This window comes from Elephantulus edwardii, unplaced genomic scaffold, assembly GCF_000299155.1.
Source record: "Elephantulus edwardii isolate Elephantulus edwardi_28Jun2011 unplaced genomic scaffold, EleEdw1.0 scaffold00077, whole genome shotgun sequence".
In the NCBI taxonomy this organism is placed as follows: domain Eukaryota; kingdom Metazoa; phylum Chordata; class Mammalia; order Macroscelidea; family Macroscelididae; genus Elephantulus; species Elephantulus edwardii.
The window spans coordinates 13,255,347-13,323,401 of record NW_006399827.1 but is presented as its reverse complement, the minus strand read 5'-3'; the positions used below and the strand labels follow the sequence as shown (position 1 = coordinate 13,323,401).

The 68,055-nt window shown below is 50.1% G+C and overlaps 6 protein-coding genes across 9 annotated transcripts in view; 2 read left to right on the top strand and 4 right to left on the bottom strand.

Moving 5' to 3' along the window:
* Positions 1-8,115: 8,115 nt before the first annotated feature.
* On the top strand, positions 8,116-9,264 carry MIEN1 (migration and invasion enhancer 1). Its single transcript, XM_006889393.1, has 4 exons — positions 8,116-8,264; positions 8,355-8,452; positions 9,020-9,096; positions 9,181-9,264. Exons 1-4 carry the CDS (start codon positions 8,176-8,178, stop codon positions 9,262-9,264), a joined length of 348 nt encoding a protein of 115 aa, XP_006889455.1. The 5' UTR covers positions 8,116-8,175.
* A 1,483-nt stretch (positions 9,265-10,747) lies between these two features.
* Positions 10,748-32,321, bottom strand: ERBB2 (v-erb-b2 avian erythroblastic leukemia viral oncogene homolog 2). The gene is made up of 27 exons (XM_006889392.1): positions 32,249-32,321; positions 26,089-26,240; positions 24,763-24,970; positions 23,869-24,003; positions 23,448-23,516; positions 23,190-23,305; positions 22,936-23,077; positions 22,454-22,573; positions 22,038-22,164; positions 20,483-20,556; positions 20,284-20,374; positions 19,916-20,115; positions 19,419-19,551; positions 19,249-19,339; positions 18,232-18,392; positions 16,346-16,393; positions 14,971-15,109; positions 14,768-14,890; positions 14,082-14,180; positions 13,705-13,890; positions 13,396-13,551; positions 13,227-13,302; positions 12,789-12,935; positions 12,155-12,252; positions 11,767-11,955; positions 11,258-11,510; positions 10,748-11,118 (listed from the first exon to the last, which is right to left on the bottom strand). Exons 1-27 carry the CDS (start codon positions 32,319-32,321, stop codon positions 10,748-10,750), a joined length of 3,777 nt encoding a protein of 1,258 aa, XP_006889454.1.
* Positions 32,322-44,342: 12,021 nt separating this feature from the next.
* Positions 44,343-55,326, top strand: PGAP3 (post-GPI attachment to proteins 3). 2 transcript variants are annotated; one of them, XM_006889390.1, is made up of 8 exons: positions 44,383-44,563; positions 45,799-45,896; positions 46,751-46,903; positions 53,259-53,321; positions 54,115-54,176; positions 54,549-54,685; positions 54,909-55,113; positions 55,259-55,322. In XM_006889390.1, the coding sequence occupies exons 1-8, from the start codon at positions 44,383-44,385 to the stop codon at positions 55,320-55,322; spliced, it is 963 nt and encodes a 320-aa protein (XP_006889452.1). The 2 variants fall into 2 exon arrangements, with proteins under 2 accessions (XP_006889453.1, XP_006889452.1); XM_006889391.1 differs by lacking the exon at positions 53,259-53,321 and having other exon boundaries at positions 44,343-44,563; positions 55,259-55,326.
* A 3,310-nt stretch (positions 55,327-58,636) lies between these two features.
* Positions 58,637-60,148, bottom strand: PNMT (phenylethanolamine N-methyltransferase). The gene is made up of 3 exons (XM_006889389.1): positions 59,944-60,148; positions 59,192-59,399; positions 58,637-59,078 (listed from the first exon to the last, which is right to left on the bottom strand). The coding sequence occupies exons 1-3, from the start codon at positions 60,146-60,148 to the stop codon at positions 58,637-58,639; spliced, it is 855 nt and encodes a 284-aa protein (XP_006889451.1).
* A 2,215-nt stretch (positions 60,149-62,363) lies between these two features.
* TCAP (titin-cap) lies at positions 62,364-63,106 on the bottom strand. Its single transcript, XM_006889388.1, has 2 exons — positions 62,997-63,106; positions 62,364-62,757 (listed from the first exon to the last, which is right to left on the bottom strand). The coding sequence occupies exons 1-2, from the start codon at positions 63,104-63,106 to the stop codon at positions 62,364-62,366; spliced, it is 504 nt and encodes a 167-aa protein (XP_006889450.1).
* A 2,149-nt stretch (positions 63,107-65,255) lies between these two features.
* STARD3 (StAR-related lipid transfer (START) domain containing 3) overlaps positions 65,256-68,055 on the bottom strand; it is a 7,408-nt gene continuing 4,608 nt past the window's right edge. For 2 of the 3 annotated variants that reach the window (XM_006889385.1, XM_006889387.1), the window contains 6 exons: positions 68,041-68,055; positions 67,794-67,889; positions 67,361-67,440; positions 67,153-67,257; positions 65,928-66,021; positions 65,256-65,473 (listed from right to left, as the gene is read on the bottom strand). The exon at positions 68,041-68,055 is cut by the window's right edge and continues 48 nt beyond it. In XM_006889385.1, the coding sequence (XP_006889447.1) occupies positions 65,369-65,473; positions 65,928-66,021; positions 67,153-67,257; positions 67,361-67,440; positions 67,794-67,889; positions 68,041-68,055 (495 nt within the window). In that variant the 3' untranslated portion in view covers positions 65,256-65,368. The remainder of the gene's footprint in view (positions 65,474-65,927; positions 66,022-67,152; positions 67,258-67,360; positions 67,441-67,793; positions 67,890-68,040) is intronic. The other variant, XM_006889386.1, reaches the window with a different exon arrangement.

The window sequence follows — 68,055 nt, the reverse complement described above, 5'->3', positions numbered from 1 at the left end:
ATCTTGGTCTTTCAATTAACATCATTGTTTTTCAGAACTTTGGAGAGGTCCCTGGTAGCAGTCTTTCCCAATGTAAGATGTCTCCTGACCTCCTGACTACTGGTACCAAAGGCATTGATTGTGAATGTGAGTTCAGATGGAATTGTTGACAACTTCAATCTTTTCTCCACCTGTCATAATGTTGCTTATCAGTCCAGAAGTGAAAATTTTTGTCATTTTTTAAAGATTATTCTTTTATTGATATTTTAACAAAAGCTTACAGATATCTTGGATTTCCATTCATGTTGCACATTTTCCTCTCTATATTTTTGTCTTCTTGATGTTGAGATGTGGTCCATATTGAAGGCTGTAGTCCTTGATCCTCCTTGTGCTTCAGATCCTCCTTGTTTTCACAAGCAGGGCTGTGTTATCTGCATAATGCAGGATGTTGATGAATCTTCTTCAAGTCCTGATCCCATATTTTTCTTCATAAAGCCCAGCTCCTTGAGTGATTTGCTCAGCACTCCTGCTTTAGGGTGGCTAGTTGTGGATTAGAGAGTAGAGTAAAACCCTAGAGAAGCCGGCTCCCAGGGGGTCTGATCTGGAGGATCCTGCTGCCCATGGGGCCTGCAGCCAGAAGGACCAGAGGAAGAACCAGCTGGGGCTTGGTGCCATGAGCCTGCCACCTGTTCTACTTCATGATATCTGTGTGTCTGACTGTTTTTATGGTTTATCGTTAGTGGTATACCACCTATCTGTCAGTTCCTTATACTGGGGGAGTGATTTGTTTACATACTTTTACAAAATTTGAATATATTCTTTTCCAGGCTAGATTTTTCCTATTTCCCTCAGCCGTCAAATTGTGCGACCCCATGATTACTAGTTTAATTACAAAATTAGTGCTTACATATTTTTATGCTTAAAATGCATAGATGTTATTATTGTTAGGTGCTTTAAGTTGACCACAATTAATAGCAACCCCATGAATAATGGATCTGAACTTTATCCTATACAGTGCCATTCTCATCATCTCTAACATACTTGAGCCCATTGTTAGTTACTGTGTCAATGTATCTCATTAAGAATCTTCCTCGCTTTTGTTGCTCCTCCAGCTTTTGAAGCATGATATCCTTTTCCAAGTAGCAGCCCCTCCTAACAACATGCTCAAAAGATGTAAGACAAAGTTTCACCATCCTTGCCTCCAAGGAGCACCATGACTGCACTTTCTCCAAGACATATTTGTTTCTTCTTTTTGCAGTTCATGGAATAGTCAGTACTCTTCTCCAACACAAAGGCATCATCAATTCTTCCAGGAATGGGATAGATATTCCCCCAAAGTTACAGAAACGGCTAGGAAATACTTGAAAAGGTGCTCAAGATAAAAAATCATTGTTGTTGCTGGTGACCCAATGAACAACAGATTGAAACTTTATTCCATCTCGCACCATTCTCACAATCTGTCATGCTCAAACTCAGTGTTTCTATCACTGTGTCAATCCACCTTGTTGAGGGTCATTCTCTCTTTTGATGACCCCCCCCCCACCTTTCTAAGCATGATGCCTTTTTCCAATGAGTAGGCCTTCCTAACAAACATGCCTAAAATATGGGAGACCACATTTCCCCATCCTTACCTCTAAGGAGCATCCTGGTTATACTTCCTCCAAGGTAGATTTTTTTTTGTTCATCTGACAGTCTACAGGATATCAAAACTCTTTGCTAACACCACAATTCAAAGACACAGATTCTTCCAAGGGTATCCTTAATCATTGCCCAACTTTCAGATGCACAGGGAGCAACTGAAAATATCACAATCTGGATCAGGCGCACCATAGTGTTTAAACTGATATCCTTGTTCCTTAGCACTTTGGAGAGGTCTTTGACAGCAAATTTTCCCAGTACAATGTCTTTTGATATCTTGGATGCCACTACCATGGGTGTTGGTTGTAGAGCCAAGTAAAATTAAATCACTGGCAAGTTCAATCTTTTCTCCTTCTCTCATGATGTTGCCTGTTAGTCCATTGGTGAGGATTTTTGTTTTCTTGATGAATTCAGAAGAGACTTCAGAATAAGGAATATCATTGCTGATATCAGATGGATCTTGTCTGAAAGCAGAGAATACTAGAAAGATATTTATTTGTATTTTATGGACTAGACAAAGGTATTTGAATGTGCAGATTGTAATTATAGATAACACCGAGAAAAATGGGAGTTCCCCAGACACTTAATAGTGCTGATGGAAAAACCTATACACAGACCAAAAAAGCAGTTGTCCAAACAGAACAAGGGAGTAGTCACTGGTTTAAAATCAGGAAAGGTATGCATCAGTGTTCTATCCTTTCTCCATATCTATTCCATCCATATATTAAGCAAATAGTCTGAGAAGCTGGACCATATGAAGAAGAAGGTGGCATCAGGGTTGGAGGAACACTCATCAGCAACGTTTGTTGCTAATGACACAGTCTTCCTTACAGAAAGGGAAGACTTGAAGCACTTACCGCAGAACATCAAAAACTATGCGGATTTGAAAGAAAAAAAAAAGCCAACACACATCTATGTGTATTTGTATAACTCCCACAGCACTGAGCTGAATTTACTTTTACAACAGAGGGGAATCTTTTTGATGATGATGATGATGTGTTTGTGTGCCGTCAGAGAGAAATCTTAGCTTAAAAAGTTAATGTGGTGGGGGGGAGGGCTGGGCGGGGAGAGAAGTGCAGCAATGAATGAATGGAAATCCCAAATCTCTGTAAATGTTCATTAAAATCATTTTTAAAAAGAAAAGTTAATGTAATTTGAATCCACCAGATTCTCCGCTGGAGAAGGAGGGACAATCTCCTCCTGTGCCAGTCAGCTCTGGCTCAACGGTACACAACAAGTTGTTGTTGTTGTTGTTGTTGTTGTTGTTGTTGTTATGTGCCATCGAGTCGCTTGCGACTCATAGTGACCCTATGTACAAGAGATCTAAACACCATTCTATCCTGTGCCAACCTAGCCATCCCAAATGCACTTATTCTCACCACTCTAGTCACAGAATCGATTCATCTCATCAAAGGTCTTCCTCTCCTGTGCCGTCCCTCCACTCTGCCAAACATGATGTCCCTCTCCGAGGACCAGTCCCTCCTTGCAACATGTCCAAAGTATGTCAGACAAAGCTTCAGAACCCTTGACTCCAAGGAACATTCCGGCTTCACCTTCTCCAGGACAAACCTGTTTGTTCTCCTAGCAGTCCATGGTGTATTCAACACTCTTCTCCAGCACCACAGCTCAAAGGCATCAATTCTCTTTCTATCATCCCTATTTACTGTCCAACTCTCTGATGCATAGCACATAATAGCTAAGACTATAGCCCAGATCAGGTGCACTTAGTTTCCAGCCTGATGTCGTTGCTCTTCAGTACTCTTGAGAGGTCTCTTACAGCTGACTTTCCCAGTGCAATTCGTCTCTTGGTTTCCTGGCTGCTGTTACCAAGAGTGTTGATTGTGGAGCCACGTAAACGAAACTGTTAACTATCTCAATCTCTTCACCATCCATACTGATGCTGCCAACAACAAGGGGGGTGAAAAAGAAAATCCAGTCAATATAACAACAAGGGGGGGTGCGAAAAGTTAATGTATATCATAGCCAAAGAGCAATAATTGCCATAGCTCTAATAATTATTATCTATGCAGCTATTACTTCAATATACATACACTGGAGAATAACAATTTCTCTAAGATATTTCTATATTCTGAAAGCTAAATATTAAACTATTTTTCCATTAAAATAAAAACAAAACAAACAAAAAAAGCCCCTCTCCCAGCCTGCAAAAACAAACAAAACCAAATTTCAGCCTTCAATACGGTTTACATCTCAACATCAAGAAAACAAAAATCTTCACCATTGGACCAGTAACAACAAAGGAAATGCAAATTAAGCCATAGCTGCTGGAATGGCTATAATAAAAAGACAAGCAATAACAAGAGTTGGTGAAGATGTGAAAAGCTAGAATCCTCCCACATTTGCTAGTGAAAACAACATGTTACAGTCATGTTGAAAAAATATGGTGGAGTCTTAAAAAGTTGAATACAAATTTGCCATGACTGTTGTTCAGTACCCTCAAGTCAGATGCAACTCAGTGTTCTGTGTACAGCAGGACAAAACCATGTGCCATTTAACAGGTGGTGGTTGTCAAGTGCTGTCAAATTGACTAAGACTCACAGTGACCCTACGAACAGCAGATCTAAACCATGTTCTCCCCTGTGCCATTCTCACAATTTCTGACATAGTAAAACCATTATACAGTCACTGTGTCACTCCATCACCTTGAGGATCTTTGTCTCTTTCACTGACCCTCTACCTTTGCCAGCATGATGTCTTTTCCAAGGACTGATCCCTTCTAGTAAACATGCCCAAAGCATGTGAGAGGACGTTTCACTATCCTTGCCTCCAAGGAGCACTCTGGTTACACTTCCTCCATGACATATCTATTTGTTCTTTGGTAGTCCATGGGCTCTTCAGTACTCTTTTCTAGCACCACAATTCAAAGTTATCTTGTCTTCTTCTGTTTCCTTATTCATTATCCAACTTTCAGAGGCACAGGAAGCAATTGAAAATACTATGGCTTAGATCAGGCACACCTTCGTCTTTAATTAGATATCCTTGCAATTTAGCACTTTGCAGAGGTAGGTCCTTACTGCAGTTTTTTGAATGTAACATTTCTTTTTCTTTCTTGACTGATAGAACCCAGCAATTTCATTCCTAGGAATCTCCCCAAGAGAAATGACAACATATGTCCATATTAAAATTGGCAGCACCATGATAGATGGAGAAGAGATTGTTAACAGCTTCAGCTTGCTTGGTTCCACAATTGACACTCTTGGCACCAGCAATTGGAAAAATCAAAAGATAAATTGCACTAGGAAAATCTGCTGTCAAGGACCTCTCCAGAGTACTGAGCTGTTACAATGTCACTCTAGATACTACGATGTGCCTGATCTAGGCCATGGTCTTCTCAATAACTTGCTATTTATCAGAGAGCTGAACAATGGCTAGGATGACAAAAGAATAGGAACAATGGCTAAGGATGACAAAAGAATAGATACCTTTGAGTTGTGGTGCTGAAGAAGAGTCTTGAACATACCATGGACCACCAAGAAAACAAATAGATCTGTTTTGGAGAGGGTAAAACCAAGTTTCTCCTTTGAGGCTGGATTTTGAAGCTCCGTCTCACATACTTTCAGTGCATGGCCAGGAGGGACCAGTTCTTGGAGAACGACATCATGCTTGGGAGAGTGGAGGGACAGCAGAGGAGAGGAAGACCCCAATGAAATGGACTGATACAGTAACTGGGGCAATGGGGGTACACATGTTGGAGTCAGTGATACTGGCTCAGGACAGGGAAGGCTTCAGAGCTGTTGTATATAGGGTTACTATGAATCCCAGGTGACTCAACAGCACATGACATAACAACAATGACAACATATTAATATTCATAGCAGTACTGCTCAAAATAGCCTCAAACTGAATACTCAATGTCCAACTGCTAATGGGTAAACAAGAGGTCATATATTCTTACAAGGAAATAGCACTATTTTGCAGTGAAAAGGAACAAACTCTTGATGCTAGTTGTTGTCAAGTTTAGCAGCAGGTCGACAAGTCTCCCTACCACAGAGCCACTGCATTTGTCCAAACTCCTGACCTTTCCATTGTGCCACTAGGGCACCTGCCTCGTATATGCTGTTATTGTTGTTCTTGTGTACCATGGAATGTAACCAACTCGTAGCTGACCCTTTAGTGGGTTTCCAGAAGCAGTAAATCGCAAAGGAGAAGATTTCCCATCTTTGTCTTACAGAGCAGCTGGTGGATTTGAACCACTAGCTTTTGGGTTGGCAGTGCAACTCCTTGACACTGAACCCTCTAAAACATCACGTTCAATGAAAGAAGTCAGAGCAAAAAATCCATAAACAGTGTATTCTTTCATGCATATGGAATGTCCAGAAAGTACAAATTTATACAGATAGATAACTAACCATGGTTGCCTGGAACTGATGTTGGGAATGTGGACTGAGTGGGGAAAATATTTTCAAACTGGATTGTAATTGCCCTGGCTACCACCTCTGAACACTCTAAGAAGGATCACAGTAGAAAATCCTGGATAGATTCAGAGGAAATATGTAACAAAACTAACTCCAAAACATAAAAAATGCCAGGCATTCTGATCTGATAAGAGATTGATGGAATCCTACAGACTGTGGTCCTTAGTCACCCTTCAAACAAACACCCTGGCCTTCAAACAAACCTAGCCCCGAGGCACAACCTGCAGCCTGTAAATGGACAAGCCTATCAGGTGACCAATCAGGGAAAAACTCAATCCTTATAATTGTTGTTGTTGTTGTTGTGTGCCTTAGTGGAAACCAACTGATAGCTGAGCCTCCAAGTGGGTTTTCAGAGGCTGTAAATCACTTGGGAACAGATTACCTATCTTTTTCCCACAAACCAGCTGGTGGATTCAAACTGTGTGCCTTTGGGATTGCAAAGCAGTTTCTTATCACTAGGCAGACAGAGCTCCCTAGTTGTTGTTATGTGCCTTGAGTCGCCTACAACTCATAGTGATCCTATGGACAATAGCTCTAAACCCTGCTATAATCTTGAGCCAATTTTGTTGTCTCTGACATGCCTACCTATCCCCATTCATTACCCCAGTAACTACGTCAATCCATCTCATGTTCTGTCCCTTCCAGTCTTGCAAATATGACATCCCTCTCTGAGGACTGGTCCCTCCTGGCAACGTGTCCAAAGTATGTCAGATGGAGCTTCAAAATCTTTGCTTCCAAGGACCAGCCTGGTTTCACCCTCTCCAGGATGGACCTGTTTGTTCTCTTAGCAGTCCATGGTATATTCAATACTCTTCTCCAGGACCACAACTCATAGGCATCAATTCTTCTTCTATCATCCTTAGTCATTGTCCAGCTCTCTGATGCATAATAGCAAGTAACTTTGAAGACCATGGCCTGGTGCATCTTAGTCTCTAGACGCATCATTGCTCTTCAGTTCTCTGGAAAGGTCCCTGCCAGAAGATTTCCCCCATGTAATTAGTGTTTTGATTTCCTGGCTGCTGGTACCAACAGTGTTGATTGTGGAGGAAAGCAAGCTGAAGCTCTTAACAATCTCAATCTCTTCTCCATCTATCATGTTGCTGCCAACTGGCCCAATGTTAAGAATCTTTGTATTCTTGACGTTGAGCTCTTTAGCCAATCATATAAAGTAAAAAAGAGTAGCATGTCCCTAAGGATAAAGCTCTGAAGATCGGAACGGTTAGGATAGAAGCATTAATGCAATGAGAATTATGGGTAGGAAATAAGAAAACTATCATTGCATTATGAATATTTTAATGAATGATATAAAACATTGTATATCAATGATTTCATGGGGGGGGGAACCAGTATATTTTGTGTACTTTCACTCAAATTGCAATTTTAAGGGGAGAAAAAGGGCTGGGAAACCCCAACCTGGAGAATAGTAGTGGTTTCTTGACTCCATGTATCATCAAATTGTTAAAAAATAATAAATAGTTTGAGGCATACTAGAGCAGAAAGAAGACTGTAGTACTGAAGTGGAACTCTGGGAAAGATAAGGCAGGATGGATTTAGGCAGCCTTCTTTTTCAGAAATGGGAATAATGATGCAAGCTCCAAAATAAGAGGTGGGGATGAGAGCGATGTGTTGGTGACTTGGATGCATGCGATAAAACGACAATAGGCTCCCCCAGGCCGAATGTGGGAAAAGGCAATCCAGGGTTGGAAAGACATAGTTTTAGTTTCCGTGGTAAGATGAATTGTACCTGGGTTGGTTTTAAAATGCCATCAAGTACGTAACTCAGAAATTACAACTAATATATACCAGTCTCCATCTCCAAACCCTGGGGCCACTTGTCCCACCACTTTCCCTTCTTTTTGTAAGCTAGAAAGCGCTTTGTGGTCTAAGATAGTTCATTACAATAAATGAGGCCGTGAGGACCAGGGGACACTAGGTGCGGAGGAAATACGATGCTTTAGATCCGGAACAGAAGAATCCGAACCGAAGCCGGATTCACTCTAAACCGAGGACGCAAGCCCACCAGGTGGGCTGCAGGGGGCGCGTAGGCGCAGGCGCAGCCCCGTCACGTGCTCCCGCCGTCGCGTCACACCCGGAAGCGGTGGCCCGAGAGGAGCGGGCCGCGATGAGTGGGGAACCCGGACCCATATCCTTAGCGCCCCCTCCCGGGGAGGTGGAACCGGGCAGTGGGGTCCGCATCGTGGTGGAGTACTGGTGAGCATTCCGGGTCTTGGAGGGGTGGACCCACGGGAGGCCCTTTCCCCTAAACCCCAGCCCAGCCGACTGCGGACTCCCTTTCCCCAGTGAACCCTGTGGCTTTGAGGCGACCTACCTGGAGCTGGCGAGTGCGGTGAAGGAGCAGTATCCTGGCATCGAGATCGAGTCGCGCCTGGGGGGTACAGGTGAGGCCTGCAGAACACCTGCTGAGTCAGTGTTGTGTTCCAAATCCCAGCTTTACCACTTTTAGCCCAGACTTTGGCTGTTTTATATTCACTGTCTAGCAGGACGTCTGGAACGTAGTGAAATGTCTAACCAACGTTGAGCACCTTTCCATAGGTAAAAAAAAGTGTTAAATTTGGACAGGAGGGAGCCCACAGGGTCTTGAAGGAGTCCGGTTAAGTCTCCCTAAACTACGCCCCTTTGGATTGGGGAATGACTTCATTTGCATATTCCCCTTCAGTCCAACTCAGAGCTGAACCTCCATTGGGTTTCCGAGGATAGAAACCTTGGAAGGGAAGAGACTGCCTTTCTCCTTTGAGTAGTGGAATCAGATCATCAGAGGTGCAGCTTTTGCATTAGCACAACTCTGCCAGCTAGGCCACCAGAGCTCCCCTAGGAAATAGCTTAAGGAGCAAAAATTAGTCTCTTTTGGGAGAACAAGGAGCAAGTGTGAAGTCTTAAGGATTGGAGGGCTTCCTCTGATTTCTGCCTCCTACATACCATTCACTCTTCCATTTCTTTAATACCAGGGGCCTTTGAGATAGAGATCAATGGACAGTTGGTGTTTTCCAAGCTAGAGAATGGGGGCTTTCCTTATGAAAAAGATGTGAGTATTTATAGTGTTGGGAGGTCTCTTGGGTCACCCTTCCCCTACAACTCTACGAGCCCTTTCTACTCTTCTGGTTTCTAGCTCATCGAGGCCATTCGCAGAGCCAGTAACGGAGAACCTCTGGAAAAGATCACCAACAGCCGCCCTCCCTGTGTCATCCTGTGACCACTTGTCATCCTGAGTTCTGGCTGTCGTGGGGTCCAAGTCTTGGTCTTCCCTTTGGTCCTGATCAGGGCTCCCTCCTGTCTCTTTTTCCTCACCAAGTTCCTGGTAGCTGAAAGACCCTGGCCTCCACTCCGCACCTTGGAGAAAACAGAAGCTGTGGGGGAGAGGGTGGAAGAGAAGCTTCTGTGGTCTTAGGGATGGAAGAGAAACCCTCCCATGGACATTTCCACAGACACCTTATGCCCCCTTCCCAGGATCAGTGCCGACACAAGCCCAGTCCCTGCCTTAGCTTGGCAGTTCTTCTCAGATGCCACTGTAGTTCTATATTATTCTCCTTTAGCCCAGGTAGTGCCTGCTATCGGCAATAAAGTGGTACTATTAGACTATTGGTATGTGTTTACATCAAGCCCAGGAGTGTGAAGGGCAAGGCAGCCTTTGTGCCACCTGACTTTTCTAGATGGAAAAGCTTTTTCTGGGTAGTTGCTTCTTGATTTAAGGAGCTCCTCTCTTATAGCCAAGGTAAGGGAAATGAGTCACCAGTAGCCCCTATCCCTTCTGTCCCCCTCTCACCCTTAGCTCTTCAACTCAGGGAGGAAGGACCCCATTCTGGTGAGAGACTTTAGGAATTAATTTGCTAAAGAATTACCTAGTGGTTAGAATGCTTTCAGAATCTCCCAACTCCCCAAGTCATCCACACTAATATTTAGGCTCCTCAATAATTGACAGTCCTCAAGATTGACAGTGTGTTGGCTCCTTCCCCAGGAAATGAGCTGCATGCAAGTTAGACTAGCAGTAAGAAATAACACACTCCCTGACACAGGCTGGGACTCGACTGTTTTCCAAAATGTATTTGCAAATGGAGTGGGCAGGCATGGAGGAAGGTGACATCCCTTTCTTCAACCCCATGACACCCTTCCACACAACACTCTCCCCTGGGTCATTATGTCATCTTCAAAAATAAAAAAACAAAAGTAAAAACAAAACAAGCACTCCATACAAGAAGTGGGTTCTGAGCACAGTTACTCCCCCTTCATCTAGGGAAGCAGAGATATCTCAGGGACACTTGTCTCTGAAAGAGTCACTCTTGTTCTTAGAAACTCGCTTTCCTCATCCACTTGGGACTGTTTCCCCTCACAGGCCTAGCTCCCAAAGATATCCTTGACCAGAAATCTGGAAGAGGATCAGTGTGGCCTGCTGCCTCTGATGAGGAGACTGGCTTTGTGATCTCTTGGCCCCTAAGGTCTATGGGGCAGGATTTTTAAAAAAAGAATAATTGAGACTCCTCAATGCTCCTCACTCTTCCAGCCAGGTTAGGCTCCTCTCAGCCGCCTGGGAATGTGGTAGGAAGTTTCCTTAGGACAGGTTCTCAGCATGACAGGCTCCTCTGGACATGGTGAGAGGGCCCTCTTCAGCCTCATCCTGGCACGGGCCTTCTCCACTCCCTGAGGGTACAGCAGAGCCTTAGCCACACATGGCCTTTGGCTCACACTGGCACATCCAGGCCCAGGTACTCGGGGTTCTCTGCCGTCGGGGTCCCTTCAAAGGTGCTAGGTGGAGAGCTCCGCTCAGATGGGTCCTGGTCCCAGTAATAGAGGTTGTCAAAGGCAGGGCTGAAGGTAGGGGGAGGATGGGATGGAGCAGCAGCCCCGCCTCGGGGTGCCAGGTACTCAGGGTTCTCCACAGCACCTCCAAAAGCAAAAATGTCTTTGACAACCCCATTCTTCCCAGGAGAGAGAGCCTTGGGGGAGAGAGTCTTGGGCCTTTCCAGAGTGGCACCAGCAGGCCGGGAAGGTGGCAGAGAGACCTCTAGAGGTGAAGGGGGCTGTGGTCGGACCTCCGGCTGGTTCACGTATTCTGTAAAGAAGGGGTGTCGTTAGGAAAAGGAACCCAGGTGTCCCTGCTGTTCCCACCACCTCCACTTAACATTTGGCTGAAGTGTGAAAGGACAAACCCCCTCTGCTTCCCAACTCTGAGCTGGGCTTGGGCTCCATACCAGGCTGGGGGCTGCAGGTCAGTGGGGGAACGTAGCCATCAGTCTCAGATGACAGCGTAACTGTGGGGTCCTCGCTGTACCGCTGTAGAGGGCTGGGGTCATGTAGGGGGAGGCTCTGCAGCCCCTTGGCCGTTCCCATTACCAGGTCGCCATCAAACACATCAGAACCAGCCCCTTCGGAGGGTGCCAGTGGTGACCTGGGGGGATTGTCCTCGGAGGGCTCCAGCCCTAGAGTCAGCTCGCCGCCGCCACTCTAAGGACAAGAGAGTAAAGATGGGGCTCATTCATGGATCCGGAGAGGGGGCACCATGGAGGGCGTCAAGTTCCCAGGAGCCTTTGTGGTCTAATAAGATCATGACAAAGAGAATCAAGAATGAGATCACTACAGAGTTACAGGTAGGAATGTAGTAGAAATCCTCAGAGGAAATGGGCTCTGTGAGAGATGATGGATGGGGTAACATTGGAGAAAGGGGGAGACCACACACCACTGTGTGGTCAGGACCACTGACCCGAGTGGATGAGCTGCGGTGCCTGCGGTGGGCTGTGCCCCCAGCACCTGGAGCAGGATCCAGGCAAAAGAAGCCCTGCTGGGGTACTAGGTATTCTTCAGCATCTACCAGGTCCCCCATGTCATCATCCTCCAGGAGTGAGCGGTAGAAGGTGCTGTCCAAGGGGCTGGCCGGGCCCAAGTCCTCATTCTGGAGTGAAAGGAGACAGAGGATGGTGGCTCTCTCCAGCCCTGGGGGTAGCCTCCCGAGGAGGGCTGGGGAGAGGTGACGGGTCTGGCGAGGACAGGGTTTGGCATCCTGGGACCCAGGAGTCACATCCCTTTCCCACTCTGTGAAGCGGGCATCCTCTTCATCATAGGCAAAGACAGGGTGGAAAGGCCCCCAGTACCTGGATAACCACAAAGCGCTGAGGGTCCCTGGCCATGCGGGAGAATTCAGCCACCAACTCGCGGAATCTCGGACGACACTCAGAGTCAATCATCCAACCTGGGGGAGGTGGCAGTGTAGCACCTTAGTTCCTGCTCCAGGCTGTGTGCTGAGCCCCTTCTGACTTCCCCTTAAGTCTGGACAGCTCAGCTACCAGGAAAGGCACCAGTGTCTGGGGTCCCAGGCCAGTGTCTTATTGTGCATTTAAGCTTCTCTCTAGCTGATACACTAGGACTCGTTGGGACTTTTCTTGTGAAAGGGAGACTAGAGCCTGTAAGAAGGGTGATTCCCACTGATGAAAACTCAAGTGTATCAGAGTAGAACTGTCCTCTATAAGATTTTAACGGTTGCTTTTTCAGATCACCAAGATTGTCTTCCAAGGTGCCTTGAGGTGGTTTCCGACCTCCAACCTTTTGGTTAGTAGTTTTAAGCACCTATTATCACCCACAGGCCCCAAGCTTTTTTGAAGTTCCTTTAAATACACTCTCACCTAGGTCCACACACATCCGGCCCGACCTCCTCCCACCACAGTCCTTGTGGCCCCTCCATCTGGGACCTCCTCCCACTCCATGCCGCTAGCCCTCCCAGACACACACATTTGACCATGATCATGTAGACATCAATGGTGCAGATGGGGGGCTGGGGAAGACGCTCCCCCTTCTCCAACAGGTCAGGGATTTCCCGCGCTGGGATCCCATCATAAGGTTTGGCCCCGAAAGTCATCAGTTCCCACACAGTGACACCTGGTGCAGAGACAGGAAGGAGGTGGGGGTGGACAGGGAGAGCATTAGTGGACTGAATCTGAGGCTCTAAACAGAAGCCTGGCCCCACAGAGAGGGAAGGCACAAGGCCAAGGGCCAGGATCTACTCAGGCTCCCCCCAGCTCCTGAGAACCGGGAGGGTAGGGCACAGGCAAAGAATCATATTTGGCCTCAAGCAGGGCAGTCCCTTTCTTCTAAGTCCAGCTCTCATCCTTCCACTAACATTTCCCCAGGGCCATGGCTCCTATCCATTCCTCCTCCCTCGCCACATACCATAGCTCCACACGTCACTCTGGTGGGTGAACCGTCTGCGCAGAATGGACTCTAAAGCCATCCACTTGATGGGCACCTAAAGGGAGAGAGGAGCGAAGTGTCCATTCTCAGGCTCCTTGCAGGGCCCAGACTCTGGTCCACCCTGCCTCTTTCCATTTCCACCTCTAACCTTGCCCCCATCTGCATGGTACTCAGTCTCATCGATGTCCAGCAGTCTTGCCAACCCAAAGTCTGTAATCTTGACATGGTTGGGGCTCTTAACCAGCACGTTCCGGGCAGCCAGGTCCCTGTGCACAAGCCGCACGTCCTCCAGGTAGCTCATGCCCTAGGATCACAGGCGTCACCTGCTGGTACCTCCCACTCCCATGCTGCCCCGCCATACTCTCCCCGCAGAAGTCCCAGGCCCGGCCCTCCCTGTGTGGAGACAGGGGCTTGCTTCCATGGGCACCTGCAGAGCCTAGGCTCCAAACATCCATACCTTGGCAATCTGCACACACCAGTTCAGCAGGTCCTGGGAGCCTAGGCGTCCACGATGTTCACGGACGTGGTCTAGAAGGCAGCCGTATGGCATAAGCTGTGTCACCAGCTGCACCGTGGATGTCAAGCAGATGCCCAGGAGGCGAGACACATATGGGGAGCCCACACCAGCCATCACGTATGCTTCCTGGAGATGGGGCGCATGCTGAGATGGTCTGGACGGTTACACAGCCCAACCACCACACCCCCCTCAGGGGCAACTGCAGTCATTACACACCCCAGCCGAGGCTCACTGGGTGAGGAGGTTCAGGTTCAAGGTTTAGGGTGATCACAGAGTGTCTCCCCATACTCCTGGTTGGAGAGGGTTGCAGGACTTACGTCCAAGATTTCTTTGTTGGCTTTAGGGGATGTGTTTTCCCTCAATACTTTGATGGCCACTGGGATTTTCACATTCTCTCCATCAGGTATCCAGATACCCTGGGAAGAAAAAAGAGGATGTGAGGGACAAGGCCCAGCCAAAATAGCAGTTCTGGAGATACTGCCCAACACCCCTCCCTCCTGCAGGGAACCTCAAATTTGCTTCTCTACAGGCAAAGGAACAACCAGGTACATCTTGGACAAAGTGCAGTCAGGGTGCTCCTTCAGGTGAAGCACCGTGAAGCTTCATCTCACATATGTTGGGCATATTGTTAGGAGGGGGCTGTGCCTTGGAAAGGGACATTGTGCTTGGAAAGGTGTAGAGGAAGCAAAAGAGAGGAAGACCCTCAATGAGATGGATTGACACAGTGACTAGAGCAGTGGACTTGAGTATGTCAGATTGTGAGCATGGCACAGGAGAGGACAGGGGTCAGATCAGTTGTTCATCGTCGTAATCAACTCAATAGCACCTAACAACAGCACTCCTTTTCCTCCTATTCCCGCTCTGTTTCTGCCCTCTGCCAAACAGTTCATCTCCCAAAATTGGACAGAAACTCCCTGTGCCCAGCTAATTACTATGGCCCCCTCCCTCCACTTGCCCCATGCCCTGGGGCACCCTCTACTGGGTCCTGGCCCCTGACCCTGACCTTGTAGACAGTGCCGAAGGCTCCAGATCCAAGCACTTTGACCTTCCTCAGCTCTGTCTCTTTCAGGATCCGCATCTGAGCCTGGTTGGGCACCGCTCCACTGGGTGTCAGCGGCTCCACCAGCTGGGGTGAGGGGGTGGTGGTCAGTGCCAAGCTGGGCTGCCATCCCAGAGGCCGGCTGGGAGGCCCACGGGTCAGCTCACCTCCGTTTCCTGCAGCAGCCTCCGCATCGTGTACTTCCGGATCTTCTGCCTGCGCCGCTTGACCATGATGACCATGAACAGCACCAGGACCGCAAGGAGCAGCAAGCCCACCACAGTGGTGATGATGGACGTCACATGGCTGGGGGTGGGAGGCAAAGCTGAGGATTGGGGGGCTAGCCTGGGGCAGGATCAGTAAAAGGACCCCTGGGAAGACTAAAAGGTCACTAGCATTCAAAAAGGGGAGTATGTAGGGTGACCTACAGCTCTGACCCTCTCTCCCTACTTTAAAGCCCATCTTGGCATCCTAGTGCTGCCAGACTAAAGTCTGAACTCCTGGTCTAGCAACCAGAGTGCTTTGCATTTACATCTCCTAAATCTCTATCTCCTTGGCCATGACTCTAGCCTAGGGTTCTCAAACTTCATTATGAAAATCACCAGGGATCTTATTAATTATTTGGAGCCCCACCCCCAGAGATTCTGATTGCGGTAATGGGTTGGGCCCAGGAATGTGCTGTGCACCCAGTGATTCTAACGTCCTAGCCAATTTTTTCAGCCTTAGGCCATGATTTCCCACATCGCCCAGCCTTTGCAGATGCTATTCCTTCTGCCTGGAATGTCATCGTTCAAGACTTCTGCTCATCCTAGGATATGTGAAGCTCCCAGCATCCTCCTCTTCCCTCTGCTTAGCACAGGGCCTGGCACACCTTTGATAAATGCTTGTTTCAGGAACAAACAATTCCCTAGGAAATACTCCAGTCGGCTTTTCTCTCCCCAAACCCTTCTCTAGGCTTCCCACTCATCAGTCAAATCCAGTTCTGTGGCCTGGCTGGCAGGGCCCATTCTTTCCAGCGCTGGCCCTAACCTGACTCAGCTGTCACTCCCTTCTCTATTATTATACATCAGACTAGTACACAAGCACACTACGTTTTCAGGATCCCTCCTTAACACCTCTCTACCTGGAATATCAATTAAACATTCTGCTCCTCTTTCAAGGCCTAGCTCAAATGGCACCTCCTCCCTGGAACTCATGCCATCCCATTCACAATCCACTATTCCCTGTTCAGTTCTCTCAATCCACCTTGACTTCTTAGGAGTTGGACTTTCCCTGTGCCCTTCAAGAGACACCACAGTTTACTGGATGGGAGGGAAATGTTGGGCATCTTAGTGTAGCCATCTCTTCCCGTTCCCAATTCCTCCGTCCCCTAAGCAGGTCTTTGGGCCACATGGTGAACAGATTCAAAGAGGAATCAACAGTGGAAGAGAGGGCTAGGGAGGATGGGTGTCAAAATCAGGAGACTCTCACCCCAACAGCAGGGTAGTGGGGGAGTGGAGTGAGGGGCAACACAGGATGTGTTCTGGGGAACGAGGAGCTCACCTGGCTCTCTGCTCGGCGGGGCAGCCCTTCTCATCCAGGTCTGAACAGCTGCAGGAGAGAATGAACTTTCTCAGTAACTCTGGGCCCACCCTCCTGGACTCATTCCAGGCTCACAACAACCTCAGAGGTAGGTGGGGCTGGGTTACAGCCATCTGACAAAGGCAGAAACTGGGCCCAGGTTTACCAGTGCTCATTCTACAATCCCACAGGGAATGCCTTCTCCTAGCTAGGAACTTACACCTCCTGTTCCCTGACACCACCACACCCCCCAAGGTGGGGAGAGAGAGAGAGGATTAGAAAGCTCAGTTATCCCCTCCTAAGAGTCCAGCATAAACGGACAGCTTCTCCAGGACAGTTTGGCAGTGTCCATCGAATTAAATAAGACCTATAACCCAGCAGTTCGATCTCTCAAGATATATCCTAAAAAACTTGCACACTAGGGGGCAGGTACAAAAATGCCCATTTGAACATGGAATGCTACTGCAGTAGACTATATGAAAACAAAGCAGGAGAGGAAGCGTGAATGAATGAAATCCAGTATGATGTGTAAACTTTCACTCAAAAAAATGTATAAAAAATAAAAGAAAAATAACAATAAAAAGGGAATAAGATCACTTAAACAGAAATACTGTTGCTATATGCCATTGGGATGTAATCGACTCTTAGCTGACCCTCAAAGGGGTTTTCAGGGTCTATGAATCACTTGAGAGATCGCCCGTCTTCTGCAGAGCACCTGGTAGATTGAAATTGCTTGCCTCTGCAGCTCCTTACCTATTAAGCACCAAAGCTCCTCAAATAGAAATGAGGACGAAGAAATTTTATTCCTGTGCTTGAGATTAAATAGTTAATAAAAAAATAAAACAAAAATAGATCTATGAGCTCACAAGAAAGGACCTCCAAGAATTATTAAGTGATTAAAAAGCAAAGTGGAGAAACACATGTAAATTGTGATCCCTGATCCCATTTATATTAATCCCTCGCTCTCTTTCTCCCTCTTTGTCTCTCTCTCTCTCTCTCTCAATACAAGTGATGATTTGATTACCTATTGGGGTGAAGTATAGGAAATTTCTGTTTTTCTGATAGTAATTTTATGTAACTCAACTTAATTATCTGTATAATAATATATAAGTGCACAGAAAAAGGTGAATCTGTTCCCTTAAGAGAGGAAGTTGGAGCAAAAGAGCAGAGTCCTTTTGTAACATCCCAATCTCTAGAGTCCTGGAAATGTTTATAACAAGGATGTAATTGGACATTTCATGTATAATTAAATATGAATGAGAAAGAAAAAGAAATATGAAAAAAACATTGCACTATTCTGTTAAGTGGAGGGAATTCCCGGAATTTGCAAATAATATATATGATCTGTGATCCCAGTTTTTTAAAAAAGTAATATTTATAACTATGTATTTAGTACGTACACAGATAAGAACAGAAAGAAAAAATTTTAGAATATTAATAGTGGAAATATAAATGCTTGCAACATTCATTTACATTTACTCTTTTTACTTGGTTTTGTAATAGGTCATTTAAGGGTTTTTTTAAATTTTTTGTGTGTTTTTTAAAAAATCATATTTATTGTGTTTTTAATAAAAGTTTACAGAAAACTTGGATTTCCATTCACTCATTGTTGCATATTTTCCTCCCTATGGACCCCCCCAGTTGGCTTTTCTCTTAAAAAAAAAAACCAAAATGAAACCCATTCATTGTTGCACAATCATTTAAGTTTTTTAACAGTATGTGTTACTTTTGCAAAAAAAAATTAAAACATGAAAAAGTAAAGAGTTACAGATAAGCAAAAGTTGAGCTGCTCCTCTTTCAGAATAAGAGCATTGGAGAGGTGCCTGCCACAAAAATCCCCCCTTCTGTATAAAAACCCGGAGACTCACGAGTGGGTGCAGTTGATGGGGCATGGCTGGCACGTGCCCTCCTCATCTGGGAACTTCCAGATGGGCATGAAGGAGAGGTCAGGTTTCACACCGCTGGGGCAACGAGCCACACAGAAGGGCCCGTCTTTGTAGTGGGCACAGGCCACACACTGGTCAGCCTCCTGGATGGGGAGGAAGGACATCAAGATCCTCTTGGTGCTTCTCATGGCCACTCAGCAGCATGGATCACCCTGTGCCTGGGACAGGCCCAGATCCAGTGTGTCCCTAGCACTCCTGTTAACCACCCAGTCTCCACAGCCCCTCCTCAGCTGCCCACCCGCAAAGCCCCTTGTGTCACAGGCAGTAGGGGTTCAGAGGAAAACCTGGAGGCGCAGAGAGGAGGCTGCAGTACCTATGACATGAGCCTGAAGAACATTGTTGTTAGGTGCCACTGAGTTGAGTATGACTCATAGCAACCCTGTAAATAGCTCTGAACCCTGTCCCATCCTGTGTCATACGTATCATCTCTGACACAATTGAGCCCATTTCTGGAGTCACTGTGTCAACTCATCTCATGAGGAATAGCAGTAACTAATCTTCAGAGTCTTCCAGTGCACAGGCACTGGGCCAACTCCTATGTTATTCAATTCTTGCTACACCCGAATTATAATACGAATTCTAATACTTAATTTACAGATGTGGAAACAAGAAGTTGGAAGCAAGGTCTAGACTTGAATCCAGATGGCCTGCTGCCTAGGCCCACAGGCCTAGCCACCCACCACCTTAGTACAGCCAGAGCCAATAGGTTGGCCTCCTTGGGACCCACTCACTGTCTAAAGGGCTCCAGGGCCCACCAGCATGCCAGCCTCCCTCTCCTCCACTTCCCAGGCTGAGCCGGGTGCCAGCTCTAGGATGTTAACCACTCTCAGCATACTCTGTGGCTTGTTACCAACCTCCCATGTGTCTGGCAAGCCCATCACCCTCATGCCCACCCAACGTACTTCCCTCCACCCAGCCCTGGGTCCACCAGCGCCTCACCAATCCAGAGCAGGTTTCCGAGCCATTCTGGGGCTGGCATTCGGGATGGCACGGCAGGCAGTGTCTGTCTTTCACATACTCCCGGGGGAGCCTGGGAGAGGAGATGGGTGTGAGGGGGCTGGGAGGAGCTCCCGCACACCCCTCCACCACCCTGCCTCCGCCCCGCATACCCCTGCAGTACTCGGCATTCTTCCACGCACTCCTGGCCCCGCAGGTACTGGCTGCAGTTGACGCACTGGGTGGGCCCGGGACCCCAGCAGTGCCCGTGGGCGCACAGCGGGTAGCAGGCCAGGCCCTTGCTCACTACAGTGAGGAGGGAGGGGCCAGAAGGGGGTGCTTAAGGGAGGCCCCATGGCCCAATTAACCAGGGAGGGGGCTGTGGGTTTTGCTTTGGGCAGGAAGGGTGAACACAGGCACTGGGCAATGCAGGAATAATAAGAGTTCTGAAGTTGCAGAAACAGAGGGAAAGGAAGGGAGAAGTGCCAAGGCAATGTGGCAGGATGCAGCTAGAAGCCATGCCAAGGGTCCACACCAGCCAGAGTTGAATCAGGAACGGTGCATTGGGGTGGGCAGTCTGCACGAGTCACTGAAAGCTGTTGCCAGGGGCCCGTAAGCATGCTCGAATGAAGCAGACAGGGATTGTGTTGTACTGGGCTCCCTGTCTTACCACACTCATCCTCTGGCCGATTGGCATGGTGCAGCAGGGCCTGGTGAGGGTTCCGGAAGAGCTGGTCCCAGGGCACCGTGTGTATGAAGCAGAGATGGGGGTTGCGGTGGACAAGGGCCAGCCCGCTGCTCAGCTCCCGCAGTGAGCGCAGCCCCAGCCAGCTGATGGCCAGCCCTTGCAGCGTCAGGGAGTAGGCACCACTATAAGAGGAGGGATGCCCAGCTGCAGGGTGGCTACCTCCCCACTCAGCTCCGCCCCTGCCCCCAGCACCCTCTGGAGAGGTGCCCTGGGGGGAAGGTGTTGCCACCTTGCCCACAGCTTCCTAGGGAAGCCCTTTCCCGATAGACCCTCTCTCCCCTGGCTCTCACTCATGCAGAACTCGTCCCCGGATGACTTGCAGGTTCTGGAAGACACTGAGGTCAGGCAGGTTTTCCGGCCATGCTGAGATATACAGGTAACCTGCAGGCAGGCATGAGTCTGGGTATATGGAGACAGGATGAGGCCTATCCAGGCCCACCCCAGGGACAGCCAGCCTGCTGCAAGGCAGGACACAGAAGCGGACCCCACCTGTGATCTCCTCCAGGGTCTCAAACACTTTGAGCTGCTCAGGCTGTAGGGGAGTGATGTTGGAGGCTGGGTCCCTAGAATGAGGAGTAAGATTCACCCAGGAAGGAAAAAGAGGGGGCATGACCCCCAGAGCTGGCCTGCCACCTCCCTCCCCATTAATGCCTTTCCTTAAACCCTTTGCTCATCAAACCCGCCTGCTCCCATCCTAAGCTTTAAAGGCTAGGCTCTTGTTTGGCAGGATCTATCAAAACAATACTTATATCATTTGATCCAGAATCTTTCTTCCAGGAACATGGCCTAGAGAGATGCTGGCCCCAGTTTCCAGAAGCACAGCCAAGGCAGAACTGTTTGCTCTTACAGCAAAAACCCAAACTGACTGAAAAACCTCCCAGTAAACAAGGTAATTATTAAATAAAATTCAGATCTATCCATGGAATTAAAACAAGCCTTTTAGAAGAGGACCTGCTATGTGTGACGCAAAGTTCTCCAAGCTTTACAAATATTAACTCAAACTTCATAACCTTTTATGAAACTGGGACTATTATCATGTCTGTCTTACAGATGAGGAAACTGAGGCACAATGAAGAGAGAGAGCAAGCCAGGTTTCAAAACCAGACAGTCTGGCTCCCAAGCCTGGGTTCTTAGTTGCTGTCACCAGCTCCATAGCTATTGGAACCAGCTAGCTCATCCAAGCAAGGTGCCAGCAATACCCACAACAGGGTCCAACTCATAGAAACCATCTCCCCAACCAAACGTTTACAAGGACCTGCCTGTCTGCCTCAATGTGTATAATGCTCCAGAAGAACACACAGATTACTAACAACCGTTAACAGGGAAGAGAGGTAAAGAAGTGTTGAACAGGCCCTTTCCTTATTAATCCACTTTTTAACTGAAGTATAATTTATAACAAAATAAACGTTTTGTTTATAATTTTGATGAGTTTTGAGAAATGCGCTCACCTTTGTGCCCACCCTAGAAACTTCCCTTGTCCCTTTCCAGTCCTCCAACCCTCAGGCAACCGCTGTTCTGATGCCTATCACCCCTGAGTGGCTTGCCTGTTCCAGTGCCTCACATAAATGGGATGATACAATATGTCCTGTCTCGCCGCTGGCTACCTTCGTTCACCGTGTTTATTTGGGGTTTCTTAACATGGAACTCTTCATAAATTTGCATGTCACCCGTGCATAGGAGCTTTGCTCATCTTTGTACATTTCTAATTTTAGTGAATGTGCTGTGAGCATCTTAATGTGTCTGGGGTCCATCCAGCTTGCTGTGTGCTTCAGATTCTTTCTTTTCAGTATTGAGGTGAATTTTATTGTTTAATGGTAGCACCGTGTATTTGTTTATTCACCTCCTGCTGGACATCTGGGGTGTTTCCAGTTTTGAGCTACTATTATGAATAAGCTGGAATTTTACGGGGTGGTTTAACCTCTTTACAAGTTCACGGATGATGTGGAATTTATAAAAAATAAGCTCCCCCGCCGTCCCTCTGTCTGGTCCTCACCTGGCTCCTCTGCATTGCTAATTCCCATCATTCCCCAATTCTGGTCCTTACCCCTCAAAGCTCTCAGGCAGAAATGCTAGGCTCCCAAAGATCTTCTTGCAGCCGGCAAACTCGTGGATATTGGCACTGGTGACCGCCCTTGTGTCCCGCAAGTGTTCCCTACCCAGGCCATAGCACACTGTGGGGAAGGAGGGGGAATGGTGAGGGGTCCACTTCAGGCCATGGGCTCAGAAGGACCACGTGGGGTCTCCGTCAGGAATGCCAACTCCTGGGTCCTCTCCTCATCGTTTCCTCAGGCCCCAGGCTCCCTCCCTACACTGGAAGGTGATATGAGAACTTGTATGGATGACCAGAGACAGACCAGGACCAGAGACATTGGGAGAAAAGGTTTGTGTCCCAGGAGGGTGCCAGTTGGGCTAGGTATGCAAAAAGACTATGGCCAGACCCAGGGGGCAGCTGGTCAGTACCTTTTGCACAAGGTTTGCTGCATTTCTCACACTTCTGAGTTCCGTCTTCGGCTGTCACCTCTTGATTGTTGAGGGGACAGACCAGGGTGCAGGAGCCCACATCCGTGGACAGGTAGTTGTCTGAGGAGATGAGGAAAGGTTCATGCCTTGGCCCTCCAGGCCCAGGAACAATAAGAGTAAGATCAGACTACTCAGAGATTCTAACTGCATGCCAGGTTCAAGTCTAAGCACTTGGCATCCCTTCACTCCCCACAACAGCCCTCTGTGATAAGCATTACGAGAATCCCATTTTGCAGAAAGGTAAAAGAAGGCACAGGGTTAGGTCTGTGATTCAAGATCATCGAGGCAGTAAGTGGAAGAACTCAGACAATCTGGTTCTCTTGACTGCCCTGGGAGATTACAGCCAGAACTGAGTGACCACCTTCCATCTCCCATAAAAGGAAGAAGCAGGTAGCCCAGACCAAGGGGACTGTGGCACTCACAGGGACAGGTGACTACACAGCTGGCACCAAAGGTGTAGCGGCCCTCGGGGTTGAGCATGGACTCAAAGGTGTCTGTATTGTAGCTGACCAGGGTGGGGCAGTGCAGCTCGCAGATGCCACTGTGGTTGAAGTGGAGGCAGGCCTGGGAGGGCAGGCAGCTGGTGGTCACTGAGCTGCTGCTCCCTGGTGTCCCAGGGATCAGGGGACAGCTCCAGGCAGGTGTCCCTCCCCTTATGCCTCCTGGGGGCACGTACCAGGCAGTCAGAGTGCTTGGGGCCTGTGCAGCCAGCAGCACACTGCTCATGGCAGCAGTCAGTGGAATGTGTGCCCTTGCAGCGGGCACAGCCACCAGCGCAAATGGTCCGGGTCACTGTCAGGCAAAGGGCAAGATGAGGCACCAGACCTTCGGCAGCATCTTCTATAAAGATCCCCCACTCCCAGAATAACACCCCAGGTCTGGTACCTTACCCAGCAGCCCCCCACCCCCGATTCTGGGCCCCATTAAGACTCACAGATCTGGCAGTCCTTGGAACTTTCTCCCCAGCAGCCAGAATTACCACAGGCTTGAGAACAGGGCTTGCCTGGGGAGAGAAACAGAGACAGTGAGAGAGGGAGGGAAGGGTTACCACGGCGAGAGACACAACAACAGAGACTGAAGACAAGAGGGAGAATGCACAGGGAAGGAATAGCCAGACAGAAAAAGAGGGACTCCAAAAATAGACAACCTAGAAGCAGAGTGATACAGGATGGAGGACTGTGGAGTTTAAGGGACAAACAGAGAGAAAGAAAAGGGAAGGGGGAGAGGAAGGATAAGGGGAAAAGAGGAATGGAGAATGTGGCAATGGGGGGTATCAGTAACGGGGTTAGTAAGCCAGGCTTTGGGGGTCATACAGGCTGTCGGAGAGGAGGCTGCAGGCAGAGGGTGGCACTTACAGGCCTGTGAGCGGTTGGTATCTACCCGCTCCAGAGACAATTGGTTATTCTTATGGAAGATGTCTGTCCACAAAATCTTCTCTGGATAGCAAAGCTGTGGGTTCTGCTGGATCATGACGCCTCCCTTCAGGATCTCTGTGAGGTGGGCAGCAATCAGGGGACTCTCTTAGCATCTTTATCCTCTCTGCCTTCCCCTGACGCCCTCCCACCTCTCAAGAGAGAAGCAAACCTCTGTATAACACCAGGCTCCTAAGGGATCAAAGGGCTTCAGAAAGCACATCTGGAGGTTTTCCATTAAGTTACCTTCAGCATCTCCAAGCCCTACCGATACCACATCCCACCACGTTTACCATTTTACAAATGAATAAACTGAAGTCCAGGGACCCACGTCACTTCCTTTACTCCTCTCACCTCTACCCTGTGCACACAGTGTAGTCATTAAAGAGAGACTCTGGGGTGTGAAACCCAGCCTCGTGCTAGCTAGCTCCATGACTTTGAGCAAGTCACTTATCTTGTCAGGTCTGTTCTCACCTCAGGAAAATGTGAATAACACCGGTGCTTCCCTTGCAGGAGTAAAGCAAGACTAAAAAGAGATCGTGTCCACCAAGTGCCTGGGAACAAACACTCAGCTCCAGGGCTGCCACACAGAGTTACACAGGTCGCTCACTGCACACATGTGGGGACAAAAGCCCAGCTGACATTCTGTCAAGCAGCGGCAGAGGCAGCACTTTGGGAAGAAGGCGAGCCTTTTGCTAACTTGCACAAGGGTACTTTCCCCTGCTCTGCCTGCCTCCACTCAGAGGGGGTGCCACTTAGAGGTCTATGGTTCGCAATGATCAACTCCTACTCAAGAGAGGGATTCCAGTGAGGACAAAGATGATGAGTCATGTCCACCTGTGAGGCTTTGAAGCTGCAGCTCCTGCAACCCTCCTGCAGCAACCCCCCGAGTGGTCTGGTCTGGGGTGTCTCCATTGTTCAGTACGGCCAGGGCAAACTTGTCCTGGAAGATCTGGGTGCCTCTTACGATTCGCAGCCTGTGCAGCGGGATCTGCCTCACGTGGTTGTTGGCAATGAGCACATAGCCCTGCACCTCTTGGATATCCTGGGAGGGAACAGGGCAAGGCAGGGGGTGAGGGGTCTGCACCTCGGAACACTGCCCAGCACACAAGACCCTCTCACCTCCCGGGGACTTAGGCAAAGCCCCCAGAAAGCCTGAGCCATCCTGTTGCTCATGCTTAAAACAGATCACGTGCCGCCACGCTGCCTCACTAGATTCTTGCATGATTGGGAAAGCACTTTGTAAAGTGTTGGCCAGTGCCCTGTCCTCTTTGCATGATAGTTTCTCCATCAGTAAAAGGAAAGGCCAAGACAAGCTGCTGTTGAGGGTTTACCAGTTCAGGCAGTACACATGGGGGCGCTCTCTCTGGCATAATAAACATAACCCAGCAGGTTGGTATCCCCTCGGTCTTGCTCATAATTGTCCACATATTTTCCCATTTGATCTTCACAGGGAAAGGCAAAGTATGATGATCGGTTACAGTCTATCTGTCACTATGGTGATAGCAATGTGGAAAGTCAAGTCCAGTGAAGCTCAAGGCCTAGACCACATCCACATAGTGTATCAACTACAAAACTGGAACACGTACATCTCCCATCTTTTTCCACTACTCCGAATAGGAGAAGGATGGTGGCTGAAGGAGTTGGGCAGTAAGAGTAATTGTGTTGGCAAGAGCAAAAAGCTAGCAGAACAACAAATGCATTCTACTCAAAGAGATCCAGAGGACCTCATATTATATGAGCAATTTCCTCCCCTGCATTTACTGCCTCTGAACACCCACTGCAGGGTCAGCTGTAGGTGGGTTCCAACTTGACAGCAAACAATTCTGCAGTACATTTTTGCTAGCTCTTGGTGGCCTAGTGGTAAGAAGTGGCGCTGCGATCTCTAAGGTATGCGGTTCAAATCAACCAGCTGCTCCGCAGGAAAAGGATGGACAATCAGTCTCTTGCTATGCAATCAAAACCCACTGGAGTGTCAGCTATGGGTCGGTGCCAACTCGAGGACACACAACAACAATCTTGCAGCAGGTTCGATAGGAGTTAGACATCAGCTGAGGAACCACAAAATGCAGGGGGAAAGCACCTCTTCTTCCAGCCAACTACAAGCAGAGAACTTGACCCAGCTGGAGACAAGGGACTGGCTGGATTATCTGTGGGTCTCACCTGCAAGAAGGAGAGGCTGGCATTGGCAGGCAGGTAGGTAAGCTCCAGGTTACCCTGCACCACCTGGCAACCCTGGTAGAGGTAGCGAAGCATGTCCAAGTGGGTCTCGGGGCTGGCAGGGAACTGCAGCTTCATGTCTGTCCCGGTGCACACTGGCAGGAAGGAGGAGATGGGTCAGAGGACCACCACACCTGCTCTTACCCCCAACTCCAAGCCATGCCATCTCAGGGAGAAAGCAAGGTTGAAGGACCCCTCTTCCCATGGCCCTTGCACTTGAAAGGTTCCCAGTAGAAGAAAGCTTTGGTGTTTGGGAAAAGAAGTTAGGAGAGTAAGCTCCATCCTGAGCCATCCCAGGGGCCCAGCTTTGCCAGCCATATGGCATTTGCCTGCCCAGTTCAGGGTACTGACTGGCAAAGAAAGCCTCCCTTTGTCCCAAAGGACACAACTCAGAGCAAGGGGTAAAAAATCCCTCAAGACAGGAGATGAATCATGAGTCCTCTGGATACCCTCTGTACTGCTCCCAGGCAAACTTAGGGCATTCTCCCCAGCTCATTCCAATACCACCCACATGCCAACCTCATGGGGGAAAAAATGCCCTGCTCCCCAATGCCACCCAGAAATTGGGTATGGAGGGTCATCTGGAGCCAGAGATGGAAGTGTGGTAGCAAACAAGGGCCTGGTCACTGCAGGGACTCTGGAATTCCCCCAGGCATCAGCCCCCAGCCTTGGTCATCCAAACGCCGACTCGTATCCAGGCCCTGGGTGATGCCTACTATGCCTACTATGAAGGTGCCTACACTGGCACCCTCACCCTGCCAGCACCTCAGGGCAAGACTCCAGAACCAGCTGGCAGAATTGATGCCACGAAACTCCTGCCACAAGGACACTACGTCAGCCCTGTGTACCTGTTCTAGTGCCAACCACCAGCCAAAGACAAAGCTGTCATGCCTGGTCCACCCAGCCCCAGCCTGGTATCTCTGGGACCAGAAGTACCCACTGAGATCAGAGATACCAGAGGGGGTAAAACAAGCTCCTGGTAAGGTGGGCGTTCTGGGCAGCAGCTGGCACCATGCCTGCCAGCAGGGGGGAGATTAAAGTGCCCAGTTGAACTCGTTTTTCTGCTCTGGCAAGTGGATGAATCACTGGTGCGTCTTGCCCAGGAAGGTGTGGAGGGGGGAGGCAGAAGGTAGGTGGAGGGCAACTTCAGTTCCACAGGCCCACAGGTGTCTGAGCTGCCCGGAATTCCTACAGTCGCCTCTGACTGACCACATGGACACAATGGGAGGGCATAGTTGTTAGCTTTGAAGTCTGACACAGGGCCCCTGTTGTCCCAGCAATGTGAAACCTAAAGTCAAAACTTGTGAGAGTAAGAAGAGACCCCCTCATGTCTCTGAGAGCTGGTAGGGAAGGTCCCCAGGTTCTCATTTGGGCTGGTGACCAAGAACTGGGAGCCTCCTTGTAACACCCGAAGTGGTCTCTATTCTCAGACGACTAGGAAGAAAGGGAAGGAAGCAAAGAGGAGGGGAAGCAGAGAACCAGAAATAGAACTCAAGGGTCTATCCATCTCCCAGACTGAGAAAAGAGAGACCGCCAGGCCTCCGTCTCTATGCCTCACCCACCAACGCCCCCTTCTTCCTCAGCCCCTCCCCCCAAACTCCCAAGAGAAACAGGAGCCCAGGGTGGCAGGCCAGGCCCAAAATAACGCCCTGCTGCCAGGCCCTTCCCCAGCTTCGGCAGCTTCAGCTGCTTCACAAGCACAGCTGTCTCCAGCCCGGGACCCCAGGCCCAAGCCCCAGGGACAGGGACCCTAAAGTCTGGGGCAGGGGAGTCTCCACACCCTGCAGCCCTCTCCACCAGAACATCAGCTGTGGCAACCAGGAGACAGGAAAACAGCAGTGGGAACAGGGATCAAGGAGCGTACCCAGCAGGCACTCTGGGCGGAGCTTCAGCCCATCCTCAGAGACTGGGACAGCAATGAAAGAAACTGAGGCCCGGAAGGGCAAAACCTGTGTATCACAGAGGCTGGATTTGAACTCAGGTCTGCCTGACTGTAAATCACACAGAGATACACACAATACATCCCAATACTCTGGGTGCCACTGACAAACATTACAAGACTCTGGCAGGGCAGCTGGGCTGGAGCCTGGCAGTAGCCGCACCCAACTAGTGAGTTTGTTTTGTGGCCTGATTTGAGGCCGATTTGAGCCCGATAAAGACTCTTAAAGTGTTTGCAGACAGGTGGCAAAATTGGTCCCCTCAGTGCTGTTCCCGGGGAGCTGGAGGTCACCTGGCTGATACTCTAGCAACCTGAAGCCACCTCTCATCCTGGCTCTCCCATCTTCTGCCCACTCCCTATTTCCACACCAATTTCCCCCTCACCATCTTCACTGCAGCCGGACTCCTATTCCAGAACCCATCATTTTCTTTGACAGTAAAAAGTCCTAATTCCACACAGGGAAGCATTCATCTCTAGAATACTAGCCCCTAAGGAACCCCACTCTCCAGCTCCCCAAGATAAAGATAGTTAAGTCAGGATAAGTGGACATTAGGTGAATGACTTCTAGTCAAGAGTCTCTAAGTCAAAAGGGACAGACTGAGGTCATTGTGTCTCCTTCTGTGAGTCTGGCCAGGGTCTTTCCTGTCCCTTCTGCTGGACTTTGATGGTCTGCAGTTGGTTCCAGTCCTGAATGGGTTCTCTCCTCACCAGCTGCCTCCAGCCCCAATAGCTGCTCTTCCTCACACGCATGAAAGCCAACGAGCAGTTTTCCTTGCTTCCATGAGGACGACTTCTCCATCTGCCTAAACCCACCAAAGCTCAATATCCTGAACCCTGGGCCACCAAAGCCCACTCTCATCTACCAGAGCTGACCTGCTATACTCGGAATGCAGCAGACCTGGGCTCAAGAACTTTGCCAGAAAACTATAGCTCTGCTTCTCATTCCTAACCTCCTGGGTCCCATATCCCAGGCCCTCCAGGCAGGAGCTAACTCGGCTCTATCTCTATGTTTCAGATGCCTGTCACATAGCAGGTGTTCTGTGAATATGTACTGACCTGAACTTGGCTTCAGAAAAGGATCATAAAATAACAACTCTTACTCTTCTCAGAGAAGCTAAATGAGAGTTAATTGAGATGATGAACCGAAATCCAGTCTGTAAACATGACAAGGCTTTGTAAACAGAACTTAGGCAACTCCAGCTAGAATAATTCTCCTACCCCCCTGAGATGACACACCTCCCTCATTCTCTTCCCAGAGGTAGGAAGGACAGGTGGCCTGGTCTGAGATGGAGGTGTCATCCCAAAGGGGCTTCTCTCCCAGACTGAGGAGGGGCAAAGGGAGCTCTTTCCAGATCATTCCAACCCGCCCCAGGGGCAGGAACAACTATCCTGAGCTCCACACCACCCTTCAGCTCCTGCAGCAGGTCAGATACTCATTCCACCTGTTCCGGCCCACAGCCCTTGTGTGCCCCTGTGGTCCCTCTGCCTCCATCCAGCTCTCAGTCCCCCACCATCTGGAAGGGCACAAAAGGAAGGCAGACATGGGCTGGACAGGGAAGACCTGTGGACTCCCAGCGAAGAGCTCAGACTCTGGGACCGAGAGTGTCCTCACAGTGAAAGAAGGCGGTCCCACTGTGTCCAGCCTGGCTTAAAGGGAGGGAAATTCAACCAGCTGAGAATCCAATCTGAGTAGCATCTCTACACCCTCTGGTTCTCCATAGATTTGGGTTTTGCTGGTACCTATGGAATGAAATTAAGACTCTGACTTTCTCTGGATGCCTTCAAAACTATTACAGCCTGCTCTAAGAAGCTGGGGAGTTTGGGACAAGTCACTTCATTTCTCTAAACTTTAGTGTTCTCTGCACCGCTACTCCGCAAGACTGCTGCAGAGATTAAATGAAAGTCTAAGAGCCTGAACTATAGGAAGCAGAAGCACTCTGTACAGATTTTTTTGGTTAGTTTTTAAGATGAGAGATTAATACAGTAGAAATATGAGAAATCTCAAACCAAGAGAACATTAAAAAAATGCTCTGTATTTTACTTTGGAATGCAATATTTGTTCCCTTTTTACACTTAAGTCTATTGTTTCCTTTGTTCTTTGCTTTGGATATTAAAATAAGATCACTTTCCCTAAGCAGAGTAAAGAGGTTGTTGGGTCAATGATGCTGGATTTAAAATGTGAACTCTGCATGATAAAAAGAATGTGTTTGCTGCCGCTTAACAAACCGGAACTCAAAGGGTCTCAGCTAAATCTTGACTGAGATTTTGGGTCTTCCCTCCCGCCCCCTGTCCACACACACCCTTGCCCCTGCCCCCAGCCCCCGGATATAGGGAGGCTGGAGGCAGCTGAAGGGATGCTATAATTTCATCATTGCCTATCTCTGCCAGCAGCACATGCTGAGGGCTGGGACAGACGTGAGATGTGAAGACTCAGTCAATAGCCATCTGAGGACCATTCTGCTCTGCAGCAGCGACGACGCCCACCTGGGAAACAGGGAGGAGGAGGCTGAGCTTCCCTGAAAGAGGAGCCTCTTTCCTCAGAAAGGTGTGAGGCCACCTGGCCTGTTTACTCCGATCTGGCCCTGCACCTTGAGGGAGTTCCTTGAGAGGGCAGAGTTCAGCCAAGTGCCTAAGTCGGCAGGGAAATTGCTGTTTGGCAACACAAAGCTCAGACACACAAACACCTAGACCGCAAGACTCACGACACCTCAGACACCCCAGAGCAGGCACACAGCCGAGATCCTCACTCAGCCCGATGCACTGACCCCCGTCGCCAACACCACGAGGGATGGGGGTCCCCCTAGCACCACGGGGACCACACACTTCACTCAGAGCACTCTGTCTTCCCCTCAGCCCAGGGCAGGTGGGCGCAGTGTTGTCTTTGTTCAACGCGAATTAGCACGATGTTTTCCGATGTGTTGAACAGCCTGGGGTCGAATCTGAACCCACCACCACTGGCTGTCACTTAACCTCATTAAATGACAGGTCTTCACCTGGCAAATGAGTGGGACTTTCCTCCTAGGAATGTTCAGAGGATTAGAAGAAAGGAATGCCTGCAAAAGCCTCTCAGTATGAGGGGGTCCGGATGATGCAGTGATTAAAGCTCTGGTCTGTACCTGAGAGGGCAGAAGTTAAAACTCCTCGGATGTGGGGTGGCAGTGGGTTTCAGCTATTACAGCCTTGACCCCTGGTCTACTCTGTCCTATAGGGTCGCTGTGAGTTGAACTAGGCGGCAATGGGTGAGCGGACGTGGGTAGCACCAAGCACACCTTGGCACATCTTGGCTTTCAGCATTGCTGCCTACGGTTGTCCCCCTCAGGCCATGCTGCCCCATCTCCCCGTTCCCACACACAGCGGGCGTGAAAAGGCCAGCCTTCAGTTTACCCCTGTGTTCCCATTTCTCCCCGCCTCCTCCAAACTGCCCGGGAATTCCTCCCAGGAACTCCCCCCGCAAGCACAGAACCCGAAATCCCCAACACCACTTCGCCACCCCCTAAGCTCTCCAAAAGTCATAAAGCAAGCGCGCGCGCACACGGACACACACACACACGCACATACACATACCCGGACCTAAACAAACTCGTTCAAAACAACCCTCTGGCCCTCCCCCCCACGCCCGTACCCCGGGATGAGGCAACTCCGCCGCCCCAGCTTTAGCTGAACAGGTTGCTCTCCTCACCTCCCCCTCTACACCCCGACCCTGCACCGAGCAGAAGTAACCAAAGCCCAGTGACTGTAGGGGGCGGGGAGCGGCGAGGAGGGACAGGGCGGAGGGGACCCCCCAAAGGAATCCAGCCTAGTCCAGTCTGGGGGCGGAGGCTGCCAACTGGAAAAGCTCTGAAAAAGCTTGAGATGGCTCCAGAGAGGGAGACACAAACACTACACGGCACAATCCACCCTTTGGAGGATAACTTAACAGTTTTCCCCAAGTTTTCTGACAAGTTCCCGGAGCCTGAACCTTGAATGGAAGGAACTCCTACAGGCGCTCCTTTGTAACTGCCTCCTAGCCCACCTTCCTTCACTCGCTCCGGCCCAAGGTCTGGCTGCCCAGAGCGCCCCTGCTGTCCCCAAGTTCGGGTCCGGAGAGTCCGCCCGGGCTTTCTGCGGGGACCCAGGCTGCCGGGAGTCCCGTCGCCGCCCTCTACCGCCCCACTGCAGACCCACCTCGGGTGCCGGCTGTTCCAGGGGGCAGGAGGGCGAAGAGGAGCCCCCAACGGCACCAGGCCGCCAGCTCCATGGTGCTCACTGCGGTTCTGGCCCCATGGCTCGGACTGGACCAGGCTGCGCGGGCGCCGGGCGCGGCGAGGCGGAGGGCGGGCGCTGGGCGCCGGGCCGGCACCCTGGGAGGGGCGCGCGGCGGCCTCGGGGTGCTCCTCAGCGCTCGCTCCGGCCCAGCTAGACGAGAGTTTCAGCTCCGCAACTTCATGCTGTACTTCCTTAAGGCAGCCCTCCTCCTCCTCCTCCTCCTGCTGCTGCGGCTCCAGCTCCTGTGATTGGGAGCAAGCGCGCTCGCCGCTCACCCCCCACCCCCTCCAACTGCATTCCAGCGAGTCTCGGGGAGTGGCAATCCCGGCTTCACTTTCTCCCTCTCGCGGCGCAGGCCTGCGAGCGCCCTCCCGGAGCCCCGACGCCTGGGTTCCCTGCAGCGCTCCTCTGACTGTTCCCCACGGAGCTGCTCCAAACAGTGACTTGCCCCTTGAGGAGTCCGAGCCGAACTTTTGAGGGACCGTATGCCATCCTTAAGGCTCCTCCAAGTCTCTCAGTTTCTCTTAAAACATTCCCGGCGAGTTTGCGTCCTACACCATCATATGAGTATTTGTTCTAATAGCAAATAATAGTAAACGTGACAGTCGGGGTGGGATGGTAGTTGTAGTTACTGTGTGGCTTTTGGAACTCTGGGGAATATCCCCCCCCCCCAATTTACGTATTTTCTCCAATTGGAAAAGCACTGGTCCTTAAAGAGTCTAAAAATGAAGGGTATGGAGAGACATTCAAGTTCTGGGACCGCCTCTCCATCCTTGGGAGAAATTATTTTTTGTTACTTGGTGGGAACAGCCAATACCTAATTAATTCTTCAGTTCTTCTCTGTCCCTTGTCCAGTTGTGGATGTGATGTAGGAATGGGGTTAGAAGGAAGGCATGCTTTTGCTGGAAATTCCAACAAAAGAATGCATAGGACATACTTATACTAACAAATTATTCGCTGTTTACCTGAATTCAAATTTAACTGGGCATTCTCATTTTTGTTTGCTAAATCTGGCAAAGAACTGGCATGCCTCGCCTCGGTGAAGAGCAAAGCCTATGTTAATTGCAAGAGGAACCCAATAGGGACCACGGAAACAGTGGCACTAGCATTTTTGTAAAGTGCTTCCAATGTGCCTGGCAGGCTTATAACCAGGCACTATATCAAGCGGCTATGGGTTTGCAAATGGAAAGGTTTGCAATTTGAATCCACCAGCTACACTGCAGGAAGAAAATGGGCCGTTTCCCACTGTTAAAATTTATAGCCTCAAAAATATGATGAAGGGTTGCTCTAGACCAGGAAGGAGTGGTGGGAACCAAACAGGGGTCCTGAAAACATCAAAGGATCTGGAATTAGAACCATCTAGGTTCAAGCTTCTCTACTATGCCACATATTAGTTGTATGATTTTGGGCAACTGATGTGTCTGTCTGGATATTAGTAAAATAGAATCTATAATACATTTAGGGGAAAAAATAGCATTTAGAGTTTTGAAGGAGCAGTCCCTTGGGAGTTGCACTGCTAATCCAAAGACCATGCCTCTCCAATTGTACAAATCCACTACCAGTGGATGAGCAGGAGAAAGACTTACAATCACCTCTCCTGGGACTTTTAGTCTTAGAAACCCAATAGACAGTCAGCAGTGAGTCCATTGGACTTGACAGCAATCAGTTCAGTGTTTTTTTAATAGCATCTGACATGCTGTGCTAGGGTTTAAATGAAATAATGTTCCTGGAACATTTGGCACCATACTTGGCATGGAGTAATTGCTCACTAAATAGTGGGGCTTCGTCTGACATACTTTGGACATGTTGTAAGGAGAGACAGGTCCTTGAAGAGGGACATCATGCTTGGTAAGGTGGAGGGACGGCACAAGAAGGGAAGACCCTCTATGAGGTGGATTGATTCAGTGACTGGGGTAATTGGGATGGGTGTGTCAGAGGCAGTGAGACTGACACAGGATAGAGCAGGGTTTAGGGCTGTTGTACATATGGTCGCTATGAGTTGCAAGGACTCGACGGCACATAACAACAACAAATAGTCTTAACTGCGGAGCCCTTAGTGGTAATAGTGGGCTACATATTAAGCTGCTAACTGAAAGGTCTGAAGTTTTAATCCATCAGCCTTTTCCACAAGAGAAAGATGAAGTCGTCAGCTCTTAAGATTTATAGCTAAGGGAAAGTTGCCATGAATTGGAATTGGCTTTAAATTTTGGTTTGAAACTTATAAATTCTTTAAGAAAAGGAACACAGAGAAAAGAAAAAAATAAAAGGAATATAAAGTTATAAATACAAGGTAAGATTGACTATAGAGAGGGTCATGGAACCAACCTGAGGCTCTCAAATCAGTTCCTTTTTTTTTTTAAAGAAATAAAATGAAAGGGAGTTCTGCTGGTCTAGTGGCAAGAAGCTGCACTGCAATCACAGAGGTATGCGGTTCAAATCCACCAGACGCTCTGCTGGAGAAGGAGGGACAATCTCCTCCTATACCAGTCAGATCTGATTTGATGGTACACACACAAAATATTATGAAATAAACTTTTTTTAAAAAAAGAAATAAAATGGAATAGAAAACAGCTGAGAGCAACACATTTAGTAATGGTATATGTAGGTTATCATAGCGACTCGACGGCACATAACAACAACAACAACAACAATATGTAGGTTAGTGTGTGTCTGGGGAAGGGATGTTCAGTGGGCTAATTCTTTGAGTTGTAGGAACACATGTTCAAAACCCTGCTGTAAAAAAAAGAAGAAGAAGAAGAAATAAAATAGAAACCCTGCTGTAAACAGACCTTAAAGATAGACATCAGAACCAGTTTTTTCTAGAGTTAGGGCTAAGGAAACAGGTTCAAAAGAGTTAATTAGCTTGGACTTTCTTAGGCTACAGGCATCTTGGTAGTATAGCGCTTAAAGCATTGGGCTGCTAACCAAAATAGCTATTCAAATCTACCATCTACTCTCTTTGGGAGACAGATGGACAGTCTTCTTCCCTAAGATTTACAGTCCTGGAGACCTGCTAGAAGGTTGTTATGAGTCAGAACAGCCTAGCAGCTGGGGGGGGGGGGCGGTGATGGGATTGTTTTAGGCTAACTGGGGAATATCCCCTAAAACTATCCCTTACCTCCACTCCATCATATGATCACCCCTCTTCAAGGAGAGGAGAAATTGACTTGGTTCCAGGAGTCACTTGCTGGTCACACATTAGTTATATAGTGTTTCAATTTGGAAAGATCACAAGTGGATGGCTTTAACAAAAGACGTTTATTCTTTCACAGCTTAGAAGGTGAAAAGCCTAAATTCAAGATTCTCTATAGGGGAAGTTTCTCTCCCTGTTGGAGGAAGGTCCTTGCCTGAGCTTCTGCTCCTGACCTATCTTCTCATGGCCTGGCATGTGTCTTACCCCAACTTTGCTTTTTGGTGTCCTTGTTGGGTTCATCTCTCTTTTATTTCAGAAGATATTGACTCAAAAGAAAAGACCTACACTGATCCTGCTTCTTTAGCATGACCTGGACAACCCATTTGAGACAATCCAAATGATCGATCACATGCATAAAAGTTGGGTTTTACAACCATGTTTTTGGGGGATATAATTCAATCCATAACACACATAAACAGTGATTTGCACAGGGGTATTGTACACAGAGCCTTCCAGAAACCAACAGGGTCAAAGCTGGAGTCTGAGTTAGGGGTGGCCTTCTTCCCACGAATAAAGAACCGGTATACGCACCCACAGCGTCACTTTTCAGCAGGAAGTAGCTAAGAGAATACGCCATCCCCTTTTCCTTATGAATCAGGGTGAAGTCTCTCTCAGGGAGGAGTGATAGGGAATGGCAAAGGACACACTGACAAAGGAGATTAATCAGAACTGTCTTTGACAAGCACTGTGGCAATTGGACAATTAAAACAGACATTCGGATGGCGGGGGAAGAAGAACAAACTGGGGAGGAGGGTAGAGAGAATGGTGCAGCAATGAAGGAATGAAAACCCAAAATCCCTGTAAATGTTCATTAAAACTAATAAAATTTAATAATAATTAAAAAAAAAAGAACGGTATATGCAGTTAGAAAAGCTGCCACTCTGTCCTACATCCACAGTCCTCTCGTTTCACTGAGTCCTGGCACACCAGAGGAGATGGGTATTATTGGTACCCTTTCACAAAAGAGTCATTCCAAAATTGTTGTTGTTGCGTTAATGCCGAGTCAGAACCACCCACAGCTGACCCTCTAGCAGGTTTTCCGAGGCAGTTAATCGCATGGAAGGAGATTGCCCATCCTTCTCCCGCAGAGCAATCCCAAGATTACTAAAGGTAAAAGAACTTGTCCAAGGTCACACACAGAGCAAAGGGTGTAATAGAACTTGATCTTTAGAACCATGAAAGCTTTGGTTTGCTTCTTTAGCTTCACGAGCCCCAAAAGGAGGGTACGCTGTAGTTATCCTCTCCCCCACCCACCCGGCTCCGGCGAGGGTGATTAGCGATTCCCCTGAGTACCCCGAGTAACTACTGGTCGGTCCTTCCTTTTACAAAGATCCCGCCTTTCCCTCCATAGCAAGCCCACCCGCCACACATCCCGGGTCCCTGGGAGACTCCAGGGCTGACTGACAAAGCTCAGTGCTGGTGGGCTGCTCAGAAAGGGCGGAGCTATCGGAGTCGCGGCAGAAGAGGGGGTGGGGGAGGAGCTGGGGTCAGAACTCACGCCCTGGGGAGGAGGCTGGAGAGGGGCCGAGCCTCTCGAAGAGAATAAGTCCATTCAGGGCCTGGAAGGAAAGGGAAAACATCTTGTCTGCTCAAGACAAGAGGCGAGAAAGGGGGGCAGGAGTGGGCGCTGCAGATTCGATTCTCCCCTCACTGCCCCTCCAGCAGGGCCTGGAAGGAGAGCCAGGGAAAGAGGATGTGTGAGGGACAAAGAACGGGAGGGGAGGTTGTAGGAGGAGAGAAGGCTGGGCAATGGGGATGGGACTGTTGGAGGAGCTTGGGAACCCTGGAGGAAGGCTAAGTGAGGGGCCAGGGGAGAGGGAACCTGGGGTACAGCGGAAAACTGGCTGCAGAGGATGATTTGCTCAAAAACCCAGGGGGCATCAGAAGTGGCTACAGGCACTGAAGAGACAAGACAGGGCAGAGGCACAACAAAGGGGACCTCTGAGGGCCAACAGGCTGGGGTCTGGAAAAAGTGAACCAGCAGTCAATCATTGACTAACCCCTGGGACTGGGGGGACAGGAGGGATGTGTGTGTGTGTGTGTGTGTGTGTGTGTGTGCACGCGCGCTTGTGTGTCCACTGAAGTCCCCACCCCTTTGCCTACCTCACCAGTCAGCCTGGGGTCAGAGAACTGCAAACAAACAAGAAGGGAGGGGACAGTCCACAGTCCGAGGTCCAGGCCACAAATTGGGGCTTGCCACACAGGGCCTGGGGCCTGGGGCCTCCAGTCCCTGGGTAAGTGATAGTAGGAATCTGTTACTTAGGGTCTCCTGAGAGGGACATCAGGCCTCCCAAGGGGCTACAGGACAGTAACTTAGAAGCTTCTGGTAAAAAAAAAAAAATCAGTGCTACAGGTGGTCACTTATGATCCCTTGTAGCTTAACCACATGGGAGGCCCCTCCCTGGGTCTAGGGTCAGAGAAGAAGCAAGAGTTCAAACTCAGTCAGACGTGTTGGGCCCTGTCATACTGGCCATCTCTCTCAGCCCCTCTTGTCCACATCTCAAAAATGCAGGCTAGAAGCTCCATTCTCCAACCTGCTTTGCAGAAAAAGCTCTCTCTCTTTACTCAACCTCACCTTGCTTTAATGCATGTGTGTGAAGGAATCGGTGACTTCCATCCTGGCCTGTGCATACCCAGCTGTCATGGTGCCCATTTGTGAGTCAGTGTCCGTGTTTGCTGCCTTTTAACACCTGCACTTACTTTATCTGTGGTCTCTCCTCAAACAGTAGCTTTGCTGTGTGGCCTTGGATAAGGCTTCACTTAGCTGTCTGGAATATAAGCCTTGGACCACGTGGTTCTCAGTCAGTGTTTTAGGATTTGGTGCAGGGACAGTAACCCTTCGAACCTCTACACTTGTCTCCTAAAAGCTCTATTGATCCACCTTTTCCTAACATCCTGGTTACACCAGCCCTGAGTTTTCCCCTTGGATCTTCAGCAGCCTTGGTTAGGTGTGCGAAGCCCTTAGGCACACATCAGGAGAAAGACGGGCAGTCTCTACCCTCTGGGAAAGGTTTACAGCCTCAGAAACCCTGATGGAGGGTCACAATGAGTCAGAATTTAATCAACTGCAGTGAGTTTTAAGTCTTGGCCTTTCAGGACCCTAAGCAAATACCTCCTTAATGCTGACATTCAGACCACAAGAGTGTGAAGAAGAATGCATTCATTTGGCTTTGAGAGGAGGAGACAAGGAAGTTCTCAGAAGCATAAAACTATATGAATAATGAAATTCTGTTTTGGGGAGACATTTCTATTTCAGATAATCATATTCTGTTGAAGAAAAAAAAGTTTAAAACAAATCTTCCTTTGACTACAAGAGGTTTCTGTCTTACCAGTGAGCCCGAAAATTAAGAGTGAACACCTAATTTAACTGACTGGTTTTTGTATAGTTTTTGGTTTTATCAGGAAATGCTAACTACTGTGAAATATTGTCTCCTTACCTTTTCTGGACAAAAAAAAAGGTTGTTAATTACCGACTCATTCTATTCTATTACTCTATGTTTTAATGACAAAGACTGTGTGCTTTCTACATTTTCATTTCAAGAGGACTTGTTGCTACAGATTTGTAAAAGGTCAGGGTTTCTTTCAGAGATAACTTTTTATTTATTTATTTTATTTCTTCTGTCACTCATTTAGTCCCCTGGCACAATGTCCTTCCTGTTTTCTTGCATGTTTTCCTAGATATATTCTCCAAAATAACCAGCATAAAGTATACTTTCCTTCTTTACACATAGTAACATACTATAAGGATAATATGTTCTGCACCTCAATTTTTTCACTCGTACAAATATCATGAAGATTTTACAACGTCAGTACATTAGAAACATGCCTGGTTATTATTAGTTTCTACTTGGAATTCCATAGTACAAAATCTCCCATTATTAATGTAATTCACTCATTTAATGATTGTTTCCTTTTTTCCACATAGTTATTGACAATAATGTTGTCATGAATAATTCTGTATTTGCATCCTTTGCATTTATACAGATACACTGGATCTGCCTACCTAGGTATGAAGCTACAGGAATAGAAGATTTGCATAAATTGCTGAATTAAAGAGTGTGTATATTTTTTTTTAAAGTGTGTATATTTTACAGTTAGAGGGTACCAAGTTATACTACATAGAGGTTGTAGCAATTTACTGTTCCGTTTCCAACAAGACCATCTTGGTTGTCTGTTGGGCATATATTTCTTCCTGGTCTCTTCTCACCATGAGTCCACTTGACTTGTTCATCATTCTGCTTTCAGAGCCTGTGCATAGTCACTCACTGTGCAATCCAACTCACAGAGCTCTTCCACTGGTTTCAAGGCTATAAATCTTATGAGAGGAAACTACCTATCTTTTTCCCAAAGAGCACTTCATAGATTTGAGCTGTTAACTTCCTGCTTAGTGTCTAACACGCTATGCACTACTCCAACCAGGCCTCTTGTTGTTAACAACTGCTGTCCAGTCAAATATAAGTCAACTTTGTAGCAATCCTATGAGCAAGGACTCTGAACCCTGCCCTACACTGTGCTATTCAGATCACCTTTGACGTACTCAAGCCCACTGTTAACCGTCACTTTGTCAATCCATCTCACTGAGGATCTTCTCTTCTTTGGCTGATCCTCCACCTTTCCAAGCATGATGTCTTTTTCAAAGAACTGGCTGCTCCTACCATGTCCAAAGTTTGTGAGATTTCACTATCTTTGCCTCCAAGGAGGACCCTGGATTAAGTCTTTGCACCTTTTCCAAACCATATTTGTTTGTCCTTTTGGTAGTCCATGGTAGCTCAGCACTCTTCTCCAGCACTGCAACTCAAAGGCATCAATTCTTTTTCTGTCATCCTTATTCATTATGCAACTTGCATAGAAAATAATTGAAAAGATCATGGTTTGGATCAGGTGAATCTTATTCTTCAAACTGATGTCATTGCTCTCCATAACTTTGGAGAGGTCTCTGAGAGCAAACTTCCCCAGTGCAAACCATCTTTTGATTTCCTGGCTGCTGGTGCCAAGGATGTTGATCATGGATCCAACAAAGATGAAATCATTGACATTCTCTCTCTTCTCCATCTGTCATGTTGTTGCCTATTGTAAGCCTAAATAACTATTTAGTGAATGATGAGCACTCATATCTGCAGACAAACCGTGACTTTTGCTTTAAGGGTAGGATCATCATTGTACCATTTGCTTCATCTTTTTCCTCACTGGACAGGGAGCCATTTTTGCCTTTTATTTTCTTTTTCTCAAGTGTTCAGTACAATAAACACAGAGTTCCAGTAAAAGTCACTAAGCACAGGTTGAAGGAATACATCAATGATAACTTTTCAGGCCAGATAAAAATTAGGATGTAGATTAAGCTAAGCAAGGTAATGAGGCTGGAACCTCAGGGACTTGTGTTGTAGAAGGACAGGGCTGTGTTGACCAAGAAAACTCTCCAGAGATGTCTCAAAGAAAGAATACCCTGTCTCCCACCAGGACAATAGGACAAAAATTCCCATTGCCTTCTCCATCTTTATCACTGTGTGATTCATCAATTATATAAGCATGGTTGGGTTTTTCTTTCTAATCTGTGAGTTTGAGACGTGAAGAAAAATTTAACTGGTAGCTCCAAACCAGAAGAAAACAACAAAAATGAATGTTGTATTAAATGTATCCAGATATAACAATATGCCATATATTAAAAACTCAACTGTATATAACTCTTTGCCTTTTGGATCCAAGCCAATTTAGAGCAGACCCTCTATTGGTTTTCCTAGGCTGTAAACCATATAGGAAGAGATTGCCATCTCTCATAGAGTTGCTGGTGGATTCAAACTGCACAAAGGCGCACCTTTGGGTTAGCAGAACAACTCCCTATGAACTATGCCACTAGAGCTCCCTTAACAATATTTGTAGTTGTTGTTATGTGCTGTTACATTGTTATGCTGTAAGTTACTATTATTACTCTTCTAGCCATAATCTTTTAATTGCCATAAAATGACCTTGTGCAAGTATGCAAATAAGGTGCTTGTGGTTCAGCAAGGGCATTGGACAGTTTTGTTAATGCAAATACGGTATGCAGAATCTCTGTCAAAACCTCATTCATTCCAATTGAGGTGAAACCAACTCATAGCTGACCCTTCAGCAAGTTTTTAGAGGCTGTAAGTCCCTGGGGAGGAGACTGCCTATCAAGGAGATTGTTTCTACCAAGGAACACCTAGCTGGTGGGTTTGAACTGCCTGCCTTTTGGTCCTTACTAAGTCCCATTCTACTATATTTACTATTTCTAAATATTATTTAATGTGGAATTAATTAGCATATTTTAGCATTGATGTAATATAGGTTAAGGATTCTAAAATTGAAACCTTAAATATTTCAAATGAACACTATCTCTACCCTTAGAATTCCCTCAGAGGAAGGGTCCTCGCCTTGCCAGGGTTTCAATCTGCTTAATCTTACACTACCCCATCTTCACATGGGGAATCCTTACAAAAAGACTTAGAGTAAGGAAAAAATGATATATTGTTTCATAAAATCTGTGAAAGACAGAACCCTGTGTAAAGTTAAAAAAAACTGTTAGAAAAGGAGAATGTAATTATTTTTCATGAATACAAGCAATAAACAAGTTATAAAACTACCTCCGGTTAGAGACCAAAAACCTGTGAGATCCTGAAAAACAAGGTCGTCTTTTTCAGTCTTGGCTTTCACAGGCTTGGTGTATCAGAAAAGAACTCATCTGCAGGTGCTAAGTAGCACTAGAAATTTATTGTTTCTGGTTACCTCCTGGAGTGGTAAGAGGTTATTTTCTTCATTCCAGCTTCCCAAGTCACAGACTTTACTCCAGGGGATACCATTCATGTTTATTTTCAATTCTCAGGAGCAGCATTTACAGAAAATACAACGTGAATAGTCCTTCCCTGAGTGCCATTCACAGAAAAGATATAGCAAAACCGGAAAGCTAGAATTTGGGGGAACTGGTTTTTTCCTTTTCTTGGTTTCACAAGTTTTCTGTCTTAGACAAGATATGGTCTTACCATCTTCCTAGTGCTTGTTTTAGTGTAAAATACTTGGAACTTTCTTTTCTGATAGACTTTACAAAGGTGTTGGTTTTTGTAGTTTTTCTGTACAAGATGAATGGTGCTTTCATATGTTGTGTCTTGATTACAAAACACTAGTTGTTATTATTATTACCATCAGCCATTAAGTTGATTTCCACTTGTTTCCAGAAAGAGCTAAGGCCACAGATAATGTTTGCAGAATGTGTGAAAGAATGGAATAAAATTTTAGATCTAGATTAAGCTAGCTACTACCATCACTCCCCACCCCCAGGATAAATAGTCATTATAATTATGCATTTAGCTACAAGTCTTTAATGAAAAGGAAGTGAGGGAGGCTGGTGGTATTTAGGGGAAAGGTGAGAGATAACAAAGTATCATACCCCTATGGTACATTCACATGATGAAATACTATGCAGGAGCACTGGTTTTATAAATTACTACCGAACTTGGAAAGACTAGAGAGCATTATGTTAAGTGAACTCAGTCTCATAAGGACAAATACTGTATTGAGACTAGTATTGTAGAACGTGTGTGAGGATCCAAGGTGAGGCAGGTAGGAGCAGAGGGTTGAGGATGGGTGGGTTAATCATAGGGTCACACAATTTGATGGGTGGAGGGAGGGGTGAGTAAAGGAAATGGAAAAAGATCTGGTGTGAAAAACACAACTGTATACGAAGTTTGTAATTAAACCAGTATAAAATAAAAATTTTATTTAAATTAAAAAAGAAAACCCCACATAAAACAAAAATCTTTTGAATTTAAAAAAAAGCAAAAGAAATAAAAATTGGGCACAGCTAAAAAAAAAAAAGTATCATATTCCCAAAGATTTTCCACTTAAATTTCTCTTCCTTCTGTATTAGTGTGGTACGAATCAGGCTGCGTATTAGACAACCCTGAATCTGAACTTTTCCAGTCCTTATGCAGAGTAATATTGTTCATTTACTTAAAAAAAAAAAAAAAGAAGTATTGAGCCCCCTTAGTTTGGAAGACAGACCATTCACTGTATGTAACAATGTAACATCATCCACGGTGGAAGGTAACAATAACCTTCAGGAAGTGGTGTTTAATCTCAGACCAAAATAAACAGGACTACGGTAAAGGTGAGCGTGGAGCAAGGGAGTGACGGAGACTGGTAGTGACCCAGGGCATGTGGAGTGTGGAGTTTATCCCTGGGATAATCGGGAGCCAATACAGAACTGTAAAGAGAAGTAAAATGGACAAATATTTTTTTGAAACAGCGCTTAAACAGGAGGGGGCAAAAGAGTAGAAGGGAAATCCCTTATAAAAGGCTATTGGATGGCCTAGTGGCACAAAGCTGCGCTGCAATGCGAAGGCACGCGGTTCGAATCCACCAGATGCTCCGCTGGAAAAGGAGGGACAATCTCCTTCAGTGCCAGTCGGATCCGATTCGGCGGAACACAATGGGGGGAGGGGGGGAGGTACTGAAGCTGCCCAGGCGACAAATAAAGATATCTTTACCAGGGTAGTATCACTGGCGACGAAGAGACAAACAATTCCAATATACGTACAAGGTAAAACTCGCCAGAGTTGGTGACAGAAAAGTAGCCCTACCTCGAAGACTCTGGAAAACAAGACCGGTATTTATTGGTTACTTTATCTTACTCTTAACCTAAGCATCCTTAGCTCTGTCGCTTCAATCTGGAGATTGCAGAGGCACGAGGGGCGGGGCATGCGCCCAAAAAAACAGGGAACTTTTATTTAAACGGAGTGGAAGAGAGCCGAGAAAACAGCAATGAACACAAGGCATTTCCGGTTACTCCGGAAGTATAGACCAGAGACGCTCATGAGTTCCTCTGCCGGCGGCAGGGCAGAGTGAAAGGATGTCCGGGAGGGCAGTGCGACTGATGCTGCTGGCTGGAGCAGCCGCGCTAGCGAGCAGCTCCCAGGGCGACCGCGAACCAGTGTACCGTGACTGCGTGCTCCGGTGCGAGGAGCGGAACTGTTCGGGGGGCGCTCTGATGCACTTCCGTTCCAGCCAGCCAATCTACATGAGTCTGGCAGGTAGGCCCCGCCCCTTTGTGAGCCACGCCCACTTTCTAGGCCCCACCCCATGCTTCCCCTATCGACCCTTTTTACAATCTCTAAACCTTAGTTGATCCCAGTCTGTTGAGTCTGTTGAGTTTGAGAGCAGCCTCAAAGTAATCAGAACCTTACCAGCCAGTCTTGTTTTCCTAAAGCGAGCTTTCATCCAATTTTAAATGTATTTGTTCAAACATGTGTTTATTGAACACATACAAATCCCTAGAGTGACACAGAACTGATCCTGCCCCCCCCCCCCCCATAGGGCATTAACCATCTCACATACAAGGTAAGTTAAGTTTAGGGGTTTGGGGGAAGAGGAAGAAATCGCTTCAGGCTTTTAGAGGGAAGAGAGAAGGATCATTTTAGGGCACTGTAAAGGAGAGACTTTGAATTGGACTTTTGCCTGGTGGTCACATTAAATTTAGAACTGTGGTTATAATGGGCAGGAAACCAACATATTGAACACTGCCTATGTGACAGATGTCACAATTAGTCACTTAATTTTCACAAAAGCCTTTCCTTTCATTAAGGAAGTAGTTTATTATTCCAAGTTTACAGTTGGGTTAAGTGCCCTACCAAAGGTCACACAACTAGTAAATTAGTAAAGCAAAATTTCCAGCACTAGCCTGTCTGAGCACAAGCTCATCCTCTTGTCACTATCCCATCCACCATCTGCATTCCAAATCCAAGGAACTGAAAGAGTGTAGGTCTTGGACAGCTGTGGGCACTCCCAGCACCTTGGTTTATCCAGGGTCTCTTATCTCTCAGTAGAGTTAAGGTTCAAAAGGCAATTTGAGACCTCAAAAGTCAGGCTGATGAATTTGGGTTTCATTTTCACAAGGGAAACAGCCAGGGCTCCTCTCTGGTAAGAAATGACAGCAAATCTTGTGTTCAGGTGGCACAGAGAGGCTATTCAAATGAAAGAAGATGAGAATATTTCCATTTGTTCACCATATAGCCAGCCCTGACCGTCAAACACACTTGTACACACACATTTTCTCTACCCTACCCCCACCTCCCCACATACAATCCCTTTTCAATACTTGTATGTCTCGTACACATGTTTGTATACATCCAAGTGGGAATGTAGACTCTAGTATTTCTTCTGGTTGTCTCCAATCTGCAGACCCCACCCCAGTCCCATGGGCCCAGTCTGAGTTCTTTTTTGCTTTTCTGGGCTGAAGAATTAACCAAACTACATTTTGTCTTTTCAGGCTGGACCTGTCGAGATGACTGTAAGTATGAGTGTATGTGGTTCACAGTTAGCCTCTACCTCCAGGAAGGTCACAGAGTACCTCAATTCCATGGCAAGGTGAGTTGGAGGAATCCAGGTGGGTGTGTGGTGGTGGTGTGGGGAGAGTAAGATTCTTCCCAAGTGCACCACACTTTCTAGTCAATTGAAGACTGAGTCTTAGGCCATGGATTGCTGGTTGTGTGTTGGGGCAGGTATTTCTCAAAATCTAAAGAAAATGTATGTAATCACATAGGATAAATGTATCCTGCCTCTGCATCTGGAGAACTGTGACCTAGGGGAACTTTGAGATCTCCTCACATTGTGCCGCTGGGCTTTTCTTGATGATTGTGATGCCCACCTTTCTTCAGGAACAAATCCCCTGACCCACTCTGGTGGGCTTTCTGTTGCTTCTCTAGTAGGGATCTGGATTACTAATAAGATTCCTTTACATTGTGAGTAAGGCTTAATTTTCTGGTGCCTTTTAAAGCAGTATGATCACATTCTAATCTGGTGAGGTTGGCAGGAATTAGTGTATCCAATTTGCCATATAGGAAATGGTCTCATAGGGCTTGTATTCAGTGGTGGGGTAGAGACCAGAACCTGTTTCTTCTGGACGACAGCTTTGTGCATGTTCTACTTGCTGATCACCTGCTATGCTAAGCACCAGGCTATTCTGAACCGTCTACACTGACCTCCCTGCTCTTCCCAAAGACATGAGTTTATTGTGCTATGAGGGCTGCCCAGGATTGAGGGTTTGAGCCTCAACCAGGAGCTGAAATGATCTCATCGCCCTGAAGGGGTGCTGAATCTGGGGCTTTGGCCAAGGGTCAGAAATGAGGAGTTAGCTGGGAACCTATTGATACAGAAAATGGTAGGTTGGTCTAGTAGGGGTCCCCAGCCCCTCAGACCTCCTCCATCTGCTCCTTTTTCAGTGGCCCTTCTCCCGGTTCCTGTTCTTCCAAGAGCCAGCTTCTGCTGTGGCCTCCTTCCTCAATGGCATGGCCAGCCTGATGATGCTCTGCCGCTACCGCGCCTCCGTGCCACCCTCCTCCCCCATGTACCACACCTGCGTGGCCTTCGCCTGGGTAGGTAACCTGCTCTTTGCACAGAGTTGGATGGTAGGGACTGGAGAGCGCTTCTTCTAAGTGTAGGAGGAACTAGGACTTGCAGGTCCAGAAGAGTTTGGATCTGTGAGAGGCTAGAGCACGACAGGAGCAAAGATATGAGGCTAATGATCATGAGACCTAGGCAGGTGCTGTCAGTTGGCTACCACAGTGTGGCTATTTGAAGGGGACCAGAGGGAGATCAAATGTTGCAGAGAGGGCTCAGAGTTCCAGGCCAAGGGTGGTGGTTGTTGTTGTTATGTGCCATCTAGTCGTTTGTGACTCATAGCGACCTTGTGTACAACAACCCTAAACCCTGCTCTATCCTGTGCCAGTGGCACTGCTTCTGACACACCCATCCCGATTATCCCAGTCACTGAATCAATCTACCTCCAAGGGTGGTTGTTGTTGTTGTTGTTGTTGTTGTTGTTGTTGTTGTTGTTGTTGTTATGTGCCGTTGAGTAGCTTACAACTCATAGCGACCCTATGCACAACAGCCCTAAACCCTGCTCTATCCTGTGCCAGTCGCACAGTCTCCGACACACCCATCCTGATCACCCCCGTCACTGAATCAATCTATCTCATAGAGGGACTTCCCCTCCTACGCCATCCCTCCACCTTACCAAGCATGATGTCCCTCTCCAAGGACCTGTCTCTCCTTACATGTCCAAAGTATGTCAGATGAAGCCCCAGAATCCTTGCCTCCAAGGAGCAGCCTGGTTTAACCCTCTCCAGGATGACTCTGTTTGTTTTCTTGGCAGTCCATGGTACATTCAATACTCTTCTCCAGCACCACAGCTCAAAGGCATCAATTCTCCTTCTGTCTTCCCTAGTCATTATCCAACTCTCTGATGCATAACAAGTGATTGCAAAGACCATAGCCTGTATCAGACACACCTTAGTCTCCAGAGTGACACCATTGCTCTTCAAGACCCTGGAGAGGTCCCTAACAGCAGACTTACCCATCGCAATATGTGTTTTGATTTCCTGGCTACTGGTGCCAAGAGTGTTGACCGTGGAGCCAAGCTGACTAAAGATGTGAACAATCTCAATCTCTTCACCATCCATCCTGATGCTGCCAATTGGTTCAGTGGTGAGAATCTTTGTCTTCTTGACACTGAGCCTTAATCCATACTGAAGGCTGCAGTTTCAGACACCTCCAAGGGTAGAGACTGTTAAATCAGCAGAGCCCTGGCATTAGCACACACTGTCACAGGCATGGCTGAGAGAAAGCCACCACTTCCTGTTTATGCCTCTTGCAGAGAAAAGAACTTGATCCAGCCAGAGAAAGCCAGAAGTATACCTATCCCACATTTCCATTTTTCCAGGGGCACTGCTAGTCCATCCCTTTGCTTATGTCTCTTCCCTATGCCTCAGCTCAGGAGCCCGGGTTAGCCCTGCCTGGATTCTCTGCATTAGGAAGCTTAGGGCCCTCTTGGGCAGATCCGCAAGTCAAGGAGACCTCAGAGGGCTCCAGTCTTTGTCCTCTTGACAGGTGCCAGGGCCTGGAGGACATCTCACAGCTTTTAACTTGTTCTCCCTGATTGTCCCGTCTTTCATCTCACTGATGTCTGACGGTCAGCTTCCTTCTTGGCAGGGGTCCCACCTCCCAGGGTGTCCCACAGCCCAAGAACACTGTGAGGAACAGCAGTTGTTGAGGTAGGAGAGGGTAGATGGATCCTGGGACCTGTGTCTATAAAATACAGGCTTCTCAGACATGGGACTCTCTGATGCCACCACTAGGCCTTTAAGGACATAGCCTCAGAGCCCACACTCTCCTTGATGATTTGATTTGGATTTTATGCTTGATCTTTACTCTTAGTCTCCTGTGTGTGTGTGTGTGTGTCTTTCTTTCTTTCTCTGTGCAAGAGGGAGGGACCCTGAACTATGTAGAGGGTGTGGCAGTAGTGAACCTTGTCCTGGGCTGGGTCTTCTGGATCGAGTGAGGCTCCTGATTTCTGTTAACAGGTGTTGGAGAGGCATTCCACCTGCCCCAAGTTGTCCTTAGGGTGGCCTCAGGATTTTCTTAGGAGAACAAGGAGCCCCTGCCACCCGAGCAGGGCTAAAGAAGCTTTGACACAAGAAGTCAGCCCCCATGTTGCCATTTAGGTCTGGGCAGCCAAACAGGGCTTGGCACACCACAGCCCTTTGACCTCATGGAATTGGGGCCCCTGCTCACTGCCAAAGCTGGGAAGTCACTCCAGTTCCCCAACAATGAAAGATTCTAACCTGTAGGGATCCAGGTACAGGGGCAGGGAGCAAGGAAGCCAACTCCTCTGTAAGTTTAGGAAGTAGGAACTGACTGTGCTTCACCTCTGCTGAGGAATCTATGAGAATAAGTTGAGTCTGTAGCAGAATGATGGTAAGACTTCAGGAAGGACTTCCTGATAGTCAGACATGAACTAGTGGGACAAGTAATGATAAGAACTCAAGGAATCCTTTTTGATGGTAGCAAAAGCTCTCCTCCCGTCTCCATGCATCTCTTCTCTCAGGAGTGAGCTGGGACAGACTAGCCCTGCCTGAGGCAGGGGGTGAGACCTGGTGGCCTGGGTGGGGTTGGGGGGGCAGGATGGCAGCAGGCATCATATTTAACATTCTGCCTCCCCCATTTCTGAGACACCGAGCTATTTAAAGACCCACTTGTCCCCACCGCCACGGTGTCAATGACAGCCTGGAGCACTGGGGCTTAGCACTGGGGTCGAATTCCTGACAGATCTGGCTCACTTGGCATCCAACCAGTTTCACGGCTGTGATATTTTTGTCTCAATTTTTGTATTTTCCAACAGACTGAAACAGCCTTCTACTCCGCCCCCCAACTTAGCCTTTCCTGTCCCCATCCAGCCCCGCCCACCCCTGGCAGCCTGCCCCCAGCCCATCCCTCCCCCATCCTCCTCCATGTTTACTCAGAGCTCTTAGAGCCTTCTCTGCTCCTGTGCCCCCTGGCTTGTGTGATTGGCTAGTTACCCTGTTTGACCCCTTAGTTCCACTTGAGGTTTGCTAAGGAGTCTGGGAGCAGCCTTTTTTATTATTTTTGTGTAAGTGTACCGTCAAATCAGATCTGACTGGTACAGGAGGAGACTGCCCCTCCTTCCCCGGCAGAACATCTGGTGGATTTGAACCGTACATCTCTGGGATTTTAGTTGCAGCTCCTTGCCACTAGGCCACCAGAGCTCCCCTTGGGAGCAGCCTTACATTTGACTTGGAGCTTTCTCCCCCCACCTCCCACCCCCCAACTCCTTTGCTTATGTCTTGATTGCAAACTCTGAGTGAAGAGAGAGAGTATCTATTCAGTGCATTCTGGTATAGTGGCTTGGGAACTAGGAAGAGGGTCCCTTCTGTAGCTAAGGTGCGTGCATTCTGCAATCAAGAAATGCTGGGGAACCCATGATTGGACCTTGAAATTGTGACCCTTGAGAGGGAAGTGGGGGTCAAGTGAAAGGAAGGTGAGGGTGGGCAGCCTGCTAGCACAAGAAAGCTGGCATTTATGGGGCACCTGCTGAGTACCAGACCGCACCAATCAGAAACCCAAACCCGGCTGCTGTCAGGTGGTTCCCGTTCATGGCTGCCCTCCATCGGGTTTCCATATATGAAGAACTTTGAGGTAAGAGACTACCTCCTCCTCCTTCCAGTGAGCATTTGGTGGATTTGAACTGCCTGCCTTTTTGGTTAGAAGCCAACCTGTCACACTATGATACCAGCGGCCCCTTTCTGCCAGGAATTTTGCAGACATCATCATCATCCTGCTCACCTTCCTTTTTGGGGAATCCTTGAATTTCATAGGTGTGGCAGCTGTGGCTCAGAGACACAAAGCTCCAGGCTCAGCTTCGCATACATAACTGTTCAGGAGCGCAGGCAGGATTTGAAGCCAGGGTCATGGAGTAGAGCCTGTGTCCTTATGGAAGTGCCAGCCCTTCTGCCCTCAGCCTGGGCAGCTCTGGGGAGACTATCCCTTCCCCAGACTTCACTAGCAGAGAAAAGAAGTAGGAGAAGTAGAGGCAGACTTGACTTCTTCCACCTCAGGTCTTTGGATGGGTCTGAGGGGCCCTGGGGCTGTCAGCTAGGTGGGGAGAAAGAACACTGCTGTAACGAGGCCTGGACACTCTCAACACACAGTGTTGCTCGTGAACTGTTTACCAGCTTCTGCTATTCCCATTTTATAGGTGAGGAAGCTGAGGCCTAGTAAGGCTAAATAATGTGCCACAAGACACACTACAAATGTCAGAGCTGGACCTTAAAGCCTGGAAGCCTGGCTCTGTGAGCACTGGTGGCACAGTGATTAAGTACTTGGCTGCTAACCCAAAGGTTGGCAGTTTGAACCCACCAGCGTCTCCAAGTGAGAAAGTGTGGCAGTCAGCTTTAGTGAAGATTACAGACCTATGGGACTGTTCTGTAGGGTTCTGTGGGTCAGAATCAGTGACATTCTTAATAACACTGCCTTCTAGATAGGTTTGGAAGAGGAATTCCCCACAATAGAATGCTCCCCAGAGAAGAGGGTACAAATTCCAGGCTTCAGGTGGGCCTCTGCTATAGAAGGCACCTGGGGTAGAGGGGGACAGGGGACCAGCAGCCCTCACACTGTCCAATAGTGCTGAGCCCTGACCATATGCACCTTCTCCCTCTCTGCTTTCTGCTTTCCAACTGCCACTTAATTCAGTCCTCTTGTCACCTCCCCCTTCTTGCTACGGATGACAAGGAGGCCTGGCTGGCTGCCAGGCCCTGCTGCCTTTTCCTTCACCTCCCTCCCACACAGGCTCCAGGGCCACTGTCCTCCTCAGGGATGTCCCTCTTCCTGGCCTGTCAGGGAGTTTGCCCCCCTGTGACTGCCTGTCAGCCCTGAGCCGCCTCCCGCCTCTCTCCCTGCACTGACGCTGGTCATCTTGAGTGGGGAGCAGTGTCCATCAAGTCACTAGGTTCAATCCCATTTCCAGCCTCCAGACCAAGCCTCTATTGCCATCTCTGGGGAAGGGGCAGGCACAAGGAGGATCTTGTGGCCAGGTGCCTGGGCAGGATGACTGGCCCAAGTGGACCTCAGAGGAGGAGGCCGCCTGACCTAGAATAGGGAAGAACTGAGAAATCGCTTAGCCCCTGATTGAAGCTGAGACGCACAAGCCTTTGCCAGGTCACAGGGAGCGTTAACAACAAGGTTCAGCCTAGGTCCCAGGCTAGACAGGCTGCATCTGGCTACCTGGAGCCTCCAGAGATCCCCAGGGCCTTGATGAAAACGGCTGGCTGCTCTCCTGCCCCCTCGGCACACTGCTCTTCCCAGTCACTCATCAGCTCCTGTTGCAGGAGGCTGCTACAGTCACCTCCATCCTTCCTGCTGCTGGGCCAGAGGAGAGTGCTCTTGACCCTCACCCCGCCTGGCCTGTGTCTGTGCATCCTGGGCCTAAGTGACCTTTCTCTCCCTCTGCCCTAGCATGTCCCTCCCCACCTCCAGGGCATCCCAGGCCTGGCCAAGCTGTGTCTTCATTTAGTTCTCACTGATTTCCCAGCCCTTCCTCCCAACTCGTCTCTACCCCACCCAACCTTCTTTCAGCCTGTAAGCCTCTGGTGTGGACACAGCAGTTCATGGAAAACAAGTGCCAGAACTATCTCCCAGAAAGTCTAGCACTCACTGGCAAGATGCTTTGCATTTTCTTTCCATTCTGTTAATTTCTAGGCGAAAGGCCTTACATCTTCCCCAGGGCCCTTGCCCACCTTAGCCCTCAGCCCTGCTCCTCTGCTTCTCCAAGGCCTGGGGAGCAGCCACTGGTCTGGCGGGTTAGGCTGGCTCTGCAGGAGGAGCTGGCCAACCTCCTCCCCAGAGGCTTGGCCCCAGTAAGATCTGCTTGATCTCAGAGACTCCCATACAGTGCTGGCTTGCTCACTTGGGACACACCCCAAGCTGGCTGGAACCCCTCCACCCCACCCACCTCATTCCCGCCCCTACAGGCTGAGGTCACTGACTCCCTTGGGCCAGGTGGGGCTATCATCACCTGCCAAAGGAGGGGAGGAGGCGAGGCCCCCTGGGGGCTGTTGTCTTAGGGATTGAGTAACCCTGGAATTTGGCTGGGCCGGAACTGGTTCCCCAGCCAGGCCGGAACCTGTGGAGGCTACAGCCCCCGTGGCTCTGGAAGTCCAGGGTGGTGGAAAGCCAAGTCTAGGAAAGTGGGAAGAATGAGGATGGAGGGTACCTGGGAGGGCAGTAAAACACTTGGGCTCACTGGACTCTGGCAGGCCAATGCAGGACCTGCTGGAGACCCTTCAGAGATGAGGTGGATGAGCTCCCTGGGGGTCTCCCCCACCTTGGGGCTACACGCCCGCCAACAAACAGCTCACCAGCCTCCTCTCTCCTCAGGTCTCCCTCAATGCCTGGTTCTGGTCCACTGTCTTTCACACCAGGGACACCAGTCTCACAGAGGTGAGCACCCCTTCCTGTTCCCTTACCAGCAGGGACTGTCTCAGGGGGCCCCAGAGGGTGAGGTAGAGTGACCTCTTATATCTAATGCAAGCTACTGCTTGCTTCTGAGCATTTCTGTGTGCTAGGCATGGGGCCGCCCTGAGTTGGACTCTGCTAGCAGCAAAGTGTGCTGGAGCCTCTCTTGAACATTGTGAGTCTCTAACGATTATCACTAACTCTTGTTGCCATCAAGCCAAAACGGACTCCTAGCTGACCCTCCAGTGGGTTTCCGAGGCTGTAAAATCACACAAGAGGAGATTGTCCATCTTTCTCCTTCAAAGCAACATGTGGATTCGAACTACCAAAGAGACATGGCCTTTGGGTTAGCAGTGCAATGCCCCACAGACTACACCACCAGACTACATCACTCCTTTTTAACTGATGACGCAGCTGAGCCTCAGTGAGCAGGGTCACCTGACTCATAAAGGAACACAGTCAGGACCTGGGCTCATGCTGTTGGACTCAGCTTGTGCTTCTTGTTTGTGCTTGAGGCTCAGCGGGAGCATTCCTGGGGTGCTCCTCAAGGCGAGCCGCTGAACACATTTTAAAAACTGTCTGGTGTAAACACGAGGGCCTGCCTGCTCAATTCAGGAGTGAAATAGCCGTAGGCTGAAGAAGCAGGAGACACTGTGCCTCTGCCACCATCTCTGTGCGCATCCTTGGCGGTAGGTCCTCTCCAGGCGCTGCCCTCCAGAAGGCCTTGCCCAGGTCCTGCCTCTCACACTGGCCCCTCTTTCTCCCTCCCTGTCCTTAGAAAATGGACTATTTCTGTGCATCCACTGTCATCCTCCACTCAATCTACCTGTGCTGTGTCAGGTGAGGCCACCTTAGCACCTGCAGGGGTGGGATCAGGCCCAGAGGGCAGTGGGGTTCCCCACCTTGCCCCTGGGGGTGCTGTCTCCAGTGCCTTTTTCATTAGCTTCCCAGCATGCACACAGGTATGCGTGCACACACACACACACACACACCCCTTGGACTGTCTTAGTAAGGGAACACTCGGTCTTTATAAAGATCTAAAGCACTTGGTCCTCTGGAGGGTGGGGGCCTGCCCGGTTAGCCCATTTTGGCTGGGGAGAGGGGCCCAGGCTTTCAGGACCACATGTTGATGTTGGAGTCTGGAGATGCTTCAGGGACCACTGCTGGGGGGACGGGCTACATGTCCCCTGAGCAGCTTTGGGTGATGGGCAGGACTGTGGGGCTGCGGCGGCCAGCTGTGGTCAGTGCCTTCCGGGCCCTCCTGCTGCTGCTACTGACTGCGCACATCTCGTACCTGAGCCTCGTCCACTTTGACTACGGCTACAACCTGATGGCCAACGTGGCTATTGGTGAGGCTGGCCTAAATGCACCCGAGGAGGGTGCAGGAGGGGGTGGTGCCGTTCCCTGAGGGGGAAGTTCTAGAGGAACCCTTAAGGTGTGGGGAAGGGAAAAGAATATGAGGCTGGAGAGCGGGAGACCTAGGAAAGACGCTGAGCAGGGCCCTGGGGGTGGGGAGACCTGGGAGGGAAAGGCAGTCCAGGAAGTGAACGCCCCTGTCCCCGTGGGGCCCAGGCCTGGTGAACATGGTATGGTGGCTGGCCTGGTGCCTGTGGAACCACCGGCGCCTGCCCCACGTGCGCAAGTGCATGGCCGTGGTCATGCTGCTGCAGGGGCTGTCCCTGCTCGAGCTGCTGGACTTCCCACCTCTCTTCTGGGTCCTGGATGCCCATGCCATCTGGCACATCAGCACTATTCCTGTCCACGTGCTCTTTTTCAGGTTCGTTACACCTTCTTGGGTTTTCCTTCCTTTCCTGCTCCTGAGGGCGGGGCAGCAGGGCCCCACTTCACTCTCTCCCCAAGCCTGCCCTGAGAAGAGTCAGGCACAGAACTGTGCCTCAGTGTGCGCCCCCCTTGGTCCACAGGTTCCTGGAGGACGACAGTCTGTACCTGCTGAAGGAATTAGAGGCCAAGTTCAAACTGGACTAAAGACGCTAAGAGCCCTCTCTTCCTCCCTGCTGGTTTCCCTACTCCCCAACTCTTGAGATAATTTGTTATACCCTGCCCAACCCATTGCTACCCTCATGGCCTTTACAAGTCTTAGAGCCTCCTCTGAGCCTGGCCCTTCAGCATCCAGAGCTGAAGAATGGGCAGCCCCTCTTGTTCCTGGAGTTGAACTCAGGGAGCTGTGTGCTTTACTCCACTGAGCAGAGAGCTTACCCTGCTTCCTGCCCCCCTCAGCCTCCTCCCCAGAACCCCCTGCTGCCTGAGTGGTCTTCCCTCTGTTTAGCTGAGAGAGAGACAGGAGGACTTTGAGGACGTCCTGTCCCCCGCCCTACCCTGGTGCACCACTAGGTGGCAGTGGATGCTTGCACTTTGGCTGTTAGTGTGCTTTCAGGAGTGCTCTCATTTTAACTTGGGGTCTCAATGGACCCAGCTGCTAGGATTAGGGAGTGGTCCACCGAACAGTGGCCCCAGCTCCCCCCCCCCAGAAGCCTCACCACTCCACACTCCTATTTGGAGTCAGGACCCCAGAGAGCTAGACACAGGGACCCCTGCAATCCCCGTTCTGCTGCTCTGGACTGAGAACCTGAGCATGCTTGGAGGTCAATGGCCTGGACCCTGGGCTGTGGGTGCCATGCTGGAGTGAGTAGAGTATACAGGGAGGGTGTAAGGGTGGTAGTTTTCAATTGAGGTGAAATTCATACAACAGAATTGGTTACTTCACAGTGACCAGTTAGTGACATTTAGTATATTCATAATCATGTGTGACCATCACCTCCCTCTAGGACCAAAACATTTTTATGAGCTTTTTTAAAAAGAGTGTGTGTGTGTGTGTGTGTGTGTGTGTGTGTGTAGCACAATAGAGAGTTCTGGATAGGATTGGAGAGAAAGAGAAAACAAATCTCAAAACCACAAAAATGGCTAGGCTAAGGGAGCTCTGGTGGCCTAGTGGCAAGAAGCTGCACTGCAATCCCAGAGGTAAATGGTTCAAATCCACCAGATGCTCTGCTGGAGAAGGCAGGACAATCTCCTCCTGTACCAGTCAAAATTGATAAAAAAAAAATAATGGCTAGGCTAGTGGCCAGCAGAACCTTGAGACTTTGACGCTAGGCTGCTCTTTAAGTCAGGGCCTGAACTCACCCCTGTGGCATAACTTACAGGGAAGGAAAGGAAGAGAGAGAGAGAGAGAGAGAGAGAGAGAGAGAGAGAGAGTGTGTGTGTGTGTGTGTGTGTGTGTGTGTGTGTGTCTCTGAGTGTGCATGCGCACTGGGGAGAGTTGATAAATTAGTGTGGATTAGGAGAATATACCTAGATTGAGTGTATCTGGTAGTCTGGTATCTGAGATGAAGTGCACCACAGTGAAGGAAGGCTAGGGTAGGATGGAGTGACCAAATCACCATTAACAGTTATTTCTTGAACACCAGCTCTGCACAAAGCCTCAAGCCAGGCAGAGAGTGGGTCTGTCCCTATGACCTGCTGGGATCTAGGGATTCAGGCTGTGTGCATGCATGCATGTACATGTGTGTGAGTTTCCTGTCCTTTGCTTCTTGCCCTTTTGACTCCAAACCTCACTTAGCCCTCACACAACTGATCAGTGTGCAGAACCAGCTCCTTGTAGATGGAGGGAGGGAGGAAGATGCGAATCCTTTGGCTCCTCTCCTTCCTCATTTCTCCTTGCCAAGGCATAGTCTCCCCTTCCCCAGTTCCTTGCTCGCCAACCCTTTTGCTTTAGCCTAAGAGCTCTGGTGGCCTAGTAGCTGTGCTTCCAACCCAAAGGCAGGAGGTTTGAGCCCACCAGATTCTCTGAGGGAGAAAGATGAGCACTCTCCTCCTGTGCAGTTTACAGGAGGGCCAGCTTGTTGGACAATGAATTAGTTGAAAGACTTGAGGGTGGATGGAGGAAGTTTGAAGGAGGAGGGGAGAAACTTGTGGCTCATCTGGTTTCTGACCTCCACGGGGTGGGTATCTGTCTGGAGTGGTCCCAGGACAGGCAGGGGCCATCTGTGTCTGCTCCCTGCTGAAGCCTTGCCAGTTGTCACTAGCCCTGGCATATTATTGCACCAAAAGGATAGATTGGCAGCTTATGGAGCTCCCGAATCTTTGTGTCCCGAAGATGGTCTCTGATTGGAGCAGGTGCTGGTTCCCTGCTCCCTGTGCCTTCTTGAGAGTAGGAGAGCTGTACTAGGACTCCTAACTATGGGGGCTTAGTTGGTTTATTATGGGAGGGTTTCAAGTTTTGTTTATAATAAGCAAGGGGCATTCTTAATAAATCAATTCTGAGCCTCACCCACCCTTGTTGAGCTCTTTTGTGCAAATAGAGTGGGAAAGAGGGGACAAAGCTGATCAGAAGGGGCAGAAAACAGAGGTGAGGTGGGGACAGCCTAGACTAGGATACCGGGCTGGGAGTCCAGTTTATGGAGGGGCCAGGGAGGGAGCCAGATGCCAGTTATCCCCTCCTGCTTCTGGAGGTCCTTGTCCTTTGTGCTTCAGCTACACAGCCCCTTCTCCGTACAAATTCATTTCAGCCTCTTACTTTGGCTAATTAGAGAGCTTGGTAGCCTAGTGGCTAAAAGGCTGTGCTGCCAACCCAAAGGCAGGCAGTTTGAATCTACCAGCTGCTCCACGAGAGGAGGGGATAAATCTCCATGCAGTTTACAGTCAGAAACCCAGTGGAGGGTCAGCTATGAGTCAGTTCCAACTCACTGGGTGTCAATGTATGAGTGTGTGAGTATCTTCTTTGCCTCAAAGCAGAAGACATCAGATCATTTGAGACGTTTGGTCTGAACCAGACTCCACTATTTGTCATTTGACCTCTCTGAGCTATGTCTAGAAACAGAATAACAGGACGCCGGTGTCTGAGTGTAAGGGCTGAAGGATAGCCAATGCCTGGACAGAGAGCTGCCGCCATTGAGCTGATTCTGACTTAAAATGACCCTGCAGGACAGAGCTGCCCAGCCTGTCAATCTTTACAGAAGCAGACTGCCTTGTTTTTCTCCTTTGGAGCAGTTAGCTCGAATCACAGCCCTTTGGTTATCAGCTAGCATGCTCAAATACATAAGGCCTATCCTTAGCCTTCCTTTCCTTAGGAAGAATGAGTGGTTCAGAGATCCTTATGGAAATTTCTAGAAGGAAGGCCTACGGTTGTGAGTGCCTCTTATTTTCCCTCACAAAAAGAGATCTCTGAGCCCTTGTTGGATTTCAGGAAAGTCACAAACACCACTGACACTAAGCAGCAGAGGCTGCTTCCTTTATTAAGTGCCACTTTAGATAACAGGGATTCTGGGCAGATAGGGGCCCCCTCAGACTCCCACCTTCTTCTGGCCCCAGGCAAAGAAGATGCCCTTGACATCATCTACGCCTGTCCTCAGGTAGGCAGGCATGACATAGGTGCGTAGGTCTCGGACCTCACAGCTGCTGCGCAGCAAAGCCTCTCTCACCTCCTCCTCATGTATGGGGACCACCACCAGCCTGGCCTCCCCTGCCAGGTACCATGACTCTTCCAGGGCTCCAATGAGAAGGAGGTGCCCCCCAGGCCTCAGCAGCGTAGTGATGTGGTCCAGGGCTCGCTGGAAACTGGCAAGGTCTGGGCTCACAGCCTCCAGGCAGAAGGTGGAGACCAGGGCATCAGCAGGCAGGGGTGCCAGGCTCCCGGCACCCAGGGGCTGGGACTGGTGCACATCAATAGGCAGGACTCGCTTGACCCTGGCACGAAGCTGCTGCTCCTTCTCCCTCCAGGACTCACTGTGTAGAAGTACCAGGCAGGGTCAGGCCCAGGGCTCAGGACTGCCCCACAATCAGCCTTTCCTTGCTGCTTCGGGCAGATTCATGGGGAGCCCCCATCTCCCATTCCTTACCCCTTGCCTTCAATGAGGCAGACATGCTGGCTATACGCGCTCCAGTTAAAGGCCCCTGGCTCCTCCCGCAGCCAGAGCCCCAGCTCCTGGCGGTTCACCTCCAGGAAATCCGTCATGGTGATGTCCTCAAAGTGGGCACAGGCACTGAGCAGCTGGTATATGGTGGGGCCTGAGCCAATGTCAATGAGGCTGCGTCCAGACACCTCACCTGATGGGCAAAGGAAGGGGATCCTGGTACCCAGCCTGCCTCAATCATACCCTCCCTTCCTTCTCCCCCTTTGCTTCCTTCTCTAAGACTATGTGTCTCTATCTGGAAAGAACATTGTCCAACGTGCAGTTCTGCTCTGACACCATGAGAAAGGTGTGGAACCTGTCTGGATCTCAGGTTCCACATCTACAGTCGGACCCCACAGTGAGGAGTCAATGGAGAACCTCACCCGCAGCTGCCTCACAGCTTCTCCCAGTTACCTCCCCACTCCCCCTCTCTGCCTCCATTGCTCCTACACTACCCCCTCGACTCTCTCGATTCTGAACAATTTGAACATTTTCTCCACCTGGCTCCCTTTCTCTAGAGTTTCCCTCTTCTCCAGCTCCCCCAAAAGACAGATAACTGCTCCTCTTTCTTTTCTACTCGCACCTCTTAACTACCTGTCTGTTTCTGGATCCCTCTCTGGCTCTTGTCTCTTTTTCTGCTTGCCTCTTTCACCCCCTGATGGCTTCCCATCCCCAGTGCCTCAGCTTCCCACGCTCACCCGTAGCGAAAGTCTGCGCTAGGCAGCGCAGCTTCCAAGGCCCAACGCCATCGGGGCTGCTCAGGTCCCCTCGAGGGGGTGCGTAGTTGTTGCGGAGGTAGGCGCGGGGTTCGAAGCGCTGGTAGGCCGAGGCGACGGCCAGCCGGCCTGGGTCCGAGTCCTGGGCTGTGCCCGCCGCTGCGTCACTCAGGTCTGCGTCGTTCATGCTGCTCCTACGCCAGCTGCGTCCCCACCCGCCTCGCAGCCCCTATATCTGCGGCCAGCCGAACCCCCGCCCCCCACCCCGCCCTGACCCCTGCATTGCGGAGGCGGTGACTGAGTGATGGGCAGCCCCAGGGCCTGCTTCGCCCCCGAGCCTATACATCTCCCTTAGTTATCTGAGCCACAGACACGGACGGCCCCAAAACTTGGGTTTCCACCCTGCCCCTACTCTACATCACTCCTCTCTGACCCTGCCACCCCTTGGCCTCATTTGCTTCCAGGACCCCAACTCCTAGGTCCCTTCTTGGGTGATGTTGTTCGGGTTACAGCCCCACCACCCCTGGTGTCCCCCGTAGCCCCCAGTCTCTCATTTCTTTTGCCTCATGTCCCAGCCTGACTCTTCCTTTTTAAAAGAATTGGTCCCTTTCTCATTCCCAGAGCCTCTTTCAGACCTCAACCCCAGCCAGGGTCCCCTTAAACCAGAGCCCTTTCCTACATCCACTCAATTTCCTTAGCAATGTCACCCTATTCCCTTTCTCCACTTTTTTTTGTTTTCCAACTCCACACCACCCCTCGTCTTCCGGCGCCCCCTCCTAGTCCAGAAAGGACAGTCCGTTCTGGCTATCACTGTCCCTGCGGTCGCCCCAGGGCCCCAAAGCGGGACTTGCTCCCCGCACATCCGATGGCAGTGTCGATAGGGGCCCGAGGAGCGAGGCTAATGCACTTAACAGGAGGAACAGTTAGGCCGCTCCTGCAGGCCCTGAGGGATCCTGGTCACTTATCTGGGGAATGCCAGGGTCGGAAGGTTCAGGACGTTCCTGTTATGTCAGGGGCACCGGAACCTGAAGCGGGAAAGGCGTAGAGCGCATGCTCAGAACCAAGGGGCTTCAAAGGTGTGCAGTCCGACCCTGTAATGTGTCTACAGATTCGGGTCCTTGTGGGTCTGGGGTCTCTAGCTCTTCTAACACACTCTCCAGCCCTGCACTGGAGCAAAGGGCCAGGTCTGGTACGTAGAGGTCAAGATGCCAGAGTGTCCCCTTCTGTCCCCTAGATGGAGAGGAGGTGCTGCCTGGTCTTTTCTAGAGTGGGTGCCCTTTGGATTGGGTACCCCTCTGCCCTGGCTAGGCTACCATATGTGCCAAGAGGACCAGCGTCCCTGGCTCCAAGCTTCCTCCGTGGCTCTCCCTTCTTGTTGGCCCAAAGAGTGTCTCCTTGTTGGGCCAGGCAGCCAGGTTGGGACATGAGTCACCACAACAGCTGCAGGGGTCAGACAGGAACCTGACCCCCCTCCACCACCCCCCAACAACAACCCACCCTGGGCTGTCAGGGCAGGGAGGGTGGAGTGACCAAGTACAGCCAAGCATTCTCTCTGCATCCAGAACAGAGTGGTAAATCAGCCTTGGGGTCACTGGTCACTGACCCTTTCCACACCCAAGGACAGTCCTGGTGCCAGCTTCATGTTCTCCATGAGACAATGCTAGGTGCCAGCTGGCCTGCTGAACACTGTCCAGTGCCAGGGGGCTGGGTACGGAAGCCAGGACTGGGCAGCAGAGTCCAGGCACAGCAAGGAGACTGACAGGCTTCAGCCTTGTTTACAGCTCTGTCCCTGCCCTCCCTCACCCCTCAAGCATCAAGTGTACGTGCTTGTTCTGCCATATTTAGCTCTGCTATGGAGGCTGTTCTTTGCCCAGCAGCGGACCTGAGGGACACTGACACCCTACAACCAACAAGGAGAGAGGACATTCTGGAGCATAATAGAGCGTTTATTGCGGCGCTAACAGAGGGTGTTGGGGGCTCCACCTTGCCTCTGTCCTCTTCACGTCCCCCTCCCTCAGGTTTTCAAGCTTCCTTCCCAAAAGATCTCAGATGCCCGTCACATATTTCCTGTCCTTCTCTGAAGGTGAAACCTGGGCCAATGTCATTGTCACTTTTCTAAAGAACCTCTTCCCTTCTCACCATCCTCTCATCCTTTCTCGAGGTGCTGGGGCCACTTAGCATTGCCAGCCCCCAGCTCTCCACCCTTGATGCCTACTGTCTTTGTCCTCTTCCCTCTGGGAGCTCAGGGAACCCAGTCCTCCTGGTCTCTGACTCCCTCCTTCCCCAGCCCCCAATCCTGGACAAACTACAAAGCATCCATGGCCAGCAGCTCCCCTCCTTAGTCCTAGCCAGGAAGGGCCCAGCCTGGGATGGGCAGAATGGAGCCTGAGTCACAGCTCTGCTCAGCCTCTCTGTGCTTCCTGGGACATGGAGCGGGACAGGGATCGGCGAAGGGGGCCGGGCTTGCTGACGGGCACCACAGGGGGCAGCTGTTTGGTGATCTCGGCCACATCCTGGCGGTCCACACACTGGCCCCCAAGAACTGTCTCCAGTGCCAGCAATTCCCGCAGCTGGATGGGGGTGTCCTCGCGCTCCTCCTTGGCAGCACCCAGCTTGGTGGGGGTGAAGATGGGCAGTGGTAGCACCCGCTGGTAGGGAAGCTGGTATTCCTGCAGCCCTTGGCCGAGGATGCCCATCCGCATCAGCAGCCAGGGGGAGCGCTGCACCAGCGCCTGGCACTGCCCCTGCCGGTGGTAGGTCTCACGCCGCTGGACATCTTCCTCGTGTAAGGAGCAGCTGGGCAAGGAGAGGGAGGGGCGGTGAGTTCCTGCGTGTCTCCACTCACAGGCTAGTGTGTGGGGTGCTCCCAGGGCCTGCCAGGACCCGAAGGAAAGAGGGATTCCATTCTGCTCTCCCCAGGGGGCACTATCCCTGCCTTCACCCCCAGAGACATCTCCTGGGCTTTGTGCTCTCACCTCTTAAGGCTCAGGATGGGGGGGTCTAGGGGAGCAAAGGCAGGGCCCTGCTGGACTCACCCCTCCTCGGGCCGTGTGGACAGCGTCAGGTCCTTCCACTCAGCCCAGAAGGCCTCTCGGCGCTCAGAGTCCTCCTCGGACACCTGGCAGCTCAGCTCCGAGGTGGCCATGATCGCGCCTCACTCCTCTCGGGCTCTGCACCTCCCAGTCCCTTTAAATAGCCCCTTCCTCCCCCTCCTCTAGGGACTATTTTCAGCCCCTCTGGCGTCAGATGCTATAAGCAGAGCCAAGACTCACTGATGGGGGGACAGTAAGCCCTGAATGGGGGTTGGGTTATGTGGACCCTGACTGCCCCTAGGTCAGAATCAGCTCCTGAAGATACCAAGCTGTCCCTGCGGGGTCAGGGGTCCTCAAAATGGCACTTCAGGTGTCGTCCACTCCTGAAACACCATCTCAGGCCAAGCACATGTCCATCCCCGTGCCACCCTGGCACTTGCCCTCTGCTCCACCTCTTTCCCCTGGCCAGACAGTTCATCTGGAAACAACAGCAAACAGAGGGGACTAATGCCCCCTCAGGCTCTGAATAGGCCATTAGGTTCTGCCACTATAGCTCACTTCTCGCCGGAACTCAAGGGCACGGCCCACAGCCATACTCCTGGACCTAAAGAACAGTGCAACCATCTGTAAGGATCGGCACCAGAGGCAACGCCACAGCTGGGAGCCTGGAGCACCAACCTGGTCAGGTGTTTTCCTTCCCATGGGGGCTTGGGAGGCAGGTGCAGAAGGCAGTCCCTCAGCTCTACACCCCAAACCCCAAGTGGGATGAAGTGTGGTGAGATGGGGATTGAGGGGCTACAGTGGTAGCAGTCAGAGGACCTGGTTCCAAATAGGACATGAAAAGGCTGTGCTCTGTGACCATGGCTTAGGCCCAGAGCCCAAGTCTCACTTTGTCCACTTTCTTGTCACAATATGTTGGCCATGGGGCCAGCTCTGAAGTCATAGCCCGGGAGTGGGCTGGGTCTCATTCCCAGGGAGCAGAGCACCCCAAAGCTCATGGGCAGGGTGGCAGATAGGGGGAGGAGGAATGAGGACATGGCAGAGTAGGGGAACCAAAAGTCAGTGACCAGAGCTGAGGTACCCCAAAGCAGGATGATCTTACAGGAGTATTAGAACACCTAGAGGTGGATGGCCTTTGGACACCCCACCTGGGCGCAGGCAGGCTCACACAGCTCTGGCCTGAGTTCAATTACTAAACAAATAGGCTCAGAGGGATACATGAGTGTGTCCAGGGGTACACACCATAGCAAGGAGGACCTGGACAGGGCCCACTGACCTTGACATTAAACAAGCTGGTACTTTCGGAAGGTTTCAGGCAGGTGGAAGAAGGGGCAGACTGGGGATGGGGCATGTGTCCTGGTACACTGGACAGAGCGCTGGCCTGGAGCTCTAGGATGCACGAGTGGAGCGCGAGAGGCCGAGGAGCCTCAGCCACCCTGAAGCCAGGCCCTCATCTTGGCCCCGCTGGCCTCAGGACTTGCACAGTTGAGGCCTGGTGCTGGCATGACACTGCTCCGTATCTCCACACTTCCCAACCACATTGTGGGAGGAGACGGCAACCTGACCTCCCCTCACAGGAAGGGGGTGCATTTTTCTCTGACCAGTCATCCCCCAGTCGAGAGTGTCCAGGAGGATTCCAGGAACAGGATCTCCACTGACTCCGCCCACCCGTGACAGCACGCACTTGCCTGCACGCATGTTGTATGCTGGCCCTGCCATGCTGAGCCCTCCCACTACCCCTAGTTTCAATAGGTGAGGCAGACGGGAGGGACAGTCTGGTTTAGTTCCGGCTCTTTAATTGGCTCAAATTACAAAGATACCCAAGGAAGCCCTGGAGGAGGGCGAGAATCTGAGAGGGACAGAGGTTGACCACCAGCACTCCCACCCGCTGGCCATGCCACTCCCCAAGTTCATGTGGAAAAGGGTCCCAGACCCTTGAAATAATCCTAAAAAGCTGTCATGATGAGAGAGCTCAGGCTGCCCTGGCCTTGGTCCTGCTCAGGGCCCTGCCCTGCCTCACCAAGCCTGAGGGCCCCCACTCAGACCCTGCCCCTGGCAAGGTGGGGGACAGTGGATATCCTCCCCAAGAAGGCAGGGACACCATGTAAACACCAGCAGGTCGGACCCCCACCATAGCTCAGCCGGCAGAGTCCAAATGCTCAGGCCTAGGCCCTGCTCACAGCAGGGGCTCCCAGACACAGTTGGCATGGATGGGGAGTGGTCTGGGGCCGAGGCAATGGCGCAGAAGGTCTTTGTCCTCCCACTGTGTGAGGCCAGGGCCTCTGTGGACAAGAAGCCCAACTGTCTGGTGCCCTTTCTGGTTCTGGAGGCTGTGGTGGCAGGACCCTGGCCTGCAGGGTAGGCCAGATGTGTGGTCACGCCCGGGCCCCCAGCTCCCCGATGCGCTGCCGTAGGTGAAAGGCAAATTCAAACATGGTGGCTGCAAGGCTTTGGTGGATGAGGTACCGGGGCAGGCGGCCCTGGGGATACAGGGAAAAGTTCCATGTGACGTGCCCTCAGCACGGTTGGTCTCCCCCTCAAACGGCCCCCACAGCGGGTATGGTGGGTCGGCCTGCAGGTGCAGCTCTGGTATGCAGTCTGGGCCACCTCCTCCCCCGGCAGGAAGAACACCATGCCGAGTCTTGGCCCCAGTCCCACAAACAGACCCGGGCAGGGCTGGGTTGGCAGCCAGCTCCCCTGCCTGGGCTGAAGGCGTCTGAGGTAAGAAAGGGGAGAAACAGACCCTCAACAGTATCTGGGCTAAACACTACCAGGACTCAAGCCCAGACTTTAAAGAGAAAGGAAGCTAAGAATAGGAGGTCCCAAACAGGGCAAAGAGCTGCCTACGGTCACACAGCAATCAAGCTGGTAGCAGTGACCCCCCCCCTTCGGCTCAGCCTGCTGCCAGCCCCCCAGGAACCCCGCCCTGCTCACCTTGAGATCTGTGTTGAGGATCCAGATGAAGGTGCAGACTCGGGGGTTACTGGCTGATTTAAGCACGATGAAGCCCCCAGGTCCATTCTCCCCCCTGAGGAGAAGGGCATCACTGGCAGTGGGAAGACCTTGGAGCCAGATAAGGCCCCATGTGCACCTCCCATCATCCTAGCCCAGCTCTGACCGGGTTAGATGCAGAAAAGGAGCTGATGGGTCAAGAATTCAGAACACGTATCCCTGAAGCACCCCAACTCCACCACAGGAGGTCTGACTCCTAAACAGCTTGTCTGTGCTTGCACACCTCAGTGGCAGGGAGCTCACTACCTTCCCAGCTACACCCAGCCTGTTCAGAGTCTCCAGGTCAGCTCCTGGCTGTGTGGGGAGTGGGCAGGGCTCCAGGAGGCGGCAGTGCCAGTGAGCTCCAGGAGGGGGCGTCTCAGCAGGCCCCAGGTCTATGCAGTATGCTTCAGATTCCAAGGCCATGCAATTCTCCCCACAGCTCCACTGAGCACTCTTCAGCCCACTCTACAAATAAGGATGTTGACATCCAGAGGGGAAATGAGCTTGGCCCCCCATCTGTGACAGTGACAAACCAGACCTCCGGAGAGGGAATTAGCTTGGTCCAAGTCTGTGACGGTGACAAGACCAGACCTCCAGTTTTAGATTAAAAAAGCAAGACTCTCTGCTAGAACCCAAGGAAAGGAATAGGAAGTGTAAGACATACGCAGCAAGACAGCCTCAGATTAGACAGCAGAGTGAACTAGGAGGATGCTTATGATCAGGCAGCAGCAGATCATAACTCATCTTTTGGGGGCTTTGGAGGCACCCTAGGAGGTCAAGCTGTGGGGACAGGGTGAGGAGGATAAGAGAGGGCCCAAGTTTCCTTAGGCAGGAAGATAAAAGCCCAGATCTCAGAGCCTGCAGAGGCTGACCAACCCATAACCACCTCAGAGCTCCCAATCTCTTCCCTAAACAGTCCCTCCTGTGGTCTCCCCTGGCCCACTGCCCGCCTCCAGCCTTTGAGGCTTGGCTCCAGTCATTAGCCTCCAGTCTCCAGCAGACAGAGTGGCAAGATTACCCGGATTAGCAACCAGGAGGGGCAAAGCCCAGCAGGACAGAGAACATGAACGTGAACTCAGCAGGAGAAAGTGCCCGGACAGTACACAGTGTTCCTGGCTCTGTCCTCACTGCTCTTGGGCATGACTTTGGGCAAAGTCAGGCTCACCTGACATATTTGTGTGTCGGGGGCTTGGCGCAGTGGGTGGTGGCAATGCCAGATGACAGGTAACGGTCTCTGCGGCGCTCAATGCGTCGGGCGTTCACAAAGTCCCTGGGAGGGATGAGGGGGAGAGTTAGATTATGGTGCTGAGTCTGAGACCCAAGGAGTAGAGCCAGGGGAAGCCTGACCTTCATGGGCCTTGGTAGGTGCTCACCTGGGGGACACCACACCACCTGCAGCTCCTGCAGACACGTCATAAGAGATGAGGGTGTTGTCTTCTACTCGCTGCAGGATCTGAGGGCCATGGGGGGAGAGGTGAGATGAGAGGCACCGCCTACTCCAAGAAGAGTCTTACGCTCCCAACACATCAGGCACCCCGACCAGTCTCCTTTCTGGCCGGTCCCTCTACGAGCCAACTGCCCCAGCTCATGAACCCTAAGCCAGGTGCTGTATGTGTACCCTTCTTCGTCTTTCTACCCTCCCAATGAGGAGACACCATTACCATCGCCCTTATTTTAGAGATGAAAAAACTTGAGACACGGCATGGTTTGGTGACATGACCTCAGGCCTCCTGAGGATAACTGGTCATGCTGGGACACGGCTGTGCCCTGTGCCCTGAGCAGGCAGGATGCCAGGGCTTGGCTCACCTGGCAGGCGGTCACTGTTTTGTTCCACAGCACCATCCTCTCAGGCTGCAGGATCACCTCCTGATACACCAGCTCTGCTGGGCAGGGCAGGAAGGTCTAGGGCAGGGTGGGCAGAGAGCTGGGTGGGGCCAGGTGTCCCACCAGAGCTCACCTCCCCCTAGGGTAGGCTGGGGCTGCACAGGGCCCTCTGGACCCTTCCTGGTGTCCTCAGGCAGGAGAGTCCAGGATACCCACTTCCCTCACTCACCTTCAGGATGAACGT

Bases quoted from the DNA above. Each gene is read 5' to 3' on its own strand.
- ERBB2 (XM_006889392.1), bottom strand. From the start codon at position 32,321: ATGGAGCTGGCGGCCTGGTGCCGTTGGGGGCTCCTCTTCGCCCTCCTG. The intron at 13,552-13,704 runs GTATGGATGTTT...CTGTGATCCTAG, and splicing joins GGTGTGTGCAGATTGCCAAG to GGCATGAGCTACCTGGAGGA. The intron at 13,303-13,395 runs GTTAGAGGTGGA...CTCTCCCTTTAG, and splicing joins ACCATGCAGATGGGGGCAAG to GTGCCCATCAAGTGGATGGC.
- TCAP (XM_006889388.1), bottom strand. From the start codon at position 63,106: ATGGCCACCTCGGAGCTGAGCTGCCAGGTGTCCGAGGAGGACTCTGAG. The intron at 62,758-62,996 runs GTGAGTCCAGCA...CTCCTTGCCCAG, and splicing joins TCCACACGGCCCGAGGAGGG to CTGCTCCTTACACGAGGAAG.
- MIEN1 (XM_006889393.1), top strand. From the start codon at position 8,176: ATGAGTGGGGAACCCGGACCCATATCCTTAGCGCCCCCTCCCGGGGAG. The intron at 8,265-8,354 runs GTGAGCATTCCG...CCCTTTCCCCAG, and splicing joins CGCATCGTGGTGGAGTACTG to TGAACCCTGTGGCTTTGAGG. The intron at 9,097-9,180 runs GTGAGTATTTAT...TCTGGTTTCTAG, and splicing joins GCTTTCCTTATGAAAAAGAT to CTCATCGAGGCCATTCGCAG.
- PGAP3 (XM_006889390.1), top strand. From the start codon at position 44,383: ATGTCCGGGAGGGCAGTGCGACTGATGCTGCTGGCTGGAGCAGCCGCG. The intron at 54,177-54,548 runs GTGAGGCCACCT...GGTGATGGGCAG, and splicing joins ATCTACCTGTGCTGTGTCAG to GACTGTGGGGCTGCGGCGGC. The intron at 54,686-54,908 runs GTGAGGCTGGCC...CGTGGGGCCCAG, and splicing joins GATGGCCAACGTGGCTATTG to GCCTGGTGAACATGGTATGG.
- PNMT (XM_006889389.1), bottom strand. From the start codon at position 60,148: ATGAACGACGCAGACCTGAGTGACGCAGCGGCGGGCACAGCCCAGGAC. The intron at 59,400-59,943 runs GTGAGCGTGGGA...TTTGCCCATCAG, and splicing joins AGCGCAGACTTTCGCTACGG to GTGAGGTGTCTGGACGCAGC. The intron at 59,079-59,191 runs GTAAGGAATGGG...ACTTCTACACAG, and splicing joins TGCCTCATTGAAGGCAAGGG to TGAGTCCTGGAGGGAGAAGG.